The 55,133-nt window shown below is 36.1% G+C and overlaps 5 protein-coding genes and 1 pseudogene across 5 annotated transcripts in view; 4 read left to right on the top strand and 2 right to left on the bottom strand.

The window, feature by feature from the left end:
* Positions 1–12,727: 12,727 nt before the first annotated feature.
* On the bottom strand, positions 12,728–14,685 carry LOC110685615 (annotated as a pseudogene).
* A 3,329-nt stretch (positions 14,686–18,014) lies between these two features.
* LOC110685928 (UDP-sugar pyrophosphorylase-like) lies at positions 18,015–30,720 on the top strand. Its single transcript, XM_021862485.1, has 17 exons — positions 18,015–18,626; positions 18,734–18,838; positions 20,992–21,108; positions 22,340–22,480; positions 22,945–23,044; positions 25,056–25,183; positions 25,259–25,330; positions 25,429–25,493; positions 25,716–25,776; positions 26,965–27,082; positions 27,934–28,058; positions 28,312–28,388; positions 28,589–28,694; positions 28,784–28,843; positions 29,638–29,718; positions 29,870–30,109; positions 30,297–30,720. The coding sequence occupies exons 1-17, from the start codon at positions 18,528–18,530 to the stop codon at positions 30,462–30,464; spliced, it is 1,863 nt and encodes a 620-aa protein (XP_021718177.1). The 5' UTR covers positions 18,015–18,527; the 3' UTR covers positions 30,465–30,720.
* A 540-nt stretch (positions 30,721–31,260) lies between these two features.
* LOC110685926 (EIN3-binding F-box protein 1-like) lies at positions 31,261–33,672 on the top strand. Its single transcript, XM_021862484.1, has 2 exons — positions 31,261–31,559; positions 31,627–33,672. The coding sequence occupies exons 1-2, from the start codon at positions 31,353–31,355 to the stop codon at positions 33,352–33,354; spliced, it is 1,935 nt and encodes a 644-aa protein (XP_021718176.1). The 5' UTR covers positions 31,261–31,352; the 3' UTR covers positions 33,355–33,672.
* Positions 33,673–39,704: 6,032 nt separating this feature from the next.
* LOC110685614 (probable calcium-binding protein CML44) lies at positions 39,705–40,447 on the top strand. Its single transcript, XM_021862160.1, has one exon. It carries the CDS (start codon positions 39,891–39,893, stop codon positions 40,383–40,385), a length of 495 nt encoding a protein of 164 aa, XP_021717852.1. The 5' UTR covers positions 39,705–39,890; the 3' UTR covers positions 40,386–40,447.
* A 5,347-nt stretch (positions 40,448–45,794) lies between these two features.
* On the top strand, positions 45,795–53,447 carry LOC110686276 (probable methyltransferase PMT10). Its single transcript, XM_021862890.1, has 11 exons — positions 45,795–46,514; positions 46,975–47,627; positions 48,400–48,668; positions 49,947–50,096; positions 50,190–50,460; positions 50,763–50,873; positions 51,540–51,699; positions 51,941–52,198; positions 52,391–52,513; positions 52,713–52,790; positions 52,932–53,447. The coding sequence occupies exons 1-11, from the start codon at positions 46,213–46,215 to the stop codon at positions 53,128–53,130; spliced, it is 2,574 nt and encodes an 857-aa protein (XP_021718582.1). The 5' UTR covers positions 45,795–46,212; the 3' UTR covers positions 53,131–53,447.
* A 200-nt stretch (positions 53,448–53,647) lies between these two features.
* Positions 53,648–55,133, bottom strand: part of LOC110685925 (BTB/POZ domain-containing protein At4g08455-like) — a 2,211-nt gene continuing 725 nt past the window's right edge. Inside the window, exon 2 of the mRNA XM_021862483.1 lies at positions 53,648–54,402. Coding sequence (XP_021718175.1) covers positions 53,950–54,402 — 453 coding nt within the window. The 3' untranslated portion in view covers positions 53,648–53,949. The remainder of the gene's footprint in view (positions 54,403–55,133) is intronic.

Raw genomic sequence — 55,133 nt, 5'->3', positions numbered from 1 at the left:
TCTTAGCAAGAAAAGGGGGAGAAGGTTTACCATTAATGAGGATGCTTTAAGAAACAAAAGTAAGACAGGTAAAAACCCAATCCATAAATAGCTCAGGAAAACCAAGCTCTCTCATAACATCTCTCAAAAAACCCCATTCAATTAAATCATAGGCTTTTTTGAGGTCAACTTTGATCATGCACCTTGGAGAGACATGCTTCCTAGAGTAACCCTTAATGAGCTCAGTTGCCAGAAAGATATTATCAGAAATGTGTCTTCCACGGATAAAGCCAGCTTGACATTCACTAACCACTTTACCAACCACCTGTGTAACACCCCATATTTTTGAATTTTCTAATTAATTAATTAATTATTATTTTCTAAAAAGGGTATTTTTGTAATTTATTGTAATATTTGAATTTTGGCGCCAAAAGTATTTTAAAAACTTAATTATTTTTGGATTTTGAATGATCCATTTGTTTTATTTTAAAAACAGAATTATTTATATATATTTCAGATATTTTAGTTAAGCAAAATTATATTTAATTTAATAGGGCCGAATTTCCCTAATTAATTAGCTAGGATTTTGGGATTTTCTAAGTGTAGAAAATCTGATTTTCTTAGTTAAATTAATTAGTGAATAATTGGTATTTTTCTAATTAATTATTTTATAAAAAATATATTATTTACACAATCATTTTTAATCCTTAAAAACTAGAAAAATAATTGCCTAAATATTTAAATGGAGGTCCGAAAATATGAGCTTAGGAAAACTCAAATTTTCGGCCACCATATTGTATTGTGAGCAAAATTATTTTGGTAATTTTTGTATTTTAATTATCTTCCTCAATTCTATTATTTTTATTAATTCTTATTTTCCATCTCCTAAATATTTGATCATCTTATTTCCGTACCTTAAATCATTCTTGATTATTCCCCAAGCAAAGCCATTTACCATTTAATATTTCATGACTACATACTTACCTTATTTCTTCATTACTTAATCCCCATAACCTAGACTTTCTATAATTCTTTAGCTCTCTTCTCCAAGTAATTTCCTCAAACCAATTTACCATAATTCTTCGTACATTCTCCTACCATAATTCTTGCATGAGCTAGCCAATTATACCCCCTCATGCCTCTCATATTCTTCACACCAAAAACTCAATTCTCTTCTTCTCTCTTACTCTTCTTTTCCCTCAACCTTTTCCTACTTTTCTTCTCCTCTTTTCTAAGAGAAAATCAGCCCTATATCTTTGGAGCCAATTTTCACTTCTGGTCAGTATTGGGGTTTTGCTATTTCACGAAAAATTGTTTCTCTCAAAAAATCCATGAGGTTAGGCTCAAGAATCACCCAATTCGAAGTTATATTGAAGGAGTTATGGCCTCTGCAAGTTATACCTATTCTTTCCAACGCAAATCCAATTTTCTTTAATCCTATTCCTTTATTTTCTTCATGGTTAGTTTTCTAAAATATAAATACCTATTTCAAAGCTATAATTTTATATTAAAGTATTATTTTTAAAAATTATTTTTAAAAAGAGTTTTATAATCCATGCACATTAGATTTAGGTTTATGTCTAAAGATGTTGTGATAACCTTATGATTATGTTAATTGTAAGGTGTATTCGTGATTGAACTTTGAAAGTGCGAAATGTTGATTGAGATTCGGAATCAAGGTACGTTTAGGTGGCTAGATACCTTAGAAAGTGATTGATTTGAATAGCATGTTTTATATGCTTTTATTGGTGATTGAATTAGATTGATTTGAATTATGATTTATGAAATAAAGTATGGTTGGAGGAATTGATTTTAATATTTGTTTTAATAAATGTATTTTTGAAGGATTGATTTTAATATCATGTTTTGAATGGTTTGAAATTATTTAGGGGTTGTTTAACAACGCTCCCATTTTACTAGGCACCGCTCGCATTTTTAATATGAACTTCCGTATTTACTCCTCGTTAATTAATAGCCACGACACTCACTCATGACACTCACTTGTGAAATCACAACTCTCTCATAACTTCACTCTCATTTCATCTCTCTAAATTTTTTTTAAAAAAAAATTTAAGTAAAATTAGAAAAAAAAAAAAAACGGAATCACCTTTAACCCACCACCGACAACCACCAGGGAGGCGAGCAGAAATCTGGGCAGAAGTTCGGCGATGGTAGACTCGCGCGAATCCGAGTGACCTATGGAGGTCGAGGCAGCGGCACCGGAGGCGAGCAAGTACGATCGATGTTCCCCTTAAAAATCGTAAAAAAATAAATTAAAGCTGGGATCCGCCTGAATTCCGGACAAACCAAGGTGGATCCGAAATTTTCAGGCGGGTTCTGGATGTTCAAGGTGGATCCGCTTGAAATATCCGGATCCTCCTTGGTTCATCCGGATATTTTAGGCGGAAGTCGTGTGAGCTTTTTTTTTTTTTCTTTTCGTGATTAATTTTTTTTTAAAAAAGTGATTAATAATAATAATAATAATAATAATGATGATAATAATAATAATGATAATAATAATAATAAATAATAAAAAAAAATTATAATAAAAAAATTATTATTATTATTATTATTATTATTATAATTATTATTGTTGTTGTTATTATTATTATTATTATTATTATTATTATTATTATTATTATCTCAAAAACAGACAAAGTCATACAACCTACAATAAATTAGTGGGAAGCCGAGAAACAATCTGGGCCCCCACTCCTCTAGCTATAGCAAAGCCTACCCTAGTGAAGATATGAGCTGCAGCACGAGCCCCAATGTCTTGTGTCGTCAAGAACCTCTGAACCCGCTTCAGCAACGCAACAGCCTCCTTCTCTAATTCCATAAGTGAAAAAAAGGAGAAGGGAATGAAACCATATCCAATCAACCGACAACTAGCTTCATATTTCACTCGCTTTCGATGAGCCGCATCAGCCACAACCCGTATAGGAACAAGATCTTGTAAAGTCCACACATACATCGTGACCACGATCCCAGGAATAAAGTAACACATCAGCAGGTCTGAGGGCCCCGTCATTCCCTTCAGACAACCCTATGTCAACACTACTAGAAAACACCTTATTTACGACAGAAAAATTCCGTCGGTACACCCTATAATTCCGTCGGAAAAGGCTGTTTCTGACGGAATTTCGTCGGAACGCGTTGTCGGAGATCACTTCGTCGGAAAAACGGCCATTTTCGTCGGAAATTCCCTCGGAAAACACAATTCCGACGGAATTTTTTCGTTGGAAGACGTTTTTTCGGTACCGGAAAGTCCGTCGGAAATTTTTGACGGAATTTAAATCAGCCGGAAAATTCCGACGGAAATTCCGTTGGAAAATTTAATATAAAAAAATTAAAAAAAAAAGCGAAACCCACCACCCCCACCACCAGCCCACCCCCTGACTTACCCCCCTACCCACCACCATCAGCCCCCCTCTACCACCAGCCCACACCACCCACTTTCCCAACCCAGATCCACCCCGCCCCCAGCCCACACCACCCCACACCACCCACCACCCATTTTCCCACACCCAGAAACCTAACCCCACCCAGACACCCCACGAAGACAACCTACCTCACCCACCCTACACCACCCACCCCACAGACCAGGACCACCACCCATCCCCCCACACACTGACCTATGCAGACCACCCACCCTCCCCTTAACCAACGCCACTCCCACTAGCCCCCACCACTTCAGCCCCACCACTGTTCACCCAGAAAATAAAAAATAAAAACACGAAAACACTCACTAAATTCGTAAAAAAATCAAAACAAATTACGAAATTAAGCCAAAAAAATCGAAAAATTCAACACAAACAAATCACAACCAGTAGATTTACATATTTAATTAGAATTTCATGAAAAAAAATTAAAAAAAAACCGACAATTATACATTAAAAATTAAAGAAAATACAATTATCTAATCAAATTTATAATCAAAATTACAATTACATAAACAACTAAGTTAATCTACAATCTAACTTAATTTTAAACTAGATCTACGTTGAATTTCGCCCAAAAAAACGAGATCAAAATTACAATTACCACCGTAGTTGTTGATGAATGCGCCATTGTTGTTGTTGTTGTTGTTGTTGATGATGAATGTGCCGAGATCGAAACCCTTATTTTATTAATTTCGCCAAAAAAACGAGATCAAACACATTGAATTTTTGTGATTTTTGAACTAACATGAGAGGAAGGAGATCGAATTAAAGACAAGGTTGTTCGTTGATGGAAAGAGAAGGGGAAAGAGAAGAGGAAAGAGAGGAGAGAGAAAGAGAAATGATGGAGGAGAGAGAAAGAGAGGCGCAATAGAAGAGAAAGAGGGAGGTTTTTTTTTTTTTAATAATTACTTTATTTCCGACGGGATATTCCGTCGGTATCTTCCGACGGGTTTTAATTCAGTCGGAAATAGTAATATCCCGACGGAATACCGTCGGAATGTTCCGACGGATTACAATTCCGCCGGAAAAGTAATTTTCCAACGGAATATTCCGTCGGAAACCCCTTATATTTCAACGGATTTTAATTCCGTTGGAAAGTTCCGACGAAATAAAAATCCATCGAAATTTCTGACGTTTCCGACGGAATTAAGTGTCCGTCGGAAACAGTCCGTCTGAAATTGGCCTATTTCTAGTAGTGCAACCTCCTTTCTTGTTGAAATCCCATATCTGTAATAGATATCAACAAGGGTATCCCGGACAACATTATGCCGATGTTTAATACCCACACTACCAGCACACGACACCGCGTGATCACCAAAAATATCCCCAGTACTAACCCGAGAACAAGCAGAGCACGGTGTTGAGACAGAGAACAATGGAACACCCAAGCGGTAGCACAACACACATCGGTAAGTCTTTGCGTTCATCATCTGACCTAACCCCGAAATAGGAACCGCCCGAAGCCAAGCAGAGGTGTGATCTCCACAATGCTGATTGACGGGGAGATAAAGAGAAGGTGGATTCTGCAGAATCGGTAACCTTTGTGAAATACATATCTGTCAATTTCTTCTTGAGTTTGGGGGCAGCGAACTCACTAGGATTACTCAAAATGTTAGACTCCACCATTCTATTGAACAAGCTCAACGCATCCTCAAAGGCTCGACCAAGGCCAACAACGCCATTATGCCGTAGAAGCTTTGTCTGCAACCCAGCAGACTATAACCGCGAAGCAAGAAAATCATAATGACGAACATCGCCTGCGGAATAAACACCCAGTCCGCCATACGCAAAAGGCAAGGTGGCAAGCTGCCACTGCCAATCGCCAAACCCAGGCCCTGAAGCAGCAACGATACGCTCCAAGGAAGATCGAAAGCCTCGTGGAATGTGCGCTGAGCCACCTCAAAAGTACTAGGGGGACAATTACGCAAAGCAGAGTTTAGAAACTCCGGTACAAGCCCTAAGCAACAACAACTCGCACTGAGGATCATCAAACTTAGCAACCCTATCCATAAGCGCATGTTGTTGTTGTTGTTCTGAAATATTTTTTTTGAATATTTTTTAATATTAATATCGGTTATTCAACTTTAATCAAATAGTTATATTTGTAATTATTACTGATATTTGATTTTGTACTTATTTGATGTAGATTGAGGGTTCGGGTGCTCGTCATGAAGTATCACGACGTTTGAATGCGTCTGTTAGGAGGGAGTTATGTCGTTCGGTAATTATGGGGACACCGCTTCGTCATGAGCAGTAATATGGGTCTCCTAGTAGTTGGTCGGGAGAGAATCAGTCACAAGGGAGTCTCCCCATGTACTCGTCGGGTGGACTACCTACATCTGACGATGAGGACGAAGAACCGACAAGTCATGATGATCGGGGCGAAGACTCGGACCCTCAGGATTATCATACGGTATGTAGGGTTCAGCATGGGAGATTTATTAGTAGTCAAGCGAGTCAACCTACTACCAGCTCAGCAGAGACATGGTTAGTGCAGCAGCCGATACCAATTGGTCCTGAGGATGGGACTGTTATCCCTAGTTTTGGTAGTCACGTGGCGTCATATATATGGGATGGGAAGGAGTGAAATGTTTTGCGCTGTTTGAGTAGGACACAGTTGTGTTCTGAATTGGTTAATTGGCGAGGTTGTCTTGCACAAGAGCACCTCGAATTGATTGATGGCAGTGGTCTGTCTCACTTACCCGAGGTTATGTTTAAGCGTCTCGAATGGCCGTGATTTTTGCTTTTGTTGAGAGATGACAGCTAGATACGAACACATTTCATATGCCATTTGGGGAGATCACGATCATGCTGCACGATGTGTACCATATTCTTGGGTTTCGTGTTGATGCTTCCATGGTTTCCACTACCCCTAGCACGGACGTCGTACGGTACGCGTGCTCGGTTACCATGGATATGACTGCGGATGGGTTGAATGAGAAGTGCGGTACTAAAACCATTTGGCAGGGTACGTAGTGGGGTGCTGACTGAGAGAATTTTTGGTACGACTTTGGAGGCGCAGAGGCCCTTTAGTGTCCATTATATTGCATACATGTGGTTAGTACTAGAAGGATCACTATTTTTAGACAAGAGTGGTAACCGCACTCATCCTTCCTTCCTCCACGAGCTTGTTGTTGAAGGTGTTCCGATTAATGAGTACTCTTGAAGTTCAGCTACTCTAGCCTACTTGTATCGGTAGTTGGGTACGACATCACAAAATGATACTAATTCAATCGCTGGTTGTCTCACGCTTCTGCAAGCGTGGATTTACGAGTACTTTTCGTGCTTTCGGCCTCAGCAGGGTACCTTGACGATGGAGCTTAATGTTCCTCATGCGTCTGCTTGGGATGTTGGATCGGGATGCCCTAACAAGAGCATAGAATGCCTCTTAGCTTTTCGTAGTAGACTGGATGAGCTGACTGACCGTGAGGTTAACTGGCTCCCGCACGGAGTTGATCCTACACGACACGTGCCTACCACTTTATTTATTGGCTGCATCCAGTACCGTAGCATCATTGAGTCGTACATGCCTGATCGAGTGGTTCGACAACTTGGATTCGTGCAGGACATTCCAAGGAGCATTATTAGGCCTGAGAAGGCCAAGATACCAACCAACTTGAAGATGTACCGGGTAGAATGTCCGACCGAGATGACATCTGTGATGTGGACTAGGTTTGTCCCTGGTTCGTCTTTCATTGTAGTTTTAGGTACCCACACCAAACTTGGTCGTTGAGCTCCTACGGTCGCACCTGGTTACATGCAGTGACTGTATAGATTTTCTTACCCTCGTGTATCTCCTGGGGGTTTTAGTAGCTGGGAGCTCCTACGGTCTACCTGAGAGGACTAACACGAATTATGTAAGTAGTTTTGTTTAATTATTCTATTAATTCGACTTCCAGTAATTGCTATGTCTATAATATGTTGTTTTCTTATTTGTAGTGGATGAGTCGGTCCATGGAGATTTACCAAAGAGCTCTTGCTGAGTATCCCAACATGCTGCGTGAATTAAGGGCAATTCCTAAGCAGCTGGTAGTTGATTGGAACGTGATGATGGGGTTGTAGATTACTCTTTATTCGGATTAGTGGTTGCATTTTTATTACTTGTCTTAATTATTTTATATTACTCTTTACTCGGCATGTAATGTAAGAACTGGACAATTCTATATTTGGTTTTGTTGGATCTTAGTTTAATAATTACTTTTATTAATCTTTATTACATAGCTACAACTGTTCAATCTTAGTAAAAGTACATAAATAAGTTCACTGCCTAATTAATGCATCCCACATGTTCCTTCTAACTTCATATTATTGATCCCATCCATCAACACTTGGCTCGTGGTGCTCGTCCACCTACCTGCGATTGGGGGAAGAGGTGAATCATGTGCAAGATCAAGACGGATGAAATGTGACCCACCAACTGTAGCGATCACGAACTCTCGAGTGGGTGCCCTGGCCGTGCTTCGTGCCCGCAACGGTAACACCATGATGCATGGGTAGTAGCAGGTTGGTACGTTCCCTATACCGAGACAAATCACCCTTGCGTTGAACCAAGTAGCAATAGGAAATAAATCCTGAATTGCTACCATCTAATGTCGCATATCAACCGCCCTGCCATCCCATCGAATACGTTCTATATTCACCCTTCCAATCCTGTAAATCCTTTCGTACAAAATTGGATGAGCGGCGACCTCCTTTGCTATTGTTTCCCGAGTGGTAAACCATTGCGCTTGATCACCAAAGAAGAAGTCAGCCACACAACAAAAGCCACAGTTTCCATCACCAATGATATCCTTCCATGTCATGTAAGGCACCATCGGTCTTGGAAGCAAGTGCAAATACCTGCATTGTCTGATGTCACATTGATCTTCTGCACAAAATAAATGGGCATCTATTAGTACGCTACAAGATGAAATACGTGTAATTCACAATAGGCGTAATAAGTTTAATTTCATGAATTACCTGAGGTCGTACCTGTTTGTTGTGTACCACGTTCACTGTTTCGACGGTTTATATGCTCGAAATAACAAGGATCACGCCTGGGATCCTTCGTCGACCTCGAACATTGTGGTTTACATGTGGTTCTTCAAGGTTTGTATGATCCGTATGCAGCTCCTCTTTAATGATGCGAGATACATTTTGTAGTATAGCTGGATCACTACCAATGACCTCATCAACCTGGGAACGAAAATGTCAATAACCAAGGTCTTTCCAAAGTGGATGAATTTACCTGATATACAAGCCCGACTGTGCAACTAGAGAATCATGTATCTGGCAAGCACATGGTAAACCATAGTAACTCAACTCCCTGATCCTTCTTGTCTCATCATCAAGAATTTTCAAACAATGTTGAGACACTTTGCCATTTATACGTGACAGTGGCAATTGTCTGTACTTCTCACCAATTTTCGATCTTGATGCCTCCAAACCATTACGAATTGCAATGATCTGATTACCAATATGACAATGTACTCGGGCTTATACGGTATCCAAAGAACCTGCCGTTGATTCAGATTATAAAAAAACATTATGATTTTTTATTAAAATTACTAAAACGAAGTAAAGACAACAAGTACAACATTATTATAACAACGAACCTCTCGATGATTCAAACCACGTCTTCACTGCCGAATGTTGGCTCTCAACTCTACAATTACTCGTGTTACCAAAGTGAAGAACTTGGTTCGTCCAAAATGTCACAAATTTGATTTTATGACAAAGCCATGTTCTCTCAACGTAAGTAATCATTGCCGGATAACTTGCCCACCTAGCTTTCATTGTATTTATAGCAACATTATAATCCGCCTCGGTTGTAGCATCCATGATACGTTTCCATTTTCCATTTTTAAAACTCGCACCAATCTTCTTATTTTTGAACATATCAGTCACCCTAGCCTCCACATCTTTGTTAATGTGCCATCGATAAAGTAAATACGACGTCCCTGGAAACACTTCTCTCAATGCCGCACAGAGGCCAAGTTCACGGTCAGAAAAAAATACCGATGGTTCTTTATCATACCCAATCAACTCCCTTAATCTCTGCAACACCCACCGATAGCTTGCCGTGCACTCGTTGCGCATGAACACATAACCAACGAGGAAATTCTGATTTGTCGGTGTTACACCTACTATCTCATAGAACAGCATCCCGTATCGGTTGGTCTTGTAAGTGGAATCCATACCGATTACATGTGGATATGTGCGTAGTATGTTTACCGTGATTGGGTGCACCATAAATGCATGTTGTAGAACGTTGAGTTCATCGGCCATGACCAAGTAAATATACTAACTTTGTCTCGCCAAATGAAGAAATTGCTGAACAATCCTATACCTTCAGACATCTCCGTTCTCAAGTCATTCCAGCAATTATAAATGTGTATGATGTTTGGATGATCATCAGGAAATTGCTTAGCAATAGTTGCCATGATGTTACGCGGTGCAACCATGGACTTTGTTATGTCACGCACAACCTTTTTTGCACCCGGGCTCAAGCCACTGATTTTACGATGACCCTCCTGATACACAATCATTGGATAGTTATGGGTCCCAATTTTATCATTTTTTGCACGGATCTTCCAACCGCTAGTGGTGAATTCATAATATGTCTTGGTGTAGAAAGGACAAGCATTAGCTTTGGTTTTTTTGTCCTTCTGTATCGCGTTCTCCAAATCTTTCGGTTTGCTCTTCCGTCCCCAATCACATTTCAAATATTGATACGGCCGACCATCTCTGGTTTTGTTGTAAGACGATTTAACCAAAATAAATCCCAGATTTACGGAAACAGCATCCGCCCATTTAACTGCATCATCAAACGTTGGAAATAACGTGTTCGTGACGATTTTGACACTATAATTCACACCATCACGGCCGTCTTCAGACTCCAAATCCTTTGAAAATAAAATAAAGCACACAATATTCAATATTATTTCTTTTATTATAATATTAATAACAATATTTATGAAACAATAATAATTCTAATAGAATTACTAATCACAAGTTAAATAATAATGATAATAAGTGTAATATATTTAAAACATTAATCGCATAAGCAAATAATAAAAAAAACCAACAATAATTAATATCAACAAATAATTACAACATTGATCACAACAACAACAATTATACTAATTACTCAATTAATCACAAAATAATCACCATTAAAATTATAATAATAATACAAAGATTACATTAATAAATTTGATTAATTAATCAACTAAAATAAAAATAAAAAATTACATCCACCTAAAATTTCCGGAACCACCTAGGTGGATCCGATTAAAGTTTCCTGAACCACCTAGGCAGATCCGGATATTCTGGGCTAATGTAGGGATCCGCCTTAAATTTCCGGATCTGCCTAGGTGGTTCTGGAAACTTTAAGCGGATCCACCTTGGTGTTTCTGAAAATTTTAGGCGGATGTATTTTTTCAAAAAAGAAAAAAAAAAATAGTATGACGTCTTGCAGAATCCTCCGACGATGCCTCCGGTGTATGAATGTTGTCGTCGTTCAATTTCCTAAACCCGTCGGTAAAGCTTGATAAATTTTTTTTAAAAAAAAAATCGGATTTTTTGATGTAGTGGGGTCGGGAATTTTTTTTAACCACGTGGTAGTAAGTGGAGGGGTCAGAATGATATTATAATGCCAGTATATCCCATGATGGACCATTATATAGTACAACTTACACAAAGGGCAATATCGTCCTTCCATGTCAAAAAGGGAGCGATGCCTTGTAAAATGGGAGCGTTGTTTAGCAGTTCAAATTATTTGTTATGTTTAAAGGAACTTGGTTTTAAAAAGCATGTTGGATTGTTATAAAGAGTTTTTAAAAGGGTTTGATTTTAAAAGCTTATTGAATTAAATACAAAAGGAGTTTTTGAGTTATTCTATTATAAAGGTTGATTTTATTCAAAGAGGAGTTTCATGAGAATTATTGAATTATTTATAAAAGCTTTACAAGCATGATTATTATATTAATCCCACTATGCGGATTCATTGAAGACTATGGACTTTGCATGACCTAGTCTTTCACGAAGAATAGCCTTGAAATAGTAGGAGACTAGCTCGGGGGGTGTGCACACCTAGAGAGGAGGATGAGTTTTCGAAAATAATTGATTTATTAATCATTATTGTTGAGTTATTGGAATTATTGAAAATTGGTTTTCAAAAGAGGAATTGGTTTTATAAATCGTTTTATCGAATTATTGAATTATTGAAATTGGTTTTGAATCATGAGTTTTGGAATTATATTATTGGAATTGGTTTTGAATCATGAGCTTTGGAATTATATTATTGGAATTGGTTTTGGAATTTTGAGTTCGGAACTATTGGATTAACATTGGAATTTGGTTTTAAAGCATATTTGCAAGTAAATTGAATTTACTTATCTTGTACTTATCGTACTTAGCATATTTTGCTAATCCGTATTTTTTATTTGTTTTGGTTCACCCTGTTCACCGTAATGGTAAGCAGTGTTGACTAATTTCAGGTGGAGTCAATAATTAAGCATATAGGAGTCCCGGGAATGTTCTTCACCTAGAATTAGGATTGTTGGGATTTGTTTAATTATGAGTACTCATGACAATGGTTTCTATTATAGCTATTGTTAATAAAGAAAGAGTTTGAGTTTCCGCTGCAAATTATTAGTTTTGGTTAGTAGTTTTGGTAGCCTAGCTTGTGTAATCACGCGGCGGTAATACGCCTAAGTCTATCTCTAGGATATAATTATACGTATTATACTGATATTTCCGTAGAGGAAGATTTGGGGGTGTTACACGGGTTTCCTCCAGCATCATTGTTCCCAGGTTCAAATAACCCTAAGGATCGATTCAATGCGACTATAGCTTGATGAATTTCCACCGGGATTGGCCCTACACTTGGATGAAAAAGCGGCGACCTAATGAGCTTCCCACTATCGCAACTCTCAGGAACAAGGTAAGAAAATTAGCTAGACCTTGCTTAAAACTCACACTTATGTGAAATATATAAGTATAGGGTAAGAAGTTATTGCACTCGCTTGGATTTAAAACGAGTGATAATTGTATTTTACCACCACAAAAACCCTAATTTTTCTATTTAACCATCTGTTTTTATTTTTATTTTTAAATACCAGCTAAAATACATAAATTATGGAAATCTTTAATTAGTATGTACTAACATTGAATAAACAACGTATGATAGATGCTTTAATTTATATCTCTTATAAATATCATATATAAATTTATGTGAAATTATCTATTACAATTCGTAATAAGACTTATTTATGTGTTACTTGCATCTCATTTATAAATGAGATCATATGAGATTGAGTATATGACAATAGATTAAGAGTAATTTAGTAGATGAAACCACAATCAAGAAATGAACTCAATCTTTACATCAGTGATGACAACTGCATCTGATCCGGCTCTAGGCACCAGTATCACGTCGATGCTATCATCGCCATCTACTGCTTGATCCTCAATCAAATCTGTCAGCCCTATTGTCAAACAAGTCTTTTTATTATGATCTTTAGTTTTGTGTTGCTTGTGCGGCAAACTCGCAAAACATCCTGCATACTCGGCGTTCATACGGCTCTTCCTCTTAGGAAGATCATCTTTTTCATTAATGTACACATCAAACTTGATAAACTTATCCTTCGCGACAACTCCAAGTTAATCGTTAGCACCTCTTCTTCGTCTTCTTTCTGCTCTTGGCTCCTTAATTTTTGCGGCCTTGCCACCCGTGTCCGTATAGTAGAGTCTAAAATTCTAGGAAGTGTAATCCCCGATGTTGAATCTTCCCTCCTTTTTGTAACGGACAACAATTTATCTTGCTTATTCTTAGAAGAATTAGGCCTAAGATTAAGCCACGGGGATATATCAACATCTTGGTATATGTATCCGAGTTTCTTGTGATCTAAGCAATCTCGAACCTTGATTCGTACTGGTTGGGCATTTTCGTCGTAGAAAAGGAATGAAACATTCAGCCAATCTGGATCTTCAATGTCCTTCCTCTTACCCCCTAGGGTTTTCCATAGCACCCACATTCGGTCCACATTGGCATGGTGGGCGTAGAAGATCGAATCTCGAGCTGCAGCATTGAAGATACCCATATCCTCCCCATTAGGTTGGGTTGGATCTCCTGTCCAATTGTGCACTATATTGTGTGGCATTGTCTCGATTGTCCCGGCTCCTATTGGTAGCTCATCGCCTGCTCGATATGCCCTACCAAAGAACAATGTTGGGTTCTTGGCATTAGAAACCATTTGGCGGTGCATAACCGCCAAATTTGAGGTTATCAACTCTTTTGGGGTGAGTTCATTATTATCATCCCCGTCGTGGGAAAGATCCATTAAGGTTGGGGGAAGATGACTTGCATTTCGAAATGGATCATATAAGGTTGACGTCGGGTTTGTATATAAAGAGGGCATATACATACCATCAGGATGATCCCAATTCCAAAAAGGCAAAGCAAATGATGGGTCATCAATTAATTTGCCTAAAATCTTTTCAAAAAAATATATGTAACACCTATGGAAAGGAAAAAATAACCAAGAGTCGTGTATAAGAAAATAGAAATCTGGGAAACCTAGTTGATGATAGTGTCCCCCCTCACAATATGCACAATGCACATTGGCTTGTTGGATGAAGCTTCGCGGATCATCTTCAGGGAGCTTCTTCATTAAGCTTATAGCCTTGGAATACTTGTCCAAGTATTCGTTATCCACTAAATGAGCAGCAGGACGAAGTCTTAATTTTTGGTTGTCGGGTGGCTTAAAATCGAGAATGTTTATTGGTATGGGAGGACAACATTCATCTCCGGTAACATCACAATTAGTGACATCCATGGCAATAGGGGCCGCGAGGGTGGTGGAGCCACTAGTGAATGTGGTGGTAGTAGCTCCACAAAGACTTCCTAATCCGACTAGTATATTTCTTCTATCGAGCATGATGTTATTGATGTCATCAATATTATTTGTTGTTTTAGGGCTTTGATGATCAAAATCATCGTTTTTGGCTACTTTGCATAGTATTTTTGGTGTACAACCGTACATACGTGTACGGTTTCGAGCAATGGGGGGAAGCAATGTCTTTGAAAATAAGGAATTTGGGTTAAGAGGAATGGTGGAGGTGATGATAGTAAGTGAGTATAGAGAGGCTGCCATTTTGTTTACAAGAGAATTGTTATTGTGTTCTTGAATGAAAAATTTGTGGAGCTTTACTTATTTGTATAAGCTAGGATTAGTGGTGGTTAATTATATACCAAGTATATTGCTGAAGTTTTGAAGGGCTAGATATTATATATGGAGTATATTGTTGGGATGTCTAACTCAAAATCTGATGTCAAAACGGAGTACGTAACATGAGAAGAAAATTTGAGGGAGAATTGCATGCTTGACAAGATGATTATTTTTCATATATAATGTAGGTGATTCAAAATCGTGCAATAAATTTTGGATGGAAAATTTCATTGGAGTTACTTAGAGGATTCATGCTCTCATGAATACACCTACATATATATATACTATACTTTTTAAAAAGGCTTTGAATTACACTTAAGTGAGGGAGATTCGAACATGTAACCTATCATACACATGCTCTCAGTCTTTTATCTTTAAACTAAAGCCTCATATATACTTTGACATTCATGTAGCTCACTTATTAAAACATTGACTTATCAATATATCAAGGAACTTGATATAATTGTTATGACATGTTACTTCACTTACTTGTCTTTCTTGAAATGAGTTATCAATCCTCAATTACTAACAAGACCACATACCACTCAACTCATGTAAAGTGCTTCCTCCATAATTAATCTATATGTTTGAGTGATTTTACTTAAAGCATACTCATATACATAAGTACACACCAGATAAAATCTACACCGAAAAAATGAGTGATGAGTAATGACAGAAACTTGATCGACATTGTTTCCCCTTCAACTTGAACTTTTAACAACATTTTATTTAAAATCTCCCATCCATACAATATACTTAAATTGAGTGATATTTATTGATCATCCTTACTATACCACACGAGACATGCATATTGCTTTGGACCATTATTAATAACTTTAACCTTGTTACTTCGTATTAGTTTATTATTATCAGTCTACTTTGGTTACTCAATCTACTAGTAGGATGATATCCAAAGATTGTCGAAAAGAAGATATGATACATGATTTTATTATTGAGTTTTTAGATTTATTCATCGGAGCGTGTAGTAAAATTTACCAAAGATAATAACGAAACACGAAGAGTTAAAGCATGTATGCACACGAATGACCAATTGCCTATCACATGCAACATATGTTGTTATACCCGGCCCTTTCATCAACAATCATCGTCATGATCGTACTTGCAATATTTGAGCTAAAATTGTACTTGTAACATATACTAGTATACTACACTATGTACAAGTACAACCTATTTTCCACATGTATTTTATCTGTACAAAAAAAAATCAAAGTTGATTGTTATTATGAAGTACTCTAAATCATGTAAGGGTCATGGCGGCCTCATGGGTCCATGAATTTGGCTATAAGTTTCCGTCACGACAATTCGACAAAGATGCTGCAAGATTAGGCACCAAAGTCAAGATAATGAAACTATAATTAGTCCCAACCATTGACGTTTTAGCTACTTCTATTGATGTTTAACCTTACACATGCAAGTTTAAGAGCAAATTAATATGGATGGGGGATTATTAGGGGTGTAGGCCACGTGGTGGGGGTGGGGGTGCCGGTACAGCTGTCAATTCAGGTATTTGAGTCGGGTTTGTGTTGGGTCAACTCGGGTCGGGTTAATTCGTGTTAATATCATTACCTTTGCGGTTGGGTTTGGATCAGGTCAATGTGGGTCGGGTCATGTTGGGTAATGCATCCTATCGAGTTTGGGTCAGGTTCCGGTCGAGTCAATAACAGGTCGGGTTGAATTTGGGTCGAATTAATAACAAGTCAGGTTAATTAAATTCGGGTTTCAACCGGTTATAAAGGGTTAGGGGCATGCTTGAGTTCGGGTCGAGTTCGGTTCAGGTCAATAATTTCCGGGTTTTATTCAGGTCAGGTAATCTCCAGGTTAGGTCATGTCCGGTCAACTCTCGAAAACCTAAGTTAGCTCGAGTCTCGGGTTGGTTCAAGTTAGGTTATATCATATCCTGTTTGGGTCACCGTTTTCTCGGGTTCAAACACATTGGGTCATGATCGGATTGATATATTCTAACACTTAGAAATGAGCAAATAGCTATAATTTGTCTAAGTAAGGAGTAGTATGTATTGACTATTGAACTTCTCATAGTAACTTGTTGGCACAAGCACACAATTGACACAAATTGTCATTAAATTCATATAATATTATCTTATATTCTTATTTGTGCGGCGATCATCATATTCTTAGTAGAAATAATTTAGAAAGGAGTACGTAACTATATAACTATATATGAATAAGATGGTCGTAAATGAATTTGAGGTGATTTGAAATCGGGTTAGGTCAATAACATGTTAGGTTGAGTTTGAGATGGGTCAGGAACAAGTCGGGTTGAATTTGGGTCGGGTTAGTTACAAGTCGGGTTGAATTCAGGTCGGGTTAGTAACAAGTTGGGTTAAATTCGGGTTTCGACGGGTTAAAACAAGTTTGGGTCAATCTCGATTTAGGTTGGGTTTGGTTCAGGTCAATGATTTACGGGTTATATTTAGGTCGGGTCATGTTCGAGTTTGGGTCTCATATACTCAGGTTAACTTGGGTTTAGGGTTGGTTTTAGGTCGAGTCATATCGGGTTTGGGTCACCATTTTCTCGGGTTCACACAGGTTGGGTCATAATCGAATTCAGCTAAATTTATCAGTTCGAGTCAGCTTTTGACAGCTCTAGGTGCTGGTTCAGATGGGGGATGGGGAAGAGGGAAAAGGAACAACAAAGGGAAGAGAAGGGACTTTTTTTTTTTAATTATTTTTGTTTTTTATTTATTTAATTACTTAAAAAAATAGGACAATAAGAAAGTGACAAAGTGGCATATAACATTTTTCAATAGGTTACCAACTTAATAATCCGGTAAATAGCTTGTTTTGAGTATATGAACATTAAAGGTGGGATTGTTTCTAGATTTTGAAAATGTGGGATTGTTTTCATATTTTGAAAAGGTGGGATTGTTTCTAGATTTCGAAAATGTGGGATTGTTTTAAGCTGAAATGACAAAGGTGAGATTATTATTTTTCAGATTGATGTATACTTTTTGGAAGACGGAAGGATAGAATGAATTAGATGGAGTACTTAAGGAAGGATGTTTTCTATATTGATATTCAATTCTTTGGTCTTTCCATTTGATAAGCATCTTAAGATATGGTGATTATAATGGTAATTGATTCAAATATAATTTGGTAAAGGATTCCACTCTTCTAATGTCCATGTCAATTGCACTTCATATCCAAACACGTATTTTTCTTCATAATTTTGTTTGGAGTTTAACATTACGTCGAATGAATAATGGAAAGTAACTTGTTTTCAATCCCGGGAGATGTTTCAAATCACTGCATGTATTATGAAATATATAAGGGATTTATCTGATTACCATGATTGCTATATATTTTTTTTACTAAGATAAGGAGGACATCTTTTACATGTCAACTCAATACAACTTCGTAGGTGTTACTCATTGGGAGAGAGGAAGTAAAATAAGGGAATTCTCACTCCTAAGTCCGTGATGAGATAAATTTTTGTGACACTAAGTCATGATTGATCAGCTCAAAAGTTTGTATAATATTAGGACTATGAATAATTTTAGCATACTGTTTTCCAATTTTGGAGAACTTTAACTCTATTTTGTATAATAAGATTGTTATCAAGCGTTTGAATTTGATCTAGATAACTTTTAATCATTTTTTTTTAACTGATTTGACAATTGGTGTACACCTGATTTATTTAAATATCATAAATTAATGTGGGATTTTTTCGAAGGTGAAGTCTTAAATTGATCCAGAATTATTTGTTTAAACAACTAACAAATGTTTTTCTTATATTTGTTTAAACAACCAAAAGCACCTTTTTCTTCCGGTTTCCACCAGATTCGAATATTCTAAATCCAGATAATTTTATCAGATTTCTCCTCTCTGTCTGCGATCCCTGAATTGCTCTCCAATGGCTGATTCTGCCGCCGATCAACTCTCTAACCTCGACATTTCCGAGTTAAATTGTCCTAATCTCCAGAAAAACCTTCAAATTCTCTCTCCTAATCATGTGCGTATCAATTTGATCTCAATCATCATCATTTTTGTTTAATCTTGAAGTTTAATTTGTGTTATTTTGGTAATGAATTTGTAGCATTTTATTTGAATTGAATTCAGGTTGAATTGGCGAAAGTGTTGATTCGGAATGGACAGAGTCATTTGTTTGATAATTGGCCTGAACCTGGTGTTGATGATGATGAGAAACGAGCCTTTTTCGATCAGGTTTAATTCGATTCAAATTGATTTTTTCTATGTTTTTCTTATATTTGTTTAAAAATATATTGATATGTGATAATTTGATAATTCCTCGTCTCGCTTTAATCGGCCACATTTATGGGTTAGAGATAATATTTAAGGAATTCGCTGCAAATATCATAATTTTACTCGATAATTGATACAATTGTTGTGAACAGGTATGGAAAGTAGAGTACTTTTTCTTAGGAGAGTGAAGCATTTATTTTGGAACGATGTGCCTTGTATAAATTCCCCAAAAAAGTGGAATTTTAAAACTGCTACTCCGTACTTACTATTACTGCATATGCTACATTGAGCTCAAAGTTCACTCTTATAATAGGTACAGAGCAATAAATACAGAGTAACCATAACTGTATTAAATTTATGTAATTTAGATGGTTACATGAAATTTTGTTCCTCTAGATTATTCTACATAAAATAAAATAATATTCATCATTCTCATGATTCTCTTTCAAGCATTTCCCCTGTAAAAATGTCCGCCCTTGATGCGTGGGCTTTCTAGTTGTTACACTTACACCTCATGTCATACCATACCATATGGAACCATAACCGATGCCTCTGGTGAGCTCTCACCCAAGACATGGAGGGGGGACTTGGATTCTTGGAAGAGGTTACTGTTTGCAGACCTGTGGTCGAAAAGGTATTGGCTAGCTTGCTACTTTATACTCGTAGCATCTAACAAGCGAAGGATAGTTAATGTGGGTGTGCTTATCTGGTCCATTATATACCAAAGTTATAAAAAAAAAAATATTCTCTACTCAATACTCTTTCATCTTTCCTAGCTGACCAGCTGTAGCTCTATTTCCTGTTGGTCATGCAAAGGAACAGGTTGAGGTTGGGAACTGGTTCTCTAGTGTTGGACGATCTTTAACTTACCAAACAACTCAGATGATAGACTTCTCAAATCTCAGGGTTCACTTTAGGCTAATCATTATGAAAAAGTTGTCACATTATAATTAAAATCTGAACTTCGGTCCTACATGTACTAGGGGTAAGCTTTACCTTTGTCACCGTCCTGCAGATGATTGATTGAAGCTCTTAACTGCTTCCTGCAGCTGACTTCAGATATTGTTTCAATTACCTTCTAGTTTATCCTAAATGATTGGCATATTACAGCTAGGCCTCTTTTACTTACAGTTAAAGATCAGACTCCTTCATACTCCAAATCGGTTAATCTGAAATTGATAGCAACTGTCAACATGCTGCAGCTGCTGTTTACAAATGTTAAGATGACTGCATAAGTTCTAAACAAAAACACAAATCTTGGTTTAAATTAACTAGACCAATGTAGTTTGAGAAACAATCAAAATGCTCTTCTCCTGTTGTTACTGCTGCTTCTAGCCTGCTACTGTTTGTTTAATCAGTCCTCGGCTCTACTTCCTAGCTTGTAGTCTAAGATTATTTTTTATTTATTTATTTAATTTTTTTTGCATTAATAATGAAAACATACTAAAAAGTTTAAACCTTCTAGGGTTTCTTGAGTTGCTTCCACATTGATGCATGTAGTTTCCTAGGGTATATGAGTTTGATGGCATGCTCAATCCCTCCCTTCCTTCTCCTGGCAAGCTTTATATATGGAGACAATTCCTTGGCGTCCTTGTGATGAGAAGTTGAGAAGATTTGCAACTGATAAATAAAAAAAATAAAATCTGTATTACAAACTCAACCTATGTTACCTGGACTTGGATACTCATGTCTGAGTCTGACACGTGTACATTCTAATAGTGTAGTATTGAGGACCTAATAGTCTGACACGTGTACATTCTAAAAAGTTCTGAGTGGACCTATGGTGTAGTATTGAGGATCCAACACGGATTCTTGAAGTGAAATGAAGTGTTGAGTATCATAGAACAAGAATATAATGGTGGAGTGCATATATTGCTTTCTCTGTCTCTCTCATCCTTTTTTTTTAAAAAAAATTCTATATTATTTTTGCATAATGTGCTTGATAGGGGCTTTATTTTATTCAAAAGTTGATTTTTTATGAAACATGTTTATGAAGAAGATGACTGTGAATTGATGTCCTTGTGGTGCTTTATGTTGCAGATACTGCTTTTAATGTAGTGCTATCTTCTTTGTTATCTTTTACAACCTCTAAATGTTACTAGCTGTTTTTCCAGGTTGCTCGCCTTAATGCCAGTTATCCTGGTGGTCTGGTGCAATATATAAAAAATGCTAGAGAACTTCTGGCAGATTCAAAGGCTGGAAAGAACCCCTTTGATGGTTTTACACCTTCTGTAAGTCACGAGTTTCATACTGACAGTTGATTTTAGCAAACCCTGTGATTCCTCACTGTTAAATGTTACTTGCTCCTGATATTAATTCTGTCCATGCTACCATTGCTTACTTGTTTTAGCCTTTGAGTTTTGGTTTCCTCAACGTATGCCCTTCCTTAATGTGTAGACTATAGTTGTGAGTCTCATGACTATCACTCTCCCAGCCAGTAAAGCAAGCTATTTTTTCCTAGTCCAGGGTGTTGCCTGGCTTCCTGCTAGATCTGCGCACCTAGTTCAAAATTGATTATGAATTAGGTAGATGATATCCGAATTCCAGAATCCAGCCATTCCCATAAGGCTATAATAAAAGCTACCTGAAATCTTTTAGTGGCTGAACATTTTAGTGACCAGAAGTTTTAATCAGGGCTTCTATGTGTAATATAGAGAAAGAAAAAGAAATTAACTATGAAGTTAAAAAAAAAATCACCATCAGATCTTGATTATCTGAGGATAGATTGCTGGAGTAGATCTGAAGAAGGAGCAACTAAGAGTACAAAATGAGAGTGAAAGAGTCACTGATCGAGGCAGAGTTGCAGAGGCCATAGTGTGTCAGGAATTTGGTTTAAATAATAATCTGATGTATGTATATATCAAGTGGTAAAAAGGAAGTCAAAGAAGGGGGATCGCTGCCTCAGTAGCCACAGTGAGATGCATGGAATTTGTCTCAACTGAAAACAATGTAGCCATTAAAGCAGCTGTGCTCGTGCCATACAATATTTTCAGTCTAAGTTAGGTACTACAAATTACACAATGTCACTGAAGAATCATATGAAGGGAAAAGATGAAGACTATTTTGAGAAGGCGAAGGACTCATGTGCTTTATATATTTTTCTTTTCTTTTCTGGGTTGCTACTTTCAAGATTTTAGCTGTACTACCTCATGGAATTGAACTTGATACTTTGTACAGTCCAACATGCATCTGTTTACTATAAATATTTGATGTGCTGAGAAGGGACAATCGATGTTCTTTGTTTTGATTGGATAGGAAATATGTAGAGTTGCTGTTTGTGGCTTGTTGGTGGAAGCAGCTGATTAATATGTTAAGTTTATCAAAACTGGATTAATCTGTATCCATTAGTTACTTTTTCCGTTTTAGAGAACTGCTTATCCTCTTGTACTTATTCTCCTTTTTCTGAGCTGTTAATATAATCCTTTTTTCTTAACAATTTTTTTTTTGATAATTTTCATATAGGTTCCAACAGGTGAAAATCTGACTTTTGCTGACGAGAACTTCATCAAATATGAAGAGGCTGGCGTCAAGGAAGCAAAAAACGCTGCATTTGTTCTTGTTGCTGGGGGACTTGGAGAACGTCTTGGATACAACGGAATCAAGGTGATAAATCTTCTGCATGTTTCAACTCCCCCCCCCCCCCCAAGGGAATATGATAAGCAAGCAAGTGTGGGAGCAAACTATCTTTAACTTCCATCTGTTAGTAATTACTGTCAAACGCTGCCATATTTATTGCGGTTCTAGAAGAGTTTGCTTCAGAATTTTCTTACGCAACCTATATAATGGTGATTTGCATTTGGATGACAATAATCACCCTCTTTCACCATTTCCTCATGGATATGTACTTTATATGTTCCTTTTTCCACTTTCATTACATCTCCTTTTATACTGTGGTATCTAGTCTGTTATGTCCAACAACAAATTGTTTGTTGAGTGCATGAAAATTTTGGACTTTTTATTTTGCTATTGTTGTTAGAAAGCAAATTTGTTGCATAGATGTGTTCTTTCGTAACTTCTGACAGTCACTTTAATTTAGAGTCTATTGCTCTCTGTGAAAATTCTTGCAGGTTGCTCTTCCTTCTGAAACCTCCTCTGGAACATGCTTCTTACAACTGTACATAGAGTCTATTCTTGCTCTTCAAGAAGCTAGTTGCAAACTATCTGAAGGTTGGTGCTGCAAAATACTCTCTACTGTAAATTTATATATTTTGTAAAAGTTGATTTCCATGTTTTTGAAAGTGCTATCCGTTTGTTTCTCTTGCATGCCTGATGACCCTTTCTAGCTCTAGATTTTCTGAGAGATCCTCTTTTAAATCTCTGAACATTATCATACTAACCTTGATAATGCAAGTTGGAAAGTGAAAAATGCACTTTGGTATCTAGATGGAGATAAATACTTGGTTCCAAAATTACCTGCTTCAGGCTGTGTATATTATTAAATTGTGCATGGGCCAAATAGGGGCTGACGTTCTTCCAATGTGAGATGGTTTTTATCCTGTTATTTCTTCATTCTGCTGGTCTGTTGGTGTTGTAGCACTTCTAATTATCGCATTGAAATAGGACCTTTCAGAGTGAAGCCTAGCAAGCCATTATTCCGATGTTAGGATCTGGATTTATCAGAGGGCCAGGCAATATCTTCGGGCATTATGCTTTTGTAATATACTTCTTGAGCTAAGGGGATGATATTAATTGATTGAAAGAAACTTTAGAGTGTTGCCTTGAATAGGTTGAGTAATGAGCTTTTCTTTGCTTCTGAAAGAGATACTACCAAACTGCTAGACAAGCTGACAAGGGAGTAGATCAGTAGACTATATTCCTTCCCTGTTTCACTTGTATTATGAACAGACATCTCTCACCTTAAATTTGTGAAGTTATTGTTTAGATCTCAGATTCTTAAAGATCTGAGTTTCTGAGTGCCAAAACAAATGTGAAGCCAAGTATACATCAGTAACAGCTTGAATAGGCATAGTGGGAACCAAATCCTTATCAATTATTATCTCACCCTGCAGGTCATAAATGCACCTTACTGTCTTACACTTGCCCATCTTCCATATTGAAGAGGCTATTCATCATTTGTATTTTCTTGTGAGTCTGTCTATGACAACCTAATTAGCTAATTAATTCCTCCTTAACATGTTCCATTCCCACTATATGTATTCATTTCGAAATCTGAACTTCTGCCTCAATGAACGCATTACTAGGACAGCTTCTTCACAAGATCACTAATTACACTTGTAGTTTCTGATGCCAGCTAGCTTTTCAACAAGAAGTGTGTCCAATCTCCAAAGGCCATAATGAAAATAAATCAAAATTTCCTTTCAGAAATCAATGACATGTCACTGCTAGGTGATTTGGTGAGCAAGGGACTCTATGCTGGGCTGTACGGTATGTCTGGTTCTTAGATGAAGTATCTGGGATTTAGGTAGAAAAGAAAAATGAAATGTGTGGTGGCAACGACAATGCTTTTGTTCCATTTTTTAGAAATCATGAAAGAAGTTTTGAGTTCCAGGACTTCCAACATACTGAGAGGGTGGAAGCGTGGAACCAGTCAACCAGATATAGGAACAAAACAATTTTTAAGGCCTCCTTATCATCTAATGCCGCTGAAGTTTTTTTTTATCACATTTGTGTAGCTGATACAAATTAAGACTAGAAGGTTTCCCACCCTTAGTCGTTCTTGTCTGAGTGGGGTTGCCTTGTTCCTCTTACATTGTAATGCTCCTGATTTATCCCACTGCTGACATGTTTACTTGCCTAAGAGGACAATGAGAAATTCAGACTATACCATGTAAAAATAATGGACAACAAAGTTGATAAGCAGAATGAGCTTGTCTGAGATATAAGTAGTGAGTTAGTGACAGATGGGCTGATAACGAATTCAGTAGCTTCTGATGTTTATGTGGTTACCTGCTGAGTGCTGACAGTATTGAGCTCCCCATCTGGAGTTTATTCTCGAATGAAGAGATTAATAGGAATTATTATGGTTAACCTTGTTAAAGAGCATCTATATATGTGCTGCTTTTGAAGGATTATCTGATTCCGTCACAATTTCTGTTTAGAAGCATTTGTATTTTATTTATGTATGACTAATGTCTTGTGGCCAAGTGAATCAATTTGCTCTGTAATAATTTTGTATTCTGTGCCTAGTTAATATTGAAAGGTTTCCTTAAATTTGTAGGTGAACCTCAAAAGGAGATTCCTTTTGCTATTATGACTTCTGATGACACTCATGCACGTACATTGGAGCTGTTGGAGTCAAATGCTTATTTTGGAATGAAACCATCACAAGTCATCCTTCTCAAGCAGGTAATGCTAAACACTTTGGGGCTTGAACTATTTGAATATTGATTTTATAAGCAGCTCATATGGGAACTCTTTCAGGAAAAAGTTGCTTGTTTGGCTGATAATGATGCCAGGCTTGCTGTGGACCCACAAAATAAGTACAGAATTCAGGTGCTAAATATATTGTCACATATAGGAATCAATTGTATATAACCATAAGCTATATAACCTCTCCTGGACTAAATTTTTCTTGCTGCTGGTTGTGGCAGACAAAGCCTCATGGCCATGGTGATGTACATTCACTTTTGTATTCAAGTGGTCTTCTAAACAAATGGTATGTATTCTTCTTATTGTGGGATTCATACATTTTTGTACTGTAAATTACAGAAGCTATATAGTTTCTTGTTATATCACTTGCTTGATTTACAAACCTATTTCTTTGCCCTAAGGCATTTAATTTTTGTGTTATTTTAAGAATCTACTCACATTTAATTCTGATTTGTTAACTTGAGGAAGCCTGAATTCTGTTTTTTGTTTTTGAATGCCTTGTAATTAGGCATGATTCTGGTGTAAAATGGGTTTTGTTCTTTCAAGATACAAATGGACTTCTCTTCAAGGTTAGCTTAGCTCATTGGTCCCTCCCCCATTGGTTTTTGGTCTGACAGGAAGCAGTGTTTCTCAGATTGATGTAGGTGCTTGATTGTGTATTGTTAAATTGATTGGCACTGGGACTTAATCTGTTGTGACTATATAGGTACAGCCGTAAGGTACAATTTCTAGTGTCTCAATCCTACTCCAATTGCCAATTCCCTAAAGGAAATTGGTATGCATCACTGAAATAATGGCTAATTTGGTTTGTTGACAGTTTGTACTTTAAGACCTTTCAAATATATCAATTGTCGATTCCTGTTTCAATGACAACCTAACTAGTGCATGAATACAGATAAAATTTAAAAATTGGGGCAAACAATTATAGTACAACTGTTATTTCCTTGTATTTTGATCTTGATCTTTCTTGAATACTGACAAGCATTTGGGACACTGGGAGTATAATGTGCTAAATATGATGATATAAGGGTGCTTTCACATTGTCAGTATATTTTAGGATAGGTCCATGTTGTGGATTTAGGTTTCTGTTTTAAATTGGTGAATCTTATAGTGTAGTTGTTTCTAGACTTTCAATATATGCATTATTTTATTTTATCTTCTAAACTATAGATTAGGGATTTTGTGCTTTAAGAGGTAATTCTAACTGAGTTTTGGTTAGTTCGTGAATTAGTCAAAACATTCCACTCTGCATGGCTCTGGCTGGCCTTCTTTCTTTCTAAATGTTTGTTTCTCCTATTTTCCTGACGAGAATATATCTTGTTTGAGGTCAAGTCATTCCCAACAGCATTGGACTTCGACCTTGTGTGCTTTTTATTTTTCTTAAAATATTATATCCAATGCATCAATATGATTAAAGTTTGCTCAGGAAATGAAGAGCTTGAGCAAATTTTGTCGAATGTGTATTTTCACTTAACTTTTTTTTTTTTTGGTGTCATGTTTCCAGCCCTAGGGGCCTTCCTTTGTCCATACTTCATTTTCTCATTTTCCTGACAAATTTTTGTTCGGTTTGATTCTGAGTCACTCCTAAATCCCAACGGCATTGAACCCCGACCTTATGTGTTATTCTATAATTCATACCCTTGCATCAACTTAAGTGTGAACTGCTAATGAAGAGCCAGAACAACATTGATTGAGCATGTTTTTTCACTTCCTTTTTTGTCACCTCATTCTTTTTCTTTATAATTTTGCTATTGTAGGCAATTCCAGCATCATTGGGAGTCAGTGCCATTAGACAGTACCAGGTTAATTCTCTTGCTGTTCCACGAAAAGCAAAAGAAGCTATTGGAGGCATTGCTAAGCTTACACATGCTGATGGTATATAGCTAACTTATTACATTAGATTTAATATATGTATCACAACCTCACTCCATTCATCTTATTGTAATCTGGTGCATAAGTTTTAACTCCTAGAATTTAACACTCTTCCTAAATACTACATCCCGTATTAATTTGCACACTTGTATTTGGCATGTAGCTTATGCAGTGTGGTTCAGTGGTTGCAGAGAGATGAAGAAAGTAAAAGTGCATTTGAAAAGACCTTTGTGCTATTAATTTAGGGCAACCAAAGAAAGCAAGTGTGCAAAATAATATGGGGTATTGGGGTGCAGTAATATTAATAGGTGTTACAACTTACAAGTGATGGGTGAGCAATGTGCATACTTATCTTTCCCTATTGACTAAGCAATAAATTCATATTGAATGGGATGTTAAAAGAGATTATTGTCCCTTTCTTCTTTTTGGTCAAGAAAATAGCATCTATTGTTGCCAAAAGTGACTTGATAATTACTCTTTCCATTCTCACTAAAGCATGGATAATGTCACATCTTTGGGTTCAATAATCTCTCAGCGTCTGTTCTCCTTTGGTTTTGTTGTGCTTGAAGCTGAATAGTATTTATTTATAAGACAATGACTATGTTCTGGTATTGCTCATGTATTTTCAGTGCTTTTTATGACCAAATAAGTTTATTAATGCTCCATGGGGATGCCAAGGGTATTGCCATTGTGTTACAATAAAGATATTGGTCATTCACTACGAGTGTATTGTGATATTGGCATGTATTCTAGGATAAAGATTAGATCGCATATATGTGATTAATGCACTTGTAAATGCAGTAATCAGTATGTTCCTATGTTACAATTTTTTGACTGTGTAAGGTGAACTTCAGGGAGGACAATGGTGATCAACGTTGAGTACAATCAACTTGACCCTCTGCTCCAAGCAACTATCAATCCTGAAGGAGATGTCAACTCTGAGAATGGGTTTTCACCTTTTCCCGGAAATATTAATCAGGTAAAGTCTGAACTGAATTGCTTTCCTATCCTCATGCCCCCTCTCAAAGTAAGTGTTATTTTCTGCCTCTGCCCGCATTTGGGTAAGGTGCATGTGCATATACTGAATGATTTTAGATACATAGAATGGTGGTTAATTGGCATTCTATGCCGGTGGTAGAGATTTGTTAACTTTCTGAGGAGGGGGTGGGGTGGTTGCTTTGCTTTACTTTTCTTATAATTTTGACCACTGAGGTTGTGACATTACTCTGCAGCTAATATTGGAACTTGAATCATACATTGAGGAACTTCAGAAGACAGGAGGTGCCATCAAAGAGTTTGTTAACCCAAAGTAATCTTCTGTTTCCTGAAATTTGCTCTTATATTTGTCATTCAATTCTATTCCAGACTGCTGTTTATTTTTTTCACTAAAATTTGTTTGCCCATGAAATCGAAGTTCAATTATAAACTCACTTTTCTTGTTGCTACACTGTTCTGTTTCCAGTTAATATGATGGTGAGATTTTAATCGTCAAAATCTATCCTTGTGTAGGTATAAGGATGCTACAAAAACTTCCTTCAAGTCTTCTACGAGATTGGAGTGCATGATGCAAGATTACCCTAAGACTTTGCCTCCAACTGCAAGGGTTGGGTTTACCGTAAGTTGCAGCCTTTCTATGTGTAATAAACATCCTTGTTATTGGGAATATCTTGACACAATTTGCTTGTTTCATTCATTTTTGCTTAGGTGATGGACATATGGCTTGCTTATGCACCTGTGAAGAACAATCCTGAGGATGCCGCGAAGGTAAATTGTTTTTACTTGTACATTGGAAGTGGTATAAGGAATTAAGATGATGAATACTTAGCTGCTTCTACCTCCCTAAATAGATTTCGAATTTGAGAAGTGAGCGAAAGAGAGTGGAGTGAGCATGAAGCTTCATATACCATGGTTTGCTTGTGTGCTGGTGATTTACAGTGAAAAAAACCTGTGAACCTAATTTAAGAAGAGACTCAGAGAGGGAAAAAAAGTGGGTAGAGTGAGCATGGAATTAAATTTTAATGGATCCATGAAAACTTCATCCACAATTCCACATGGTCTGCATGAGTGAATGCTTGGTAGCTTTTCCAATATAAATATTAGGCCCTCTGATGATGAATTATGAAACCTCAATAGAAATGGTTTGTGTGGTTTTATTTCTGTGAAAGCACGTTTTTTTTTTTATTCATATTCCAAACTTTGCGTCATCTTTAGTGAATGTCAGAATTAATCAATAGGACTAAAATCTAAGTGGCCTACTACTTAATTAGATTCCTGTCTTTAGTGTTTGTGGTGTATGCTTACTTTTTTTTTTTTTCCCCATGTCTTACTACATTTTTATTGGCCATTGAAATTTCTAATATCATATTCGTAAATTTTTTAAAAAGTTGATACTATCATGAAACTACGTATTTAGATGAATCTATTCATATTTCACCTGATAATTTTTTTCTATGAGTTTGACCAAAGTAAATGGGGAGATAAAAAAGAGAACTGAGGGAGTGTGTCAATTTGTAACCTTGAAGACTGATGAGATTTTGATGGTTCTCTTATTGATGAAGGTTCCAAAGGGTAATCCATACCATAGTGCAACTTCTGGTGAAATGGCTATCTACAGGGCACACAGCCTTATATTGAGAAAGGTATCTATATCGTTGATCATGCTAATCGTTTGGATTTTTTTTTTTTTTTTTCCTTTTCACTTTTTTGTGTTTTACTTCGGTACCACCGTGAGGGTGTGATATCTATGAAAACTGTTAGATCCGACTTTTAATCAACTACTTCCTTTGTTAGGCGGGTGTCCAAATCGATGATCCAATAATGCTTGTGTTTAATGGACAAGAAGTGGAGGTGTGGCCTCGGATTGTGTGGAAGCCAAAATGGGCACTTACATTTTCAGATGTAAAAAGAAAAATCAAAGAAAATTGCTCCATTTCACAGAAGTCTACCATGGTTCTCAAGGGCAAGAATATACTCATTGAAGAACTTTCCTTAGACGGAGCTCTTGTTGTGGATTCAATTGATGATGCAGAGGTATGAACTTAATCATAATTCTTGGCAAGATGCATAGTTAGTATAGGTTACTCCTAAAACCCATTACAATGTGTATGATTTAAGCAACCAAATCTACATGCACTCTAGATAGAAAGAATAAAGATGGGAAGTTTTCCAATTCGGTTCGCGTTGGTTGTATTCTCACATTTGGTCTTTATGTTCACAGGTGAAAGTGGAAGGTTCGGTGCAAAACTCGGGTTGGATCTTAGAAAATGTTGATTATAAGGACACTTCGATTCCTGAAGAAATTAGGATTAGAGGGTTTAAAATAAATAAGGTGGAGCAACTTGAAGGAAATTTCCATGAACCTGGAAAATACTCCATGAAGCCTTGATGCATTTTCTTTTACTTAATAAAGATAAAATTTTAGTTTAGTGTGTGAGGTTCCCATAGCTTTCTTCAACTGTACATTTATTCATTCATTGTATGCCACCTTAAAAATTGGTCAAAAGGGAGCTTAAAAATTGTTCTTGTAGATGAATACTCAGCTTGTGGTTCATTCGTTATAGTTCATTCATTATAGGTTTTTCCCAAGTACACATGCAAACATGACAGTATATACTTCGTACATTTTTTTCAAGTTCGTGGAATCGTTATATGTAGTTCATTCATTATACAAGTATTTTTTTTAGTCAAATGGTGTGCCTCATAAGATGACAACTACTCCGTATGTATTAGCATGACACACAAGCTAAATACAACAAAACAATTGTTGTTATATCTGCCCCTAATATGAATTGTGAACTTTTCAATAAACTAGGGTGGAAAGCACGCTCGATGCACGAAATTTACGTCAATTACAAATCATGTAATGTCTCAAATTTCTTAATTTCCAAAAAACTTATTAATGGAAAAAACTTTATGGAATGGAAGCAGTAGTTAGAGATTTAGGAGTGTTAAAACCGACCCGACATAATTAGATATAACCTTACTTAAAATTGACTCAATCTGATATTTAATTTATATGGTACATAAATATAACCTAAACCCAACTCGACCCAACCCTTATCCATCAAGCCAAATTGACAACTTTATCCCGACTCGCCCCAAACCCCATCCATCGAGCCAAATGGACAACTTTATAATAAGGTCACTACTCGGCTACTCCATACTCTCGTTGTTTTCCAAAACTATATACTCGTACTTCTATAAACAATTGGAATTGGGTTTGTAAAATGACGAACAAGACCCACCACGTGTCCATAAATCATATCCTAGAAAAATGAAAAATACTGTACAACACTACTGCAGTACAATTTTCGTCAAACTCACACTTGCTTGGCTGCTTCTTCCTCTTCATTTCTTCATCATCGTCTGTACTACAGAATACGATCTCACTCAGATAAATTATGGTGAAATACCCAGATCTTCTTCAACTTTTCTCAATTTCATCCTGCAGAACAAATCAAAACCCCAGATCAAATTTCAGGTAAATTTAAGTTTTTCTCTTTGAAATTTCTAAGTATTGATTGAAATTTCATTCAAAAAAAATGCAGGATCGAAATATTGTTGATGTCCCAGAAGAAATCTGGGAACAAATAATCTCACTGTTAGATCATGATCTATATTTAGAACCTTTATCCCTCGTTTCAAAATCCTTTCTTTCAATCACAAATCGTCTCAAACAAACCCTAATTATCTCAAACCCCACTTCAAATTTCCTCCCTAAACTCTTTCATCGATTTCCAAATCTCAAAATTATCTCTCTTTCTCAATTTAATGGCGAACCCTGTTCGATTCTTCAGTTAATTTCACTTGCGCACTTTCCACTTCAATCCCTTGATCTCTCTAATCACACTTATTTCCCTTGTAATGCGATTCAACAACTTCCCAGATCATCTCTCAGCTCTATAAAATCACTCGTGTTGCGTAATCTTTCGATTTTGAATGATTCGGATTTAGGGGTTATTTCGCAGTTTATTGCTAATTTGGAAGAGTTGGATGTTAGTGATCCTAAGGATGATTATTGTGTAACTGGGGATGGGGATATGGATGTTTCTGGGGGTGGTTTAGGGATTACTGATGATGGCATTGATTTGATTGCTTCGAAGTTAACTAAGTTAAGGAAGGTTAATTTGTCTGGAAATTACTTTGTTTCTGATAAATCTGTTATCAGTCTTTCAGAGAAATGCTTGAATTTAGAGGAGATTGTAGTTAAGAATTGCACTTTTGTTACTCAAGTTGGGATGGCTTTTGCATTCCAAAATTGTAGGAATTTGAAATCTGTTGGTCTTTTAGGGATGGATTTGGGTGTTCCTGAGATTGCTCATTTGTTTGCTTGTGCTCAGAACTTGTCTGTGCTCGATTTTTCGTATATGGCTGTTTCGGATGGATTGCTGTTTTCGATTGTTAAAGCTTCCATCCCTTTGAGGAAGTTTACTTTGTACCATTGTAAGGACTTTACCTTTTCTGGGGTTTTGTCGCTTTTGCGTACTTATCACTCCCTTGAATATTTGGCGTTGGAAGGTGTTTACTGGATCACGGATCGAACCATTATTGACTTGTCGAAATTCCTTCGTAAGGCTAATACTGTTAAGCTTAATTTCTGCTCAAGGGTGACGAGTTCTGGCTTTTTTACCTTGCTTAAGAATTGTCCGATGTTGGACATTCTGGAAATGGAGAAAACAGACATGGGAAAGCAAGAATTTGCTGTCAGTAATGCTACCAACCCACAGACTCGAGCTCTTATTTTGAGTTGCAACAAGACTTTGAGCAATGAATGTCTAGAAAAAATTGCATATTCCTGCCCAAGCCTAGAGCTACTAGATGTGAGTGATTGTCCTAGTATCACACGGAAAGGCATTGGTGAAATTTTGCGCAACTGCACTGGTTTGAAGCATTTACAGATGAATGGATGTGGGGCAATTAAAAGTCTCGGCATGGATGCAAAACTTCGTAAATTAGAAGTTCTTCGAGCATCAGGGTCAGGCCTTAATGATGAAGGGTTGTTGATGATTGCAAAGAAGTGTCCTGCTCTCGTGTATTTGGATATCATGGGTTGCTCCGGAGTAACCTCCAAAGGAGTGAAAGAAGTGGTCTATCATTGTGGTAGGTTGAAGGAAATCAACTTGAATTGGTGTCGTGAAATGAGTCGTGACATTGTCGCTTGGATGGTTTTTTCAAGGCCTTCGCTGAGGAAAATAGTGCCTCCATATGGATTTGTTCCAACTGACTATGAGAAGAGCTTATTCCTGCGCCATGGATGTCTGGTAGGTGAAGGCTAAGTGGCTAAGTCTGAAGATTTCTGTATGTTTTTTTCTTAAATATAATATGCTGTCTATATTATCCGGGTTGCTGTACATAAGCATTACATCTACGAGTAAAAGTTTTTAATTTGTGGAAGTACAAACACGCCGTATGAAGGCTTGTAATTGCAAATTTTCCATTGGATGACAAGGTCTGTTGCTCAATCTTGTTTACTGATTACTTTGCTCAAGTAATTTGTGATGATTTTGGAAGAATGTTATGTAATGCCATCATATCAATCCCAACTGATTTTTTCAAGTCAAAGCTTTGTCAATATGCAACGTCTTTATGTGGCTCATCATATCAATCCCGACTGTTTTTTTTAGTCAAATTTTTTAGCTTACAATTATCATTGGACTAGTTTATGATAATTGACACACCTGTTTTTGGATGTGCTTTAAATTACTACTATAGAAATTGTAGTGATTTTAAAATCAAGCATCCTATGAGGCTATGAGAACTCATATTACTATTCCAAGGTAAACAAAATTTCCTCCCTCCATCCCTCTGGAATTGCCCTATTTGACTTCTTTTTTTTTTTATGAGAGATGTGTCAAACAAATGGGGCAGGTCTAGTGGGATGAAGAGAGTAACGTAAAAGGTTTATTGTTAGCCTATGCCTTGAAGAGCCTGCAGAAAGCTATAGTTGATCTTTCACTCTCCGTGTCTACGTTAGATCTACATTGCATTGTCTTTCTGATTTTCAAATCAGAATAAGTTTTTGCCAAGACTTTCAGGAATATGCAAAGCCCATCAAAGAGCTGAAACTTTATGGGGATGGACTGGAAAAATACTTTCAGCTCTTCAATTAGATGGGTAGAGTTCTTTTTACAAGGTCCGGCTATGAGCTATGTACTAGTTCAATGTATGGGTCTGACCTAAGTGGCCAAAATACTGGAATATTTGTGTGTATAATTGATGAACATGGTAATTTGATATCGGAGATGATTCTCTGCAGTTAAGTTTCGAGACCATATGCTGCAATCAAAGGATTCTGTCACTTCTGATGTTATTTTCTTTCATGGAGGTGCAACTGATGAATATATATACGAAGTACATATATTTTGGGGACTCAAACTGGGAAGAATTCAGGCTGTGGATAAGTCTTGAATCAGGTTGGCCTTTTCAAACTTGCGTCATAAAATGATAATCTAGTCATTAGTTTAGTATAGTTCAGAAATAACTCAAAATTTCAACCGCAAAAAGATAGTAAAGTTCTAAGCAAAAGCATCAGTATAAACTTTCCCCTACCTCATAGGAAGAGCTGGGAGACTCACCCTTCATTTGCAGCTTAAAAAATTACAATCATAATGCCTAAAGGCTACAATTAAACAAACATTAATTTCTTTTGCTGCGTTGGGGTTTTATCTCCCTTACGACAGCATCAGGATTATGGCAATTGTTGTAGAAAACATTCTGATTTCTTTCCAGCCAAATATGGTACAAGCTCTCAGTTGAAAAAGATCACATATAGCTTGTACTTATCGCCAATTCTCATATTTGATAGCAGCATATAGCTTTTCATGAAACACTGCAGGTGATCTTTGGAAATGCAGGAGTTTCAAAAACTTCCCCTGATGCTTGCAGAGTAAGAACGTCGAAAGAAAAGATGGTCAATACAATCATGGCAAACATTACATAATTTGCTAACATTAAAATGAACTATATTCCAATATTTCCAAATCAATAATCTGTCTACAGTAGGAAGCCTATTACAGATAGCAAGCCATCAGATTTCAGATAGAAATACTTTTCGGGTTAGCTCTATTATTGCGAAGAATGCTTTACCAAGGAACCTTAGCAAGTTAGCATGATCACCCAACAAGTGTTTGTATAGAATTTTAGGGCTTGCTTTATTGTTGCAATTAATTTTGGTTCCTTTTTTCACCCTTTTTTGGTAGGCAAGTGAATTTGTCTTATCAATTTGGAATTTGGGGTGTCAAAACCTGACCCAACCCGAAAAACATCTGATTCAGGTTTCAACTCGTATGGACACAATAATTTAGCATGACTCGAGTTTGAAATTAGACCCGATCCGAACTCACCGAACCCGATCCGAACACCTGAATTAATACATCTATTTAAATCTCACACACATCAATCCGGCTTGGTTAGTGGAATGTACATAATACGAGTGTCATACAAAAGGTATTTTGAGGTGGAACCTCCTTGGTTGTGTAAAGTGGACACTTGTGACGAGTGTGGCTTGGGCCCATTTATTATTGTATCAGAGCCCATGTTGGGTTGTGTTGTGATCTAGGCTAATATTTTGGACAACTCATATGTGAGGGGGAGTGTTGAACCTATGAGCAAACTTACATGTGAGTGAAAGTGTTGTCTCACGCATTGAAAGAGTTTAAAAGTGTTGGAAAGCGTATAACTATATACCAATTGAAGAAATAAGAAAGTTGTGTCCATTTTATAAGGCTAAGGGACTATTTCTGTATCCCCTCGTTGTCATATGGTTTTGAGGTGAAACCTCCTTAAACCTATAAAATGAACATTTGTGACGGATGTGATCCATACCTACTTGATACTTATAACAACTTTATAAGCATCAAGTAAGGAATGAGGAGAGAAATATTATTGTATACAAAAGATTTTAAAATAGAAAACTAATTAAAATTTACATTAGGATTAAATATTTAAATTTGATTTTTACTGATTAAAATTATACGGAGTAGTTTTCAATGGCTTTACAATGCCTTGAAATAATACTTTGGTCGGTACTCCTGTGTGTTATTTTCCGTGATAGTTGATGTCTAAATTATTTAGCAAATGTTGTTGTTTATCTAGTACGGAGTAAATGACAAAATTGAGTAGTGAAGTGGGTGTGTTGTACCAAGCAACTAACTAGTTGATGGACGTCTTTATCTCTTGCAGGCATGCTGCAGCTTCCATCCCTATTTCCTCAATCCTAAAACTCGTGATTCTCTTTTGGACTACGAATTGAACCACGTATTGTATATCTCTTGATTATCTTCTGCCTAGAATAATCTTGCCTCATCTTGCATTTCTCCCATCAACATCCACAATGATTTTGTTGTCATACGCCTTTCGGTTCTTGGAAGGCCATATCTTTGTTTGCGGATCCAAGTCCCTTTTTTTTTTTTATTTTTTTTATTTATTTTTTTAAGGTAAGGCAGACCTTTGTAGGCATTCACATATTTTCTAAAGTTTAAACTTTAAATAAACAAGGATCCATCTTAAAATCAATTGACAATAAAGAGAAAAGCCCACAAATCAGAGCCCACAACGAAATTTCATTCTAAAATCAATTGGCAATTAGAGGAGTAGTCCGCTTGGGTTATAAACTGAAAATCCTATACTTTCTTTTTCAATGTGGGACAAACTCACTCACACTTGTACCTAACAATATCCCTCCTTCAAGTGTAAGCCTATACACTCCCCCTTGAACAGAAACGCATCCAGAACCTTTAGAGCATAACTCTAAGGCAATGTGGCATTTACAAACGGTCCCTTATCACCGTAAGACCTTAAACAGACGGTTCCCCTAAGAGATGGTGCGACTAGATCGAACCTAGCTCTAATACCAGTTTCTTATAACATATGGAGAAGAACACAAGAGAGAAGCCCAAAAGCCCACAAACCAGAGCCCCACAATGAGGTTCCATCCTAAGACTAAGGATGGCAATATTAAGTGGATATCCGCTAACCCGCTCCACCCGCTTTAAATAAATGGACGAAAACCCGAATTAAATGGATGAGAAGCGGGTGACAGATCGGATCGGATGTGGATGATACTTTTTTCACCAGCTAACCATCCACCCACCCGTTTAACATATACTTCGTATTAAATTTTTAATCTAAAAATTTTAATAATAAAATATAAAATATCCAAGAAAATTACTTTTTTTTTTTTGTTGCAAATTAATTTTTCAAACGATATGTTGTTATTGTTTCCTTTTTTTTATTAATAAAATTTAAAAAATTATTGTATAAATATCCAAAAATTAGAGTTTATGTAAAAAAAAATCACTTTAATGCTCATCCATTAGTCATCCGCTCCACCCGTTTTATCCGCGGATGATGGATGGACGGATATGGAAGATGGGTGAAGCGGGTGACGGATGGATGTGGATGGAGCGATTAGAATAATGGATGGATGCAGGTGAAACTCCACCCCCGATCTGAATCCGATCCATTGCAATAGGAGAAGTAGCTCACTTGGGTTATAAACTGAAAGCCCTTTACCTTCTTTTTGAATGTTGGACAAACTCACTCACACTTATTGTAGCTTGAGACCTTGCGGTACTAGATACTAAAGACCTTTCGGAGTAATTAAAAATTGTATTGGTGTTAGCAATTTTACATATGCCCCACTAAAATACTAATAGCGAAAATGGAGTCACCACCACTATGTGGTTGGTATTTCTCAAATTTTCATTATATACACTGGTGTATCATGCATATATCTGATACACACCCGGTTAATAAAACATGCATAAAAAAATGAAAAGAACAACTATACTGTCATGCGTATGGTACACACGGATATACCAATTATGATATGTCATGTGTACGATGTATATGAGAAAATAGTTTTCAAACTAACATGGACGGTTGCACTTTTTTTTTTTTTCTTTTTTAAAGCTTCGCCAAGGTTTGTAAATGTCATGGCCGGAGTAAATACTCAAAGGTCATCATGCGCAGTCGAAAAATCTCATAAAACTATTCGTGCTATGGAAATGAGTAGGCCATGTTAAATTTAGGCTGAAAATCATACTTAACGTCCTTGTTTTGTGATGTATTCCGTAGATAAACCAATTTTGGACGATAAAGAAAGATGGTGGTGGCCTGGTGGGTATATCTTCTTGTGACGTATAATGATGTGAGGATAGCATACTTTTTAGCTTTTTTTGGTTGTAACTTGTACGGAGCATTATGGAAATACTTCATATTATACTCCCTCCATCCTTCATTTACATGTCTACTTTTATTTTTGAGGGTTTTAAAATTATATGCCTATTTCTATTTTAAGAATGTACTTTTTGACAATATTCTCTCTTTTTGATGTATTTTTTTTTCGTAATTTTGATATCATTTTCTAACAATTTCTCTCTCCATCTCTTCAATAATTACCAACTACCTTTTATTTCTTTCTATCTCTCTCTAACCCCACATACATATTTGTACTTTCCAATCATGGCTTTTAAGTTTCTTAATTCTCGTGTAAAATGGGAAGTAGACATGTAAATTAGGGACGGAGAGAGTATTATTTTTAAATATGTAGGTCATACCTCTTCCATTTTTTTAGTGCATCACTTTAACACACGTCGGTGCATAACTTTGATTATCAATATCTTTTATGGTTTATTAGTAAAAGCCTATTAAATTGATATTATGAATGTATGCATTGCACTAATACAATAACATTTTTACTTAAAAACTTGTATTATTAATAATAATATTTAGTCAAAGTTAGTATACAAATAGTGCAAAAATTAAAGTCAATTTTTTTTTAATCAAATTTTAAGGGTATTTTATGCATTTATGAAATGAAACCATAAGGAAATGTAGTGCATTCTTTGAAAATCCAAGATACCTTATGATGAAAATTTTCTTTAAAATTTGATCAATCTACAAGTACCGGTTAAGTAGAGTTGTTCTTCCTAATTACCTAACAAATTAAATAGAAATTAAGGATAATATATAAAGGCAAAATCTAACGAACGTTTCGGAGGCGTTGGATAAGATAATTAAAAGTAGAAATTTTAACTTAAAATAAACATTAATTACATCGATCGATACGTGATTTTGGAATATATTTCTGAATTAATACCATTTTAGAAACTATTTTAAAGGGTTATTTGATGTCTAGGAGGTGTTAGATAGCAAGATCTATATATAAATAAACATGTTTTGGAGAAATTTGTATAATACCAAGTACAAATGATATTCATGGAGTGTGCCTAACACACTACAAAGTTTCCTCCAATTTGGTAGGGCCACTGGCCACATATTGTTTATAGTTTATACCTAAACTTTAGTTAATTGAAGGGTTAAATTCGTAATTTGTCAAAAAATTTATGTTATTCTCGTAATTGATAAGAGAGCTAAAAGCTTTAAATTTAGTCCAAAGAGCAAAATTGATTGTTTTCATTGTTTTATTAGGTAATAAAGCTAAAATATTGAAGGTTCAATTTTTATTTTAACAATACAAATAAATAAAATATTCATCAAAGTAATAATAAATATTACTACTTGTATATAATATCAAAGCTATAATATTCCCACGGTTTCATCGTCTTCCTAGAAATTTCCTAGTGACCTTCGTTGAATCGTTGTGGTTACATACCTTCTAACGAATTCATCAATATCGGCTGACATTATGTACGTGTAACGTGTCTATGATATTCATATATATCCTTCATTTATGTTTGTATATATATATACATGTTCGTTCATGTAATCTAAATACAAGTCATAACAACTTGAAAAAAATACCATACAATAATATAATCTTCCACCAATATTCCTAGCATTCTCATACATGTATTGCGTCACCATGGCTTCTCTAAGCACATCCGACGTCCAACGAATGTTCAACTCCCTCGACCAAAACAAAGACGGCTTGTTAACCCTAGACGAGCTCGTTTGGCTACTAGACAAGACCGGTGTACACGTTAGCGAAGACGAGCTAGCTTCATTGGTGGGTAAGGAAGGTTTGGACTTTGATGAGTTTTCTTATTTTTATGACATGATATTGTTGGGTAATAATGTTGGAAATGGAGGGTCAAGTGAGAATAATAATGATGAAGTGAAGGAAGAAGAAGTGGATAAAGACTTGTATAAGGCATTTAAGGTGTTTGATTTGAATGGTGATGGACTTATTTCTTCTCAAGAGCTTCAAAGTGTGCTTTGGAAATTGGGAATGTGGGATAATTTTGGTGGGTTAGATTGTGATAGAATTATAAGTAAATATGATGTTAATAGTGATGGTTTTGTAGATTTTAGTGAGTTTAAATCAATGATGCTTGCACATTGAGCTTGTGTAATAATAATATGGGCTAAATATGAAATCCATTTCTTATCATTGTTTGGTATGAATTTGTGATTTGTAGTCATTGAAGCTTATTAGATTTTCTTGTCGATCTTATTATAAAATACAATCTAGGCTTCTTTCAGTTAGATGTTATTTCAATTGCTTAACTTAGTTATGTCTATATTCTATACGATCGTTGTCGACCTCATAACGGTGGCAATGAACAATGGACGTTTTCTTTCATAGCCGAAACTAGCTGCTGGGAACAGGCGGAAGAAGAAAATGAAATGAATAAGTCATTCAATATGACCAAGCAATGATGACATGGGCATCATTTAAAAAAAATCATCCAAATTTCAACACATGGAATATACTCCGTACTTGATACCTCCTCTGTTTCCTAAAATTGCAACAATTTAATTGTCAAGTTTTTAAATGCAAAATTCTGATCACTAAATTTTTTACATTAGTAAAGACAGAGGAAGTATATACATTAATAAAAACATGTGGTAAAATATAGCATATAATTTGTGTAAAAGTCAAATTTTTGCTATAAAAGTAAAGAAAAAGATATATGCAGCCTTAAGAAAGCTAAAAGTGGAAAGAATAGACATTAAATAAACATTTATTACACCGATTTACTCGTAAATTGTCGATAAATTTACAACTTAAATGCTTAGGGCTGCATATAAGCATTACCCTAAAAATAATACCGGAAGAAATGCTATTGTAGTAAAATAAACAGATAGGTAAATAAACTCCCTCTATTTCTTCTGCCATAGGTTATATGCCGATGGATGATTGAGCAGGATACATCTTTTCGGATTTATACGGCTCCCTTGATTGCTTGTGACAAAGCCCAATGCAATTAATCTCGTACAAGCAATATTAGTATTACAAATTCGTGCACTACACTTCGCTTGGTGCAATATTTGTGAAGTAAAGGAAAGGAAGGAAAAAGAAGAGAATGGACGGAAATTATATTTTTTTCTATTGTGAAGATGTTGACATAAATATTGATTGACAACTTTGAATTCTATAATTTCTATATAATATTTTTTTTAAATCTTTTATTTTAGTTTATGAATACAAAATCAAACAAGTCAGTTAAATCCAATCGAATACATGCGCAGTCTTTTTAGGTATGGGTCATTTCCAAGCGGAAGCAATGTCACATCTTTAGTTTTTGTTTGGTCCACTACAAAAAAAATGTCCATATAGAAACGGAATTCTAGCGACGGAATTCAATCCGTTTCTAAATTAGAGACGAAATTAAAAAATCCGTCTCTAAATTAATTTAGAAACGGAATTAAAAAATCCGTTACTAAATTAGAGACGGAATTAAAAAATCCGTCTCTAAATTAGAAACGGAATTGAAAATCCGTTTCTAAATTAGAAACGGATTTTTTTCCGTTGCAAAATTAGAAACGGATTTTTTTCCGTTGCAAATTTAGAAACGGATTTTTTCCGTTGCTAAATTTAGAGACGGATTATTTTTTTTTCCGTTGCTAAATTAGAGACGGATTTTTTTCTCCGTTGCTAAATTAGAGACGGATTTTATTTTTCCGTTGCTGATATGAGCGACGGATTTTTAATTCCGTCTCTAAATTATTTTCAAAACGAATTATGTAAAATATTACTTTAGCGACGAATTATGTAAACTAAAATCCGTTTCTAAATTAGAGACGGATTTTAAATTCCGGCTCTAATTTTTCTTTCACTTATTATCAATTATGTGCATAGAAATAAACAAATAATATTTGGTATAGTTGATAAGAGTTTCACTATGTGACTATAAGGTCACGGGTTCGACTCCTACCTATTGCGATTCTTGAGATTGGGGATTTAAGGAGCCTTACATGCAAAGTCGATTCGGGTTGACCCGAGTGAGGTCGAACCGAATAGCATCTACATATAGACACAAAATAATTTTTCCGTTGCTAAATTTAGAGACGGATTTTTTTTTTCCGTTGCTAATACCAGCGACAGATAAAAAAATCTGTTGCTAAAACCAGCGACGGAAATAAAAATCCGTTGCTAAAACCAGCGATAGAAATAAAAATTTGTTGCTAAAACCAGCAACGGAAAACAAATAAAACGTCGCTAGTCTCATTTAGCGACAACAGGTTTACCAATAGAGTAATTCCGTTTCAAAATCTGTCGCTACCTATATTTAGCGACAGAAAAGTACAATCTAGCAACGGATTTGACCTATTGCTAAATGTCTATTTTTTTTGTAGTGGTCTCATTCCACAAGAATACAAGATATGTGGTCATCACAAATATTTTGATTCTCTATATACTCCCTGCTTTGTGTTTACAAAATTTTGATTCTCTATCCATGACCACAAAATTAAGTGGTATATGTAAATAGAAGGCCGGGTATCTTAAAAGTATGCTTAATCCCAGGGGCGAAGTCAGAATTTTCAAGTCATGGGGGCTGAACTTGTTAGACAATAGATTGATGGAAAAAAATTAAAATATACTAATATTTTATTCTTACCAAAAACAAATTAGTTAAATCATACACTACGATTTTTCATAGTAGCAAAATAATTAATCAAAGATTCAACACTAAAATCTACAACAATCTCTTTTTGTATGTATACTACCAAAACATCTCTAAGAAAATCATCCTCCATTCAATCAAAAATAATTAGCCAAAAATATTAAATATAAAATAAACATATTAACCAGGTTTCACAAAAAAAAAAAAAAAATACTAACCAAGTAAATAACTAATCACAATCATGTAAATAGCACAAAGAAATTTATTAATTAAATGAAATTACATAATTTAAACAAATTAATCAAAAATAAGATTAGCCAAAATTATTAAATATAAAATAAACAAAGTTGTAAATTGGGCGTGACTAGCCTTTATCTTATTTATCAAGTAATTTGTTTATTTTTTAGTGAATTGTAAACAGTGATTAAAAAAATGTCCAAGATTGATTTTCTTAAGTTTTCTTAATTAATGACGCATAATCTTAAGAATGGTGTAGTCCAATTAGTATCTACGGAGTAATATCAAGTAATACTTAGTCTAGTAGAAGGGATTGTTAAAAAACAATCATCACTAGACACTAGAGGCAATTTGGGGGAGAGGATTCCCTTACCCTCCACCTCCCCCTCCCCTCCCCTCCCCCAAGGGCCCTTGTCCATGTACCTAGGCCGAGAGCACTTTAATGTAGATTGTGGGGCTCAAACTTGTAACCAAAATATCATAAGGTGAGTTGCCGAACACCTCCACTAAGCATGGTTGGCCACATGATAAGGTGAGTTTCTCAATACCTCCACTAAGCATGATTGACTATATGATAACATATAAATGATGAGGTTTCTTTTAAAATCCATAATATAAAGAATAATAACATGTGCAATAATATCATATGTTAAGTTATAATAATATTAGTTGACATTTGCAAGATTGGCGTTCCATTTAATAGGCATTACCATAACTATAGGCACGAATGTATAAATCAACACGTTTAGGGTACATACCTTTCAACAAATGATGTTTATAATTTATCTTGGTCAAGGCATGCACTAAATTCCAAGGTAGTTCCAAGTAATTAAGGAGCAATTTCCGTGGAAATTAAAAATGAGGAAATTAAACCATGACTTTTCACAATGCATGGACACGTGTTTATTTATTAATGGTTCATGCAGGAGCTAAAAGCATAACCTTGTACAGTTGTACGGTTGCACGTACGGCTTAGGTTGACCAATTGTGCTGCTATTTCAAAAATAAAATAAAAATCAAATTCAATGCATGCAATTATCATGTAATCCAAAAACGTTGACCTACTATTCAAGTTGGTCTTCGATGTTGCATACATGGAACTTGGTGTTAAAATGTTGAATGTTGATGAAATTTCTTGTCTAAGTGGCAAAATTAATTATTTGTTAAAATTGACCCCTTTTTTTTCACTAATTAATAATGCGGCTAATTTAGTTGATCAAACTTTTGAGAGTGATATTTCAACTTTACCGTGAAGTTTGCTCAACTGTTATTTATATATATATATATAATTTTAAGAATCAAGTTTAAATAAAGTAATTCTTATTAATTATCTTTAAATAAATTAAAAAAAAAAAGTAATTCTTGTTAATTACGGTATCTTCCATGCTTTGAATCAATTAATATGAGTTTTGGACTCTTTTATGGATACTAAATGCAAAGTTGAATATTACATAGAAGCATACCGCAATTTTAATTAAAATTAACTTAAGCTCATATAGTCATATAATGCATAATTTTATTTTATTTTTATCAAACATTTTGTATATATAGATTTATACATTTTAGACCTGATTTATAACGTTTACTAATCACTATTTTCATACCAAGCTAAGCTTGGTTTAGTGGAAAGGAAATTACCTTCCAACCACGAGGTTGGAGGTTCAATCCCCATTAGTGACAATTTGGAGGGATGGGATTCCCTTATCCCCCCCCCCCCTTCACTCTCCCAAATTGCCTAATCCCCTAACTCAGGCTCGGTTGATCTGTGAGGGGGTTTTGGCCCGGTATAATTAGGAGGACCCTTCATCTTTACCTACAAAAAAAAAAAATACTATTTTCATGTTATCACCCTCCACAAAAGACCACAATCAAACTAGTTTCATTGATCAAAGTTTTGAGAGGAAAAATCCAAAATTTGAGATCAAATCTCATCTACATTACTGTCATTTGTTGCCCTCTTTCCTGCCTTATTAAAAGTATGAGTAAACTCTTATTAATAGTGCTGAGATTATTATAATCCTAAAAATGTTTATTTACATATTTTCCTCATTAATATTGAATGATATTTTTTTTTAACTCTTAAAAATAGTGTGTGGACATTTAAACCCAAAAAATATTTGTTTACCTATTTTCCCTAATTAACACTACTAACAGCACCTAACGGAAAAAACTTCCGGACATGGCTAGCTATGACTCGCGCGTTAGCCACCCTAGTTACACCAAAAATAATACAAAGTAAAAAAAAAAAATTCATTATAACGTTTAATCCAAATAGGGATGGAAATTGGGCGGTGCGGGTACCCCCTCCCCTACACTCGCACCCGCCAAAATATTTTATACCCACCACCTACCTGTCACCCACGGTGGGTAAAATTTCAACACCCGCACCCGTCTAAGCGGGTAGAAACCAAACCCACACCCGCTCCACCACCCAAGTGGATATCCACCACCCGCCTTTTACCCGCCAATTCAACATTCTTTTTTAATAAATTTCCTATATAACTTGTCACTATACACTTTAAATTGTTGTGAATATATAATATAATAGCATAATATACAATGTAGTAGGCAATATGTGGGTATTTGGGTGGGTATGCGGGTAAGTAGGTGGGTAGGCGGGTAATGGGCTGGTCATGCGAGTAATAAGCATGTATAGCTCAAAATCCACCACCTACCCACTACCCACGGTGGGTATGACTTTTGTATCCATACCCACCTTGGCCACCTACATACCCGCCAAGCTTGCACCCATACCCGTCCCAACTGGAGTGGGTGCGGTGCGAGACCCGCATTTCTATACCCACCTACCATCCCTAAATCCAAAGGTGGAAATACACTCATTACTCCAATTTTTTTTTTTTTTTTTTTGAAAAGACTCCATCTATTCATTTCCTCCAGTTCTAAACTTTTCTGGCCAACCTGGATTAGGTTGACTTGTGCCAGATTTTCATTTTCAATTTCCATTTCAAATGTCGACAAACTATAGTTAATTAGTTATGGACCCTACAATTTCGTATTCACAGGGACCCACCTCCTAAATATACTTCACCATCACCACCTGAATGACAACGAAACCACTGTCCAATGATGATGACGAACAACTTCAACTCACCTTCATTGAAGGACCTTCTCAAATCTCCAACCTTCATCAAAATCACTCTTTTCTCTCTCCTCTCTATCTCCCTCTTCTTCCTCTTCTCCTCCTTCTCTTCCTCCCCTTTTCCCCTCAAAAGTCTCTCTCCTTCACAGCCATTGCCGCCATTTCCGGTGCTCGAGAGAACAGGCATTGTCGACGAGAATGGCGCCATGGTTGATACCTTCAATGTCGGGGAGATTAACCCTTTATCTTCCGATGAAATGCTTGCTAATATCACTCGGAAATACGAGTAGAAAGAAAACAAGAAGAAGGAAATTAGGTTTTGTTAAAAATGTAATCTAGAAAAATCTAATTAGTAAAATCTACAATTAGCTAGATATTTCTAGAATAGCCTAGTGTCTTAAGAGAAATCTAGAGAAAGCTAGTAGATAGGAGTAGAGTAGTATGTCGGTGAAGGAGCATGTAAACCGACCTACACCACTATATATACTAGCACTTGGTCATGCAAATGTAAGCTATCCCCATGCAATAATACTTCAAATTTTATCCCACCACTACTTCCACTCACCTAAATTCTAACATTTGGTATCAAGAGCCACAATACCCATAGCCTTCCTATAATATCATACACATATTATCCCAAACACAACATAATATATAATGGCAATTAACAATGTGAGTTTTCCCATTCCAACTTTTGGGGGAGAAAGTTATGATTTTTGGAAAATTAAAATGAAGACGATGCTAAGGTCATATGGACTATGGAGCTATGCCGACAAAGGTTATAATGAACCTGAAGATGAAAGCAGCCTAAGTGATGCTCAAAGGAAGAGACTTGAGGAAGAAAGGATGAAGGATGCAAAGGCATTATATCTCATACAAAATGCGGTGAAAGATACCATTTTTTCAAGAATTATGAGGGCTAATACAGCAAAGGAGGCAAGGGAGATTCTACAACAAGAGTTCCAGGGAGATAGCAAGGTGAGAAGTATTAAACTTCAATCTTTAAGAAGAGATTTTGAAAATTTAAGGATGAAAGATAATGACTTGGTTAAAGATTATTTTTCAAGAATTATTGAGATTGTTAATCAAATGAAATCATATGGAGAAGAAATTTCGGATGAAAAAATTGTGAAGAAAATTCTAGTATCATTAAATGACAAATTTGACAATATAGTTACAATAATTGAAGAAACAAAAGATTTATCCAACATAACTGTTGAACAACTTATGGGATCTCTGGAGTCCCATGAACAAAGAAAAACTCGTCAAAGTAATGATGAAGACATGATGGAGACCGCGCTTGCAGCAAAATTTTCCCTTAAACCAGGGGAAATCAAGAGAAATGGGTCCATGAAGAAGGTCGAGGGTGAAGATGAAGAAGATTCACCAAAATACAAAGGTATGGAGAATAAATTATTTTGTAAAATTTGTAAGAGAACTAATCATGATAGTGCGGATTGCTACTTCAAAGGAAAAGCACAATGTTGGATATGCAAAAAGTTCGGCCATGTTGGAAAGAATTGCAGGTTCAAGAAAGCTGATGTGGAAATTGCCAATTTTGGCAAGGAAGATAATGAAGAAAGCTTAATTTGAAGAAGAAAATAAGAGGTTGCTAATGACAAGTGCATTAGCAGAAATATTTGGTGACATGAGCACCAAAATTAAAAGAAAAAATAAAGGAGATATATTCGAAAGGAGAATTTGGGAGATCTCTGGTGACACGAGCATCAGATCAGTTAGAAAGATGGTAACACGAGTACCAAAATTAAACAACAAAATTAAGGTTGGTAACATGAGTACCAACACAATGACAAGAAGAAAAGTCAAGATTAGAAGTTGTCGGTGACAACAAGAAGAAACAACATCAGAGGCCGTTGGTGACAAGAGCATCAACAAAACCGAAAGAATATTTTGAGAAGACGACGTACAGTTTAAAGTACAAGATTTTTCAGATTAAGGGGGAGTGTTAAAAATGTAATCTAGAAAAATCTAATTAGTAAAATCTACAATTAGCTAGATATTTCTAGAATAGCCTAGTGTCTTAAGAGAAATCTAGAGAAAGCTAGTAGATAGGAGTAGAGTAGTATGTCGGTAAAGGAGCATGTAAACCGACCTACACCACTATATATACTAGCACTTGGTCATGCAAATGTAAGCTATCCCCATGCAATAATACTTCAAATTTTATCCCACCGCTACTTCCACTCACCTAAATTCTAACAGGTTTAGGGTTTTGGAGAAGTATAAGGTGTGTAATGAGAGTATGAGGGAGTTTATTCCTTGTTTGGATAATGTTGATGTGATTCGTCGATTGAATTCGACGGAAAGAGGGGAGAGATTTGAGCGGCATTGTCCTGAGATTGGGAAAGGTTTGGATTGTTTGGTTCCTGCTCCTCGGAACTACCGGTCTCCGATTCCGTGGCCTCAAAGCCGTGATGAGGTATATTGAATTTATGATTTGCTTTCATGTTCTTGAATTTTGATTTTGATGTTTGGGTGTTTGAGTGATCAATTTGGTTGCGAATGTAAACTAGCTTAGTTGGTTAAAGTCTATGCGGGAGGTACTCGGATTGTATCCCATGATCTGTGTGTTATGAGTCGTCTAGGCTACAACAGTGTCCTTAGTGGCTCCTGATACTCCAAAAGAAAAGAATGATCAATTTGAGTTTGTTGCTAGTCTAAACTCTTATAGTTTGTTGCATTGATGACTTTGTGTTTTGTCGAATTGAGGGTGTAATTTAGAGCTGTTTGGCGATATGCTGAAATGAATGTATAATGATGAGCTAGCTAAAGTGTAGTATTTTATCCAATTTTCTGTCATCCAAAACTTGACAATCTGATAAGGATTATCAATTTAACTAAACATGTCTTTTAATTTAACATTTCAAACTTGAATTATTTCAATAACTAGACCTGCGGTTCTACCAAACATTTCAGCTGTACGGAGTGGTTCTCTCTCTCTCTCTCTGTGTGTGTGTGTGTGTTTCCTGCTTTCATACTATGCTATGTTAATTTCCTTATATGTCGGACCAACAGAATGCATATATTAGATTCTGGAGCCTTGATGGCATCATTCATTACAATGCCTTGTAATTGTTGCTATCACATAATATGTGCTTTAAGATTTAAGTTGTTTGCTGCCTTGCAGCTTCAGTAACCCACATCAGTAAGCTTAGGAAGGAGAATATAATAGAAGGTGTAGTCAATACTCAATAGTTTGAATGGGCCATTGGAAATTTGGATTACAAAATGAATAGAAGATGTTCTTTTGAGAAAATTCATCATTGAGCAGAACCATTCAAGGGGATCCCCCTATTTTCTAAAATATTCTCTCTTCCAAATTAATATATGCCCAGTTACATCAGCACAACTTATGTTCCCTTGTAATAACACTAGATACTCCTTTTGCAACAGTAGATTCTAAAATGGGTAGAGGCCAAAGCATACAATGCATCACCCAGAGATACTATTATGTACTTAATGCATTCCCTTTTAACTTCAATGTGAAGGAGAGGAGAGTGATAGAGGGACCCATGTGATAAGTAGATAGAGAGAACCATTAGCAGAGTAAAGAAATGTTGCAAAATAATTGCAACTTCTCAAAAAGGAATACATTGCGAAATTAAGATTTAAATAACAGAGGAAGTTCTTTTATTTTATTTTTGCTTCTTTTTATTGGCCTGAGGAATCTCTTCCATCTAACATTACTCTAAAGTAGGTATGGTTTGATAATATACCTCACACACGGCTGGTTGAAGATAAAGGAGGCCAGAATTGGATATCAATTAAGGGAGAGAAAACTGTGTTTCCTGGTGGTGGCACACAATTTATTCATGGTGCTGATCAATACTTGGATCAAATTTCACAGGTTCAACATTTTGTCAATACAAAGTAAAGTTTTTTTCTTACCCGTATGGAATTATCTGCTGTTGACCCCGTCTGGTGGGTGCTGGATTTGCAGATGATTCCTGACATAAAATTTGGCCATAATACCAGAGTTGTCTTGGATATTGGTTGTGGGGTGGCTAGTTTTGGTGCATTTTTGCTGCAGCGTAATGTTAGCACTCTTTCTATAGCTCCAAAAGATGTTCATGAGAACCAGATTCAATTTGCACTTGAGCGTGGTGTGCCAGCTATGGTTTCAGTTTTTGCAACACACCGTCTGTTGTATCCAAGTCAAGCTTTTGATTTGATTCACTGTTCAAGGTGCAGAATAAATTGGACACGTGATGGTTTTTTTTTGTTGCCTAAACTTGGTTTTTCTGAACATCTTCATTGAGATGGCACCCTCTCTTGTGACATAAGAGATTTTTTTACTTATTAAAGCTGTGTGCCACACTCATTCTATGCTCTCTGTTCTAAATTCTAAATTTGGGAATGTATAATTGTGACCATGACAAGTTGTCCTTGATGCTATATTGGTTCGCTGTTGTACTTGTTTTGTAGTGCGACAAACTGATGATTGGATGCCTGTAGCTGTGCAGTTTTTTTTTCGATGTAAAATTTATTCTGCTCATTAATACTTACTTGTCAGATGGAATCTTGCTTCTTGAAGTAAATAGAATGTTGAGAGCTGGAGGATATTTTGCTTGGGCAGCACAGCCAGTCTATAAGCATGAAGTTAAATTGCAAGAACAGTGGAAAGGTACCAGTATTGCACCTACATTTCATGCCGCAAAATACAAGTTGATCTTGTTGATCAATTTATTTTGTCAATCAACAGGGTAAAAGTGTCTTTTCCATCATTAAACCTGGGGCAAAAGTGTCTTTTTCATCATTAAACCTGGGGCAGAAGTGTCTTTTCCATCATTAAACCTGGGTTAAAATGGTAATAGCATATGTTTGGTAAGGGTAAAAGTGTTTTTTCCATCATTAAACTTGGGGCAAAAGTGTCTTTTTCATCATTAAACCTGGGGCAGAAGTGTCTTTTCTATCATTAAACCTGGGTTAAAATGGTAATAGCATATGTTTGGTAAGGGTAAAAGTGTCTTTTCCATCATTAAACCTGGGGCAAAATGGTAATAGCATGTGGCTACTGTTCACATTATTTACAATTTTGCCATTTTGATTTGTTTGGTAAATTGATCAAGAAGATCAACTGTGCCTCAAAATTTCACAAGTACCGGTGTTTATCTCAAAGACTCCTCCCCCCCCCTGCTGCTAAGGCTGTTGACTGTTTTGAGTGATTGAAATCCTTATTTTAAAACAAAATTTCAGTTGGGTCAATATTTGAGTGGTTAGTTGAGATTTCTTTAATTCTGTACTTTTGAAGGTAAGAATGCCTTTGTTTTTTTCCTTATCATATCTACAGAAATGGAGAATCTTACATCACGCATTTGCTGGAAACTGATAAAAAAGGAGGGTTATATTGCTTTATGGAGGAAGCCTTTGAACAACAGCTGTTACCTAAATCGTGAAGCTGGAGCACAACCTCCACTTTGTGACCCGAAAGACGATCCAGACAATGTTTGGTAACTTTACTTTATTATTGTCTCTCACATTTATGCATATATGATGAAAGTGGAGGAGAAGCAACGTGTGACTTCTCCTGTGCCATATTATACAAACAAGGAGAGCTGTCCAGGTTGCATGGAGCAATATTCTGATTATTTAATCCTTTCTTCTCCTTTTCCACTGTTCACTGTCGATGATATGTTACTCTACTTTGAGACTGCAACTATCTCAATAAATTCAACTCAAAATTTTTGACAGGTATGTAGGCCTGAAGGCCTGCATTACAAGGATACCTAATAATGGATCTGGAGCTAATGTGTCCACTTGGCCTGAGCGCCTACATCACCCCCCGGATAGACTACAGACAATTCAGATGGATGCCTTCGCTGCCAGAAAGGAACTCATGAAGGCAGAGTCAAAATATTGGAAGGAAATTATTCAAAGTTATATTAGTGCCTTTCGCTGGAGGGAGTTGAAGATACGAAATGTAATGGATATGAGGGCTGGATTTGGAGGGTATATTTTCCTTTCTGTATTCCTTTTCTTTTCTTTCTTTATTTTTTTTTAAAGCTTCGTGGCACTTTCTGATCTACAGGGTATTAAAACAGAGCTTTAAAATCACCAATTTCAATTCTGTTAACTTGCACATATAATTGCTGGCTGTTGTAGTTTGCAGATTTTGCAACTTGTGTAATGTGTTTTTGATAGGTTTGCAGCAGCATTACATGAATTTGATCTTAATTGTTGGGTTATGAATGTGGTCCCAGTCAGTGGGTTCAATACCTTGCCAGTAATCTATGATCGTGGTCTCCTTGGAGTTATGCATGACTGGTATGTTGCCTGAATTTTGATCTAACATAGCGTATTATTGTAATCTAAATCTTCCAAGTCCTTTACTTAAAGCTACTTGAAATTTCATGGTTATACGCTCATGTTGTCTATAATGTATTACTCCCTCCATCTTCTGATTGTCACTGCAACTTAATTTTATCTGATTGATGTTTTTTTATGCTTGTGCTGTACTTTTCAGGTGCGAGTCATTTGATACTTACCCAAGGACATATGACTTGCTGCATGCATCCGGTCTCTTTTCCGTTGAGAGGAAAAAGTTAGAATATTAGCAGAGCATGTGTTCCTTACAAGAAGGAATTTTGGCTTATTCTTTTACCCCTTTCTGGCAAAAGTTGATGAAGTTTGGAAAATACACAGAATAATAATTCTTGTTCCTTTTCTATTCCCTTTTGTGCAGATGCAATATTTCCACCATCATGCTTGAAATGGATCGTATACTAAGACCAGATGGTAAAATTTATGTACGAGACTCAATCTCTGTCTTGGATGAGCTTCAAGAGCTTGCAGCTGCAATGAGCTGGGTATGCTTTCTTCATGACACAGGCGAGGGTCTTCATGCTAGTTGGAAGATCTTGAGATGCAGCAAGAAACAATAACCCCTTTTAGCTGATAATTGTTGAAACATCTTGCAAGTTTTTCTCTCCTCAAATTATCACATAAATTGTTCACAAGCTAGGGGTCAATATAGCATAGTTTAATCCCACTATAGTATACCTGTATCATAGTTTTAGTCAAATAGGCATTGTCTCATACTAATACTTTGGATTTTGAGATCACAACTCCAAAGATTGGAGCATAGAAAGATAGAACTTACTGCACTGTATCCCTGATCAAGGGAAAATAAATTCTTTGTGAGTTGTAACCATTCAACCTAGAAAGTTTGTTGTGTAGTTAATGTTATTGTTCTATAATGTTCACCATTTAGACTATCAGCTTTTCTGGAATCCTTGATGCTTACTTTTATACAGTAATAATCAACCAAAAGGAAAGGAGAGCTGTCAAATTTACTCCCAAGCTTGCACCCCACATGGGTCGCGTTTCTATTTTTGGTTGTTCCACAATAACAAGCCATTTTCTACCATAAGGCCATAATGATGAAATACAAACAAAGACTTGGTGGAAATGTAAATTATTAATAAGTGAATGAAATTTTTTAAAATTTGGTTCCTTAAGAAAGACTAACAAAATGTGATCAACTATCAAGAAAGGGTGAAAGGAGATTCATACATGATCTCAAAAATTTGCCAATGATACTCACAAATTGAGTCTGTCATTATGGAAAGCAGGATACTGATCCTACTGCTTCATACCCTTATGTGCACTGCCTAATCATAATCCAAACTTCCCTACACAAATTACATACACAATTAATACATATCCACATCGCCAACAAGTCAGTAATCAACTAAACATGATCAATCGCTTCTAGCAGCAGTGTTAGTTTGTTTCGATAGGTAAGCCTCGTATATTTCCACCACAAGCCTTGGATCCTTCTCAACAAGATGAGTATATTCCTCTGATTTGGTCAAGTTGTCCATGTCCTCAATGATCATGGACAAAGCAGACTGAAGCAAGTGATTAGCATTATACTGATGTGCAAAACTGTAGCTTGCAACTGAATTGTCCCCATTCAGTTTGGACACTAAGAACTTCTCGCAGTACATCTTCAAATGTTTTACTTCATATTTCTCAGCTAGAACCAAGAGATCACATGCTAATTGCTCATCAAGACATGCTTCTGCAGTGTACAAATAGTTGACAAAAGCTCGCAGGGCATCATAGGACACATCACTGATACTGATGGTGCCACTACGGCTCTCCTCCATTTCAATCTCTAGCATGGCTTTGAACACTGGGGACCGACTTGCCTGGATAACCATGTTTTGAGAACAACAAAAAGAGCGGTCAGATGAGTTGAAAGTAATCTATATGAACTTTCATTCCTTGATTGACAAAATGATATGTAGTCACAAAATCCAAAGCACTGCTAAAGCAACAAGTATTGTTTTGACCAGCCATTGACAGCATTAATCCCGACTTCATGTTACAGTAACTTCAGCAGATCGACAAACGGTACCAATGGTAACCCAGGGCTCAGAGGGGGATAACTTTTCAGTTGGAAAATGGCAAACAAGGTTAACCAGCAAGGCAGAAACCGAAGGGAGGAAAATCAAACAAAAAACATCTGAACAGGTAATGTAGTGTGTAATTACTAATACCTGAAACCCATAATAACTTAGGGTGAGCTCTCTTCAATTGAATTTCATATATTCACTTGTATAAACTTACTAGTCACTGACATAAATGGAACTTATTGGCCTTAAACTCCGCTTATTATCGATAGGAATTGAACTTACGCAGCCCTTATTGGCCCTAAACTGAACTTATTTGACCTTATCAGCCATGAACTTGAACTTTCAATGAATTTTTCTCAAATTAAGCAAAGTAATGCTTTATATACTACCACCACAACTTCCACAAAATTGACTCAAAAGTTCAAGTGTAATTGCGATTACAACATTAGAAACCCTAAAAATAACAGCACAGTAACAATAACAGTGACAGTATTAGAACTTATATACCCTTAAATTGCCATAAT

Source organism: Chenopodium quinoa, unplaced genomic scaffold, assembly GCF_001683475.1.
Source record: "Chenopodium quinoa cultivar QQ74 unplaced genomic scaffold, ASM168347v1, whole genome shotgun sequence".
Lineage (NCBI taxonomy): Eukaryota > Viridiplantae > Streptophyta > Magnoliopsida > Caryophyllales > Amaranthaceae > Chenopodium > Chenopodium quinoa.
Note: the sequence above shows the minus strand (reverse complement) of the source record. Positions and strands in the feature narration are given on the sequence as shown.

Bases quoted from the DNA above. Each gene is read 5' to 3' on its own strand.
- LOC110685614 (XM_021862160.1), top strand. From the start codon at position 39,891: ATGTATTGCGTCACCATGGCTTCTCTAAGCACATCCGACGTCCAACGA.
- LOC110686276 (XM_021862890.1), top strand. From the start codon at position 46,213: ATGATGATGACGAACAACTTCAACTCACCTTCATTGAAGGACCTTCTC. The intron at 50,097-50,189 runs GTTCAACATTTT...CTGGATTTGCAG, and splicing joins ACTTGGATCAAATTTCACAG to ATGATTCCTGACATAAAATT. The intron at 51,700-51,940 runs GTAACTTTACTT...AATTTTTGACAG, and splicing joins GACGATCCAGACAATGTTTG to GTATGTAGGCCTGAAGGCCT.
- LOC110685928 (XM_021862485.1), top strand. From the start codon at position 18,528: ATGGCTGATTCTGCCGCCGATCAACTCTCTAACCTCGACATTTCCGAG. The intron at 25,777-26,964 runs GTTAGCTTAGCT...TTGCTATTGTAG, and splicing joins CAAATGGACTTCTCTTCAAG to GCAATTCCAGCATCATTGGG. The intron at 30,110-30,296 runs GTATGAACTTAA...TTATGTTCACAG, and splicing joins ATTCAATTGATGATGCAGAG to GTGAAAGTGGAAGGTTCGGT.
- LOC110685926 (XM_021862484.1), top strand. From the start codon at position 31,353: ATGAAAAATACTGTACAACACTACTGCAGTACAATTTTCGTCAAACTC. The intron at 31,560-31,626 runs GTAAATTTAAGT...AAAAAAATGCAG, and splicing joins AACCCCAGATCAAATTTCAG to GATCGAAATATTGTTGATGT.